General features: G+C 45.2%; 2 pseudogenes; one reads left to right on the top strand and one right to left on the bottom strand.

Moving 5' to 3' along the window:
- The first annotated feature begins 28008 nt into the window (after positions 1 to 28008).
- On the top strand, positions 28009 to 33312 carry LOC123399607 (annotated as a pseudogene).
- Positions 33313 to 33974: 662 nt separating this feature from the next.
- LOC123399803 lies at positions 33975 to 60642 on the bottom strand (annotated as a pseudogene).
- Between the last annotated feature and the right edge of the window lie 11447 nt (positions 60643 to 72089).

Raw genomic sequence — 72089 nt, 5'->3', positions numbered from 1 at the left:
ACGGTCACGACCGCCGGGTTTGGGTTCCGGGAGGTTTTCGGACTGGGCTGGGCGTAGGGTCCATGCATTGTGTAGAGGGGCTAGGCGGAGATGAGAGGGACAACGAGCACCCGGCAAAGTATTTTTAAAATACCGAAAAACGTCAGACGTTAGACCGGATACGGTGCCGCTACGGTCGACCGTTCGGGTACCAGACGGGCTCCGATTGCGACGAAACTTGACAGACAGCCTACCTATATTAAAATAAGACTGCACGTCAAATTCCAACCCAATCAGAGAAAGTTTTCAACACACTTTTAAAAACAAGATTTGAACGATGCCGCGGGCGCGTGCGTGTGTGGTCGGGCTCAGAACGGAAACGGCGCGAATCGGCAACTAACAACGGATGCAAGTTTGAAAACTGGTGGGAACGGGATGCCAATGCAATGCTGACGATGCGCATGATGCGACAAATAAAAATAACCACACGACGAAAACGGAATAAAGGGGGGGAATCTTCTGGAACGTCGGTCTCGGGCTATCATAGTACTAGCCATGGAAAAGTGAGAATACAGTAATCTAACACCAATATAAATAGAAATCAGGATTGCTACAGTACCTCAAGAGGTGGTAGTTTGTTTTCTTGTGCTAATGATATCACGAGTTTCTGTTTAAGTTTTGTGTTGTGAAGTTTTCAAGTTTTGGGTGATATTCTCATGGAAAAGGGGATAAAGAGTGGAAAGAGCTCAAGCTTTCGGATGCCCAAGGCATCCCAAGCCAAATTCAAGGACAGCAAAAATCCTAAGCTTGGGGATGCCCCGGGAAGGCATCCCCTCTTTCGTCTTCAATCCATCGGTAACATCACTTGGAGCTATATTTTTATTCACCACATGATATGTGTGTTGCTTGGAGCGTCTTGTATCGTAGGAGTCTTTTCTTTTTGTTTGTATCGTAGGAGTCTTTTCTTTTTGTTGTGTCACAATCATCCTTGCTGCACACCTTTTGAGAGAGACATGCACTCATCGTGAATTTGCTAGAATACTCATTGTGCTTCACTTATATCTTTTGAGCTAGACAATTTTGCTCTGTGTGCTTCACTTAGATCTTTTAGAGCACGGCGGTGCATAACTTGGTAGTTGGCTTGTGCTATGAAAGTAGTCCCAAAGGTGATATGTAAACAAAGAGGATACAATAAAACTTCCATCTTCTTGTGCATTGAGTAGAAAGAGAAGTTTGATTCCTCTCAATTAGTTTTGAGACGTGGATTCGGTAATATTAAGAGTTATGTTAGTAGGGTGTTGTGAATCTAGAAATACTTGTGTTGAAGATAGTGATTCCCGTAACATGCACGTATGGTGAACCGCTATGTTAGGAAGCCACAGCATAATTGATATATTGGTTGTCATCCTTTGTGTTGCGGTCTGGATCGCGTGATGGTTAATACCTACCAACCCTTCCCCTAGGAGTATGCGTTTAGCACTTTGTTTTGATTACTAATAAAAACTTTCACAATAAGTATGTGAGTTCTTCATGACTAAGGTGAGTCCATGGTATAGATGCACTTTCACCTTCCACCATTGCTAGCATCTCTAGTACCACGCAATTTTCGCCGGTGCACAAACCCGCCATATGCCTTCCTCAAAACAGCCACAATACCTACCTACTATGGCATTTTCATAGCCATTTCGAGATATATTGCCATGCAACTCCCACCGTTCCGTCTCATGACTTGTGTCGTCACTCTCATATTGCCATTGCATGATCGTAAGATAGCTAGCGAGATGTTTCAACGTCATACGCCAAGCTAGATCGTTGCACATCCTGGTACACTGTCGGAGGCATTTCCTATAGAGTCATCATCGTTCTAAGCTTTGAGCTGTGAGTAAATAAAAGTGTGATGATCATCATTATTAGAGCATTTTCCCATGTGAGTAAATAAAAAAAGGAGGCCAAAGTTTCTCACACAAAAAAAAGAGATATGGAAAGAGGCCAAAGAGCCCAAACAAAAAAAAAGAGGAAAAGAGAGAAGGGACAATGCTACTATCTCTTTCCACACTTGTGCTTCATAAGAGCACCATGTTCTTCATGATTGAGAGCCTCTCCTTTTGTCACCACCATATGCTAGTGGGAATCTTCGTTACATAACTTGGCTTGTATATTCCAATGATGGGCTTCCTCAAAATTGCACTAGGTCTTCGTGAGCAAGCAAGTTGGATGCACACCCACTAGTTCTCCTTTTGAGCTTGCACATACTTATAGCTCTAGTGCATCCGTTGTATGGCAATCCCTACTCATTCACATTGATATCTATTAATGGGAATCTCCATAGCCCTTTGATACACCGAGTAGATGTGACCATCTCCTCCTTTTTGTCTCACAACCTCCACCACACTCTATTCCACCTATAGTGCTATATCCATGGCTCACGCTCATGTATTGCATGAGAGTTGAAAAAGGTTTGAGCAAGTAAGAGTGCAAAAACAATTACTTGGCCAATACCAGGGTTGTGCATGATTTAAATTAGTTGTGTGGGGATGATGGAGCATAGCCAGACTATATGATTTTGTAGGGATAACTTTCTTTGGCCTTGTTATTTCGAAAGTTCATGATTACCTTGCTAGTTTGCTTGAAGTATTATTGTTTTCATGTCAATAGCAAACTATTGTTTTGAATCTTAAGGATCTGAACATTCATGTCACATGAAATAAGTTACAAAGGACAACTATGCTAGGTAGCATTCCACATCAAAAAATCAGTCTTTATCACTTCCCTACTCGAGGACGAGCAGGAGTTAAGCTTGGGGATGCTTGATACGTCTCCAACATATCTATAATTTTTTATGGCTCCATGCTATTATCTTGTCAAACTTTGGATGTTTTGTATGCCTTTTATATCTTTTTTGGGACTAACTTATTAACTCAGTGCCAAATGCCAGTTCCTGTTTTTTCCGTGTTTTTGACCCTTTTCAGAGGAGAATTTTAAACGGTGTCCAAACGGAATAAAACTTCCAAATAGATTTTTCCGGAACAAAAGATACACAGGGGACGTGAGAACCAAGGCAGAGGCCACCAGGGGAGGCCACAAGCCCCCTAGGCGCGGCCAGGGGGGCCCTGCCTAGTAGGCTTGTGGGCCCCCTGTGGCTCGTCTGCCCTACCTCTTCCTCCTATAAATTCCCGAAAAATCCAAAACTGCACAAGATCCCATCTGGGGCACGTTCTGGTGCCCTGTCGAAGGGGGGATTCGGATACGGAGGGGTTCTTCATCAACACCATGGCCTCTCCGATGATGCGTGAGTAGTTCACCATAGACCTTAGGGTCCATAGCTAGTAGCTAGATGGATTCTTCTCTCTCTTGGATCTTCAATACAAAGTTCTCCATGATCTTCATGGAGATCTATCCGATGTAATCTTCTTTTGTGGTGTGTTTGTCGAGATCCAGTGAATTGTGGATTTATGATCAGATTGTCTATGAATCTTATTTGAGTTTCTTATGATCTCTTATATGCATGATTTCATATCCTTGTATATCTCTTCGAGTTGTGGGTTTTGTTTGGCCAACTTGATCTATGATTCTTGCAATGGGAGAAGTGCTTGGTTTTGGGTTCATACCGTGCGGTGACCTCACCCAGTGACAGAAGGGGTAGCGAGGCACGCATCATGTATTTGCCATCAAGGGTAAAAAGATGGGGTTTACATCATTGGTTTGAGTTTATCCCTCTACATAATGGCATCTTGCTTAAGGCGTTACTCTGTTCGTCATGAACTCAATACACTAGATGCATGCTGGATAGCGGTCGATGTGTGGAGTAATAGTGGTAGATGCACACAGTATCGGTCTACTTGTCTCGGACATGATGCCTATATGTATGATCATTGCCTTAGATATCGTCATGACTTTGCGCGGTTCTATCAATTGCTCGACAGTAATTTGTTCACCCACCGTAATATTTGCTATTTTGAGACAAGCCTCTAGTGAACACTATGGCCCCCGGGTCTACTTCACACCATATTTTCAACCTTACACTTTTACTTCGTTGCACTTTCCGCCTTAAGATCTCACTTTGCAATCAATCTTGAAGGGATTGACAACCCCTTTATAGCGTTGGGTGCAAGCGTGTTTGTGTTTGCGCACGTACTCTGGACACTTGGCTTGATTCTCCTATTGGATTGATACCTTGGTTCTCAAAATTGAGGGAAATACTTACTGCTACTATGCTGCATCACCCTTTCCTCTTCAAGGGAAAAACCAACGCAAGCTCAAGAGGTAGCAGTCGCCCCCCAGCCGCCGAAGCCCGCGGGAGCCGCCGACGCCCGATGTGCCCGTGCCTTCTCGCGCCCCTTCCTGGCTCCCTCGCCTCAACCCCGCCTCCTCCTTGTTCGGCCATCAGAGGTCTTCAGAGTTGCAACCCCTCCATCGCCCGTGGATCTCGCTGCTTCCCCACTCTACACCGCAGCCGTGCCCCACTCCCATGCCTTCTCCTAGCTCCCACAGTTGTGCCTGAGCTACACCACGACCAGCTGTCGGCCTCTGCTGGATCCGGCTCGTTGGAGGTGATCGGCTGTCGCTGCCTCTGCGTGGAATCGGCGCCGGACAGCTGGATCCGTGACCCCAACATCTCTATCTGGCCTCCCTGGCCTTCGTCGTCTCCTTATGCCGGCCATGGCAAGATGCGCCGCCATCGTGCCTCTCCCCTGCCTCGTCCTGATCGGATCGAGCAGGCCGACCGCAGCCTCCCGCGTCGTGGGCCATCCCCAACCTGTTGGAAATATGCCCTAGAGGCAATAATAAATTGGTTATTAATATATTTCTTGGTTCATGATAATTGTCTATTATTCATGCTATAATTGTATTGACCGGAAACCGTAATACATGTGTGAATATGTAGATCACAATGTGTCCCTGGTGAGCCTCTAGTTGGCTAGCTCGTTGATCAATAGATGATCATGGTTTCCTTATCATGGACATTGGATGTCATTGAAAACAGGATCACATCATTGGGGAAAGATGTGATGGACAAGATCCAATCCTAAGCATAGCACTAGATCGTATTGTTCGTCTGCTAAAGCTTTTCTAACGTCAAGTATCATTTACTTAGACCATGAGATTGTGCAACTCCCTGATACAGTAGGAGTGCTTTTCAAACATCGCAATGTAACTGGTGATTATAAACGTGAACTGTAGGTATCTCCGAAAGTATATGTTGGGTTGTTTGAACCAAGACTGGGATTTGTCACTCCGTGTGACGGAGTGGTATCTCTGGGCCCACTCGGTAATGCATCATCGTAATGAGCTCGATGTGACTAAGTTGTTAGCCACAAGATGATGTGTTACGGAACGAGTAAAGAGACTTGTCGGTAACGATATTGAACAAGGTATAGGGATACCGACGATCAAATCTCAGGCAAGTATCATACTGGTAGACAAAGAGAATTGCATACGGGATTGATCGAATCCCCGACATTGTGGTTCATCCGATGAGATCATCATGGAACATGTGGGAGCCAACATGGGTATCCAGATCCCGTTGTTGGTTATTGGGCGGAGAGGTGTCTCGGTCATGTCTGCATGCTTCCCAAACCCATAGGGTCTACACACTTAAGGTTCGATGGCGCTAGGGTTACATGGGAATAGTGTATGTGGTTACCGAAGGTTGTTTGGAGTCTCGGATGAGATCTCGGACGCTAGGAGGAGTTCTGGAATGATCCGGAGGTAAAGATTCATATATAGGAAGTGGGGATTTGGTCACCGGAAGTGTTTCGGGTGACACCGGTAATGTACCGGGACCACCGGAACGGTTCCGGGGGTCCACCGGGAAGGGCCACCAGCCCCAAACTACTACATGGGCCAAAAGTGGATGGGAACCAGCCCTTGGTGGGCTGGTGCGCCACCACTAAGGGCCCAAAGCGCAACAAGGGGTTGAGGGGGCCAAACCCTAGGCGTGGGGAGGCCACCTTGGGCCTCAAGGCCCACCCTAGGGCGCCTCCACCTTGGCCACCGCCCCAACGGCCATCTAGGGCTGCCGCACCCTTAGGGTGGGAAACCCTAAGGGTGGGCATCCTTCTCCCTCACCTCCTATATATAGTGAGGGTTTTGGGGCTGTTTTGAGACAGAGTTGCCTCTCTCCACGGTGCATCCCTACTCCTCCTTCTCCTCGTCCTCTGTAGTGCTTGGCGAAGCCCTGTCGGAGTGCCACGTAGCTCCACCATCACCACGCCGTCGTGCCTCCGGAGCACTCCCTCAACCTCTCCTCCCTCCTTGTTGGATCAAGGCGTTGGAGACGTCATCGGGCTGCACGTGTGTTGAACGCGGAGGCGCCGTTGTTAGGCGCATAGGTCGGAATCCACCATGATCTGAATCGCTGCGAGTATGACTCCATCAACTGTGTTCTAGCAACGCATCCGCTTAGCGATATTTAAAGGTATGAATATGCTCTACTCCTTTGCTCATTGCTGGTTTCTCCATAGATAGATCTTTGCATGACATAGGAATTTTTTTGAAATTACTACGTTCCCCAACAGTGGCATCCAAGCCAAGGTTCTATGCGTAGATTCTATGCACGAGCAGAACACAAAAGTTGTGGGCGTTGATTTTGTCAATTGCTTGCCGTTACTAGTCTTATCTTGATTCGGCTGCATCGTGGGATGAAGCGCCCCGGACCGACTTTACACGTACTCTTACGTGAGACTGGCTCCACCGACCGACATGCACTTGTTGCATAAGGTGGCTAGCGGGTGTCTGTCTATCCCATTTTAGTTGGGTCGGATTCGATGAAGAGGGTCCTTATGAAGGGTAAATAGCATTGACATATCAACGTTGTGGCTGTCATGTAGGTAAGAAACATTCTTGCTAGAAACCCTAATCAGCCACGTAAAACTTGCAACAACAATTAGAGGACGTCTAACTTGTTTTTGCAGGGTATGCTTTGTGATGTGATATGGACAAAAGGATGTGATGTTACATATGTGATGTATGAGATTGATCATGTTCTTGTAATAGGATTCACGACTTGCATGTCGATGAGTATGACAACCGGCAGGAGCCATAGGAGTTGTCTTAATTTATTGTATGAGATGCAACGCCATGTGGTTACTTTACTTTATTGCTAAACGTTAGCTATAGTAGTAGAAGTAATAGTTGGCATGACGAATTCACGGAGACACAATGATGGAGATCATGCGTCATGCCGGTGACAATTATGATCATGGTTCCCCGAAGATGGAGATCAAAGGAGCAAGATAATATTGGTCATATCATGTCACTATATGATTGCATGTGATGTTTATCATGTTTTTCATCTTATTGCTTAGAACGACGGTAGCAAAGATAGGATGATCCCTCATTAAAATTTTGAGATATGTATTCCCCTAAGTGTGCACTGTTGCAAAGGATCGTTGTCTCGAAGCACCACGTGATGATCGGGTGTGATAGATTCTAACGTTCGCATACAATGGGTGTAAGCCAGTTTACACAAGCAAAACACTTAGGTTGACTCGACGAACCTAGCATGTACAGACATGGCCTCGAATCCGGGAGACCGAAATGTCAAACATGAGTCGCATGGTTGATACGATCAGCATGGAGATGCTCACCATTGATGACTAGTTCGTCTCACGTGATGATCGGACACGAGCTAGTCGACGTGGATCATGTAACACTTGGATGACTAGAGGGATGTCGATCTAAGTGGGAGTTCATTAGATGAACTTAATTATCACGAACATAGTCAAATAGGTCTTTACAAATTATGTTGTAACTTGCGCTATAGCTCTACGGTTTTCGATATGTTCCTAGAGAAAGCTTAGTTGAAAGATGATAGTAGCAATTGTGTGGACTGGGCCCGTTAACTGAGGATTGTCCTCATTGCTACGCAGAAGGCTTATGTCTTTAATGCACCACTCGGTGTGCTGAACCCCAAACATCGCCTGTAGATGTTGCGAACATCTGGCATACACGTTTTTGATAACTACATGATAGTTCAGTGAATAATGCTTAAACCACTTAGAATTGAGGCGCTAAAGACGCTTCGAACGTCGCGGGACATACGAGATGTTCCAAGAGATGAAACTGGGATTTCATGCTCATGCCCTTGTTGAGAGGTATGAGACCTCCGACAAGATTTTTTGTCTACAAAGTAAGGGAGAAAGGCTCAATTGTTGAGCATGTGCTCAGATTGTCTGAGTGCTACAATCGCTTGAATCGAGTGAGAGTTAATCTTCCAGATGAGATAGTGATAGTTCTCCAGAGTCACTGTCACCAAGCTACTAGAGCTTCATGATGAACTATAACATATCAGGGATAGATATGATGATCCTTGAGCTATTCGCGATATTTGACACCGGGAAAGTAGAAATCAAAAAGGAGCTTCAATTGTTGATGGTTAGTAAAACCACTAGTTTCAAGAAGGGCAAGGGCAAGAAGGGTTGCTTCATGAAATGACAAACCAGTTGCTGCTCTAGTGAAGAGACCCAAGGTTGAACCCAAACCCGAAACTGAGTGCTTCTGTAATGAGGGGAACAGTCACTGAAGAGGAACTACCCTAGATACTTGGTAGATGGGAAGGCTGGCAAAGACGACAAAAGTATATTAGATATACAAGATGTTGATGTGTACTTTACTAGTACTCCTAGTAGCACCTGGGTATTAGATACCGGTTCACTTGCTAAGTGTTACTAACTCGAAATAAAAGCTACAAGATAAACGGAGACTAGCTAAAAGCGAGGTGACGATGTGTGTTGGAAGTGTTTCCAAGGTTGATGTGATCAAACATCGCACACTCCCTCTACCATCGGGATTAGTGTTAAACCTAAACAATAGTTATTTGGTGTTTGCGTTGGGCATAGACATGATTGGATTATGTTTATTGCAATATAGTTATTCATTTAAAGAGAATAATAGGTATTCTATTTACTTGAATAATACCTTCAATGGTCTTGCGCCTAGAATGAATGGTTTATCGAATCTTGATTGTAGTGATACACATGTTCATAATAATGTTGCCAAAATATACAAAGCAGTAATGATAGTACCACTTACTTGTGGCACTGCCGCTTGAGTCATATTGGTGTAAAACGCATGAAGAAGCTCCATACTGATGGATCTTTGGACCCGCTCGTTTTGGAAATGTTTGAGACATGCGAACCATGTCTATCAGTATAAACGCATGAAGAAACTCCATGCAGATGGATCGTTTTGGACTCACTTGATTTTGAATCACTTGAGACATGCAAATCATACCACATGGGCAAGATGACTGAAGACCTCATTTTTTCAGTGAGATGGAACCAGAAAGTGACTTGTTGAAAGTAGTACATTTTGATGTGTACAGTCCAATGAGTACTAAGGCACGAGTGGATATCATTATGTTCTTACTTCACAAATGATTTGAGTAGATACTAGTATATGTACTTGATGAAACACAAGTCTGAATTATTTAAAGGTTCAAGTAATTTCAGAGTGAAGTTGAAGATCATCGTGACAAGAGGATAATATGTCTACGATGTGATTGTGGAGGTAAACATATATATCTGAGTTGCGAGTTTGGAAAACATCTAAGACAATGTGAAAATTGTTTCACGAGAAAATTGTTTCACAACTCATGCCACCTCGAACACCATGGTCTAAAGGTGTGTCCGCATGTCATAGTCGTGCCCTATTAGATATGGTGCATACTATGATGTCTCTTATCAAATTACCACTATCATTTATGGGTTAGGCATTAGAGACAACCGCATTCACTTTAAATAGGGCACCACGTAATTCTATTGAGATGACACCATGTGAACTATGGTTTAGAGAAACCTATGTTGTTGTTTCTTAAAAGTTTGGGGCTACGATTCTTATGTGAAAGAGTTTCAGCCTGATAAGCTCGAACCCATAGCGGATGAATGCATCTTCATAGGACACCCAAAACAGTTGGGTATACCTCCTATCTCAGATCCGGAAGCAAAGTGTTTGTTTCTAGAAACGGGTCCTTTCTCGAGGAAAAGTTTCTCTCGGAAGAATTGAGTGGGAGGATGGTGGAAACTTGATGAGGTTATTGAACCATCACTTCAACCAGTGTGTGTAGCTGGGCGCAGGAAGTTGTTCATGTGGCGCCTACACCACTTGAAGTGGAAGCTGATGATAGAGATCATGAAGCTTTGGATCAAGTCACTACCGAACCTCGTAGGTCGACAAGGACACGTACTACTCCAGAGTGGTACGGTAATCCTGTCTTAGAGATCATGTTGCTAGACAACTATGAACCTACGAGCTATGGAGAAGCGATGGTGGGCACGGATTCCAACAAATGGCTCGAGGCCATGAAATCCGAGAGATGATCCATGTATGAAAACAATGTATAGACTTTGGAAGAACCACTTGATGGTCATAAGACTATTAACTGTGAATCGATCTTTAAAGGGAAGACAGACGATGATGGTGAAAAGTCACCATTAAGAAAGCTCGACTTGTCGCAAAGATGTTTCCGACAAGTTCAAAGAGTTGACTACAATGAGACTTTCTCAATAGTAGCAATGTTGAAAAGTCTGTTGGAATTATGTTAGCAGTTACTGCATAATTTATGAAATATTGCAGATAGGATGTCAAATTTTGTTTCCTCGACGGTTTCACTGAGGAAAGGTTGTATGTGATACAACCAAAAGATTTTGTCGATCCTAAAGGATGCTAACAAGTATGCAAAGCTCCAGTGATCCTTCTAAGGACTGAAGCAAGCATCTCGGAGTTGGAATATACGCTTTGATGAGGTGATCAAAGATTTTGGTTTTATACAAAGTTTATGAGAAACTTGTATTTCCAAAGAAGTGAGTGGGAGCACTATAGATTTTGTGATGAATATATGTGGTTGACATATTGTTGATCGGAAATGATGTAGAATTTCTCAAAAGCATATAGGGTTGTTTGAAAAGTGTTTTTCAAAGGAAAACCTGGATTAAGGTACTTGATCATTGAGCATCAAGATCTATGGAGATAGATCAAAATGCTTAATGGAACTTTCAACGAAATGCATGCCTTGACAAGTTTTTTAAGGAGTTCAAAATAGGTCGGAAAATAAGGGGTTCTTGGATGTGTTGTAAGGTGTGAATATTGAGTAAGACTCAATACCCCTATGCCTTAGCTGTAGGCTCTAAAGTATGCCATACTGCATACTGCACCTGAAGTGTGCCTTGCCATGAGTGAGTAAGGGGTACAAGTGTGATCCAGGAATGGATCATTGGACAGCGTCAAAGTTATCCTTAGTAAATAGTGGACTGAGGAATTTTTCTCGGTTATGGAGGTGGTAAAAGGAGTTCGTCATAAAGGATTACGATGATGCAAGCTTTGTCACAAATCCGGATGACTCTAAATTAGTGAACCAGATTCATATAGTGGAGCAGTCATTAGAAATGGTTGCAAATGGCGTGTGGTAGCAGCATCTATAGGATGAAATAGAAATTTGTAAAGCACACACGGATCTGAAAGGTTCAGACCCGTTGACTAATAAACCTCGCTCACAAGCAAGACATGATCGAAGCCCAGAACTGTATGGGTGTTAGATTCATTGCAATCACATAGTGATGTGAACTAGATTATTGACTCTAGTGCAAGTGGGAGACTGTTGGAAATATGCCCTAGAGGCAATAATAAATTGGCTATTATTATATTTCCTTCTTCATAATAATTGTCTATTATTCATGCTATAATTGTATTAACCGGAAACCGCAATACATATGTGAAAATATATATCACAATGTGTCCCTAGTGAGCCTTGTCACATCCCTAACCCTTAAGCAAGATAGCATTGTGCTCATGTCTTCTTTGCATTTGCATCTAAGAAGTTTCAACAAAAACAACAAAGTGGCTAAGGAAAAACTCAAAACCCTAGCCACCAATTCAAATAAAGGAAATTTCAACTAGTTCAAAATCAATGAACCCAAAATGGCCTGAAGAAATGTTCAAACTTTCTGATAAATCATGAAAGTAAATGAGCATTGGAGAAAACTATTTTCTTGACACTTTAAGCATTTTAAATAAATGCACAAGCCACTGGTTTCAAATTTAAAAATTGAAATCAGAAACTATAATTTTCCAAAAATGTTGAAAGTCTTGGAAATGAGTGGGGATATTATAACAAATATTTCAGGAGGTCAAAAATAGTTTTTACTTTTTGTTTTGGAGCTGAAATAATTAGCAAAGCAATAAATAGCAAAACAGAAAAACAAAAAAAGAGAAAATAGGAAAAAGCTTACCTGTCGCCCAAGCCAGGCCCGGCCCATCTTGCCGCTCGTCCCCTCCCTCGCGCCAGTAGGAAGCAGGAGGTGGCCGCCGCCTCGTCCGGTGCGGCCACGCACCTGCGTGCCTGCCTGGCCGCCGGTTCGCGCTGGCGACGACGGGGATAAGCTCCCCAGAGCTTCCCCTATCCATTCCACGCCTCGGTTCTTCCCCTCCTCCCGGATCCCCTCCTTCTCCCTGCTGCCGCCATTAGAGCCGAGCTCGAGCTCGAGCTGGCCGTGCCCCTGGCCATAGGAACCCCTCCCAGAGCACGCCATTAGCTCCGCCTCGTCGCCCTGGTCATCTCTACAGAAGCCGGAGCTTCCTCGAGCCCTGCAACGCCCGCAACGCCGTCGTCTTCCTCCTCCGGCCGCCGGACCTCTCCCGTCGATTCGTCGCCCCCACGCCTTCCCCGAGCCGTCTGAGCTCTGCCCTGCACTCCCTGTGAGAATGCGGTCGTTTTCCCTAGGTTTTCCCCGTCGATCCCCTCCTCTAGCCCTAGTTCCACCGGAGCCCGACGAGGACCGTCGCTGCCGCTCGTCGCCGGTAGCCCTCCGATGTCCAGCTCGTCCTCCCGAGAGCACCAGCAGCTCCAGGACGACGCGCAGATGCCGTAGCAGCTAAGAACTGAGCGTGGATCCCTCTGATTCAAAGCCCCCGACGACGCCCGAGCTTCGGCCGCCGCTCCGGCTCGTCGCCGTCGCCTCCTCCGGCGACCCTAGCCTCCCCAGATGGTCCTGCCAGATCGGCCACTTCGCGAGCATGCTGTAGCTGCAAACCGCGTGCGTTTTGGTGCTGTGCAGCGCCGTCTAGGTCGCCTCCGGCGAGCCCTCCGCCGCGGGTCTGGTCGCCGGCGACCACCCTCCGGTGGACGTCGACGTGGCCGACCATTAGGGCGTAATCGCCCTCCCCTCAGTCGCTGCCAGAGGGCCCCACGCCTGGTCAAACCCCAATTAGGGGCTGGTCAGCGCGGGATTAGTCCCAGAGAGGCTGACCAGTGGGGCCCCCTTGTCAGGTTTGACCCGCACAGGTCGGCTGACCTGCTGACGTCAGCCTGATGCAATAAATGGAATTTCCAGTATAAAAATAATTCAGGAAATTGCTAAAAATTGCAAAAATCATAGAAATTAATCTGTAACTCCAATGAAAATAAATTATATATGAAAAAGTATCAGAAAAATTCAAGGATTCTGATTATGCTATTTTCAACTATGTTTGAAAAAGTCACAGAACCCTAAATTGTGAAATAAGGAATAATTCAATTCTTTAATCACTTTATAAATGGAATTTGCAAAAATATCCAAATTTCATTATAACTACAATGATCACACACTGCCTAGATATAAATTAGTACCATAACATGACATTTCATGCATGTTAACATTAGGTTGATCTGAGCATCAGGTCGAATCAATTAAACCGGTATCCGAGAATACCCGTTTGAATTGCTATTCGAATGTGATTCAAATCAACTCTAAACCTAAAACATCTTGATTATAATAACTTATCACTTTGCATTCTCATGCCATGCTCATGCATAATTTTGATTGCATATGATTGTTATTGAATGTTGCCATTCATTTCGGTAGGCTCCGCACCCCCGGATTCCACCGAATATCCGTCTGACGGATATCGTTCCTCCTCTGAGCAACAAGGCAAGCAACCCTTTTGATCATCCCGATAACTCCTATGTTCTTGCTCCTGCACCAAATTATTGCATTAGGATCAAATGCTTCAACTGCTTTTGCCACGATAGTTGGACCCACTTCCTTTGCATGACTTAACCTTGTCACAGTAAATAGCCGAACCTTGCAACCTAGCATACCTGGTAGTTGCTTGAGCTATGATATGCCTTATCCTACTATGCATGCTATGCTTAGAGTTGTGTATGGTCTGTCATCTGGGAGATGAACAGAAATGAGGAATATGTTCGGTGAGCAAAGGTTGTGTGTTGAACTTGATTTGGTAAAGGTACCGGTGAAAGGTTGTGTAGGAGTACATGGCGGGTTGTTTCATTGGAACCGTCCTTAGGAACTGAGTTCCGTGTATGTAATCCAAGACTAGATACTACCATATGTTGGGCCCTGAAATATGACCCCGCTCGGCCTATTAATCACGTAGTACTCGGTCCAGGAGTTGCAAGTAGTTTCTGGTGTTTATAGTAATGCTGGAGGCCGTGCATGGTGCTGACCTGAGAGGTGGACCGTGATGCGGTAGGCAGTGGCACGGTGTACCAAGTGGCACCCGGATGGTGGGCTTGGGAACCCTGCGCACATCGTTTGAGGCCGTGGCGGAAACCTCGGCCGGACTTCCGTACGGGTTACTCTCAAATAGGCGATAAACCTGGACTAGGTACTAGTGTGGTTAACGGTCGTGGCCGACTCCGTCGCTGGGCTTCCGCTTGAAGGTTGCCGAGGTGCATGACGTGCACATGGCGATAAGTGGCGGGAGCGTGTGTGACGAAGTACACCCCTGCAGGGTTATGATCTATTCGAATAGCCGCGTCCGCGGATATGGACTACTTGGAGACATATGTTGTTCATAGATAACTTCAATGGCTACTCATAAAATTGTCAAGATAAGCGTGAGTGTCGTGGACGGCATTTCCGTATGGATACGGAATGATTCCACGATAGTGTATTGTTGTGGTGTTAGTGGACTCGTGTGCGAGAAATCAAGTTGTCAAAACTAATTTCAAAAAGCAAGTTGTCTAGCCACGAGTCAAATGCTGGCTTCCCGCATGAAACCCCACAATACCTTTTGATACCTTGCATGAGTAGTTAGTTCTCCTAAAGTCTTGCTGAGTACCTTCGTACTCATGTTTGTTTAATAAATGTTGCAGAGGTTGCTAATGACCCTAATGGAGGGTTCTTCGTAGACATCGACGACGACGAGTAGCTGGTGTCCCAGCTACGATCTGGCCCTACGTCGGCTCTGTAGTATAGTCAGACCTTATGCCTACTAGTTGCCCTGTCTGTACTCAGACAATTTATAACTCTTCCGCTGGCTTGTAATTGTATGACTGCTATTATGGGTCGTGAGACCCTTAAGGTGTAATATTATGTGTGTGGCTCTTCCGAGCCTCTTAAATAAAGCTTGTATGTTTATGGTTATGTTGTGATGCCATCGATGTATCTATACATATCGGTATGCCATGCGTACCTGTGTCGTACTTGATATGTATGGGGTTCGATTTCCTAGTCGTGAACTTTAGTAGCACTCCTTACAAGGAAATGCCCCTTTGTGGTCCAACGAGCCTTGGTAGTTCGCTACTGCTCCGGACACCTTGGTTGACCGGCATGTGTCCTTCTTAGCTGTTGTGTCTGTCCCCTTTGGGGAAATGTCACGCGATGTAATGGAGTCCTTGTAGCTTGCTACGACTCGTCTACATTCGCCGATGACCGACACCTGCTTTGTTGGGTCATGTATGCCTCTCCTTGTGCGGTACTGCCACTTTGGTTTATGACTAGACATGTCGATCCGGGTTCTTTGACATTGGATTGCTAGCGATACTATCGCATACGTGAGTCAAAAGACGCAAACGGTCCCGGCTAAGGTAAGGCTGCAGCCGTGGAGTTAACCGTGCGTGAGACCACAAAGGGATGCGATGGGTTACAGGCTAGATTCCTATGGCTTAGGATCGGGGTCCCGACAAGCCTCTAGTGGGCTAGCTCGTTGATCAATATATGATCATGGTTTCCTCATCATGGACATTGGATGTCATTGAAAACGGGATCACATCATTGGGGAATGATGTGATCGACAAGACCAAATCCTAAGCATAGCACTAGATCGTATTGTTCCTTAGACCATGAGATTGTGTAACTCCCGGATATCGTAGGAGTGCTTTGGGTGTATCAAACGTCACAACGTAACTGGGTGATTACAAAAGGTGCACTACACATATCTCTGAAAGTATGTGTTGGGTCGTACGAATCGAGACTAGGATTTGTCACTCCGTGTGACGGAGAGGTATCTCTAGGCCCACTCGGTAATGCATCATTGTAATGAGCTCAATGTGACTAAGGAGTTAGCTATGGGATGATGTGTTACGGAACGAGTAAAGAGACTTGCCGGTAACGAGATTGAACAAGGTATAGGGATACCGACGATCGAATCTCGGGCAAGTATCATATCGGTAGACAAAGAGAATTGCATACGGGATTGATCGAAACCCCCACATAGTGGTTCATCTGATGAGATCATCGTGGAACATGTGGGAGCCAACATGGATATCCAGACTCTGCTATTAGTTATTGGCACCGAAAGTGTTTCGAACAACACCGGTAATGTACCGGGACCACCGGAAGGGTTACTGGGGTCCACCGGGAAGGGCCACCAGCCGCAAACTTCTAGATGGGCCAAAAGTGGATGGGAACCAGCCCTTGGTGGGCTGGTGCACCACCACTAAGGGCCCAAGGCGCGGCAAGGGGTGGAGGGGGTAAACCCTAGGCGTGGAGAGGCCACCTTGGGCCTCAAGGCCCACCCTCGGGCGCCTCAACCTTGGCCGCCGCCCCAAGGGCCATGTAGGGCTGCCGCATCCTTAGGGTGGGAAACCCTAAGGGTGGGCACCCTCCTCCCTCCCCTCCTATATATAGTTAGGGTTTTGGGGCTGTTTTTAGACACAATTTCCTCTCTCCACGACGCAACCCTACTCCTCCTCCTCCTCGTCCTCCGTAGTGCTTGGCGAAGCCCTGTCGGAGTGCCACGTAGCTCCACCGTCACCACGCCGTCGTGCTGCCAGAGCTCTCCCTCAACTTATACTCCCTCCTTGTGGGATAAAGTCATTGGACACGTCACCGGGCTGCACGTGTGTTGAACGCGGAGGCGCCATTGTTCGGCACGTAGATCAGAATCCACTTAGCAACCTGCAAAGGTATGAAGATGCTCTACTCCTTTGCTCGTTGCTGGTTTCTCCATAGATAGATCCTTGCATGACGTAGGAATTTTTTTGAAATTACTACGTTCCCAACACATCTAGCCGTGGCCCGGGTCGTCGGCTCACCTCCATCGCCAGCGCCAAGGCCAATCCAACCCCAAGTCCGAGTCAGCTCCCGCCTCCAGCCCAGTCGTGCCTCGGCCGAGCAGCGCCTCCCCGAGGCCCACCCGAAGCCGATTCTAGATTTGGCCCAGCCCTCTGGTGAGCGTCCATGTGCTATCCACCGCCCATATGCACATATTAGTATGTGACGCCCATGTCTAGTGTTGGCCCAATGCAAATTCATCCTATATGTTTTTTCTGCTGAGGACGATTTTTGCAATTATGCAATGAATTTCTATTTTTAGAAAATATCATTAATTCGCATTGCTCATGAATAATTAACTGTGCATCGGATTAAAATAATTTAGATATGTAAAACGTGTAGAATTTTGTGTCGATTAATAATTTCCCATTTTTATACATGTAAAAAATATTTAAACTTGCCTTTTGCATTGTTTTGTGTGATGCCATATTAAAATGATTTAATTCATAACAAAATAACTGTGCATCCGATTTAAAAAATTTATACATGAAAAATTCTTAGAATTTTATGTAGTTTAACAATAACCATTTTCATACATGTTAAAAATATTTAACTTCATGTTTTCATGTAATTTGCATTAATGGCATATTAAAATGGTTTGTCTCATAATTAATTTACTGTAGCTCCGATTAAAATGATCCACATATTTAACTTGACCAGAAAAATGTGTAGAAGACCATCCTACCATTTATTTTGCTGTGTAACAACTCTAAAATTGTGTTATAACCAAAACAATACTGAAATCTTAATTTGCATATGAGGACTTTCCGGAATTGTTATTCCGGCCTCATTTAAACTTGCATAGAATTTTATGTAGCTTCATAATATCTTCTTGCATCCATCTTTTAACATGTTTGTGGCTGTCATTTGCACACATTTTGCATTCCCTGTCATATTATCTTGTGTTGGTCATATCTTTTAGAACATAACTTTGTTTTGAATGATCTATATATGTAAATCGATTAGAATGACATGTAGCATCACATGTTCCACTTTATTTTGCTTTTTATTAATCAATCCCCGGGCTAGTGCTCTTCATGAGTGTTGGTCCAATCTATCAACCACCGGTGGCCGCGAGGGGCAACTCTGTGATTGGCCTACCAGAAGTTTGGACAATCCGGTCGTGTCCTGAGAATGAGATACACGGCTCCTATCGGGTTCGCCGACACATCGGGCGGCCTTGCTGGTTTTGTTTTACCCTTCTCGAACGTCTTGTGCGAGGGATTCCAACGATACTTTGGGCTATCTCGAGGTTGGGGTTTTCCATGAGGAATCCGAGGAGATCACGGGTTTTCCATGGTCGAGGTTTCTGATGCAGATTGTGGTAGTTTGTGATGCACTAATTGTAGCACGCCTACAGGGTTAAATCTTTCTGAGAGTCGTGCCCGCGGTTATGTGGCAACTTGGAAACTTTGTTTAACACCTAGTCATAGCAAATTTGAAGTAAACTTGATTAAAATATGCCAACTGTGTGCGTAACTGTGACTGTCTCTTCTCGTGAGTTTCTGATCCGAGAGAGAACATGGTGGGGTTATGTTTGACGTAAGTAGATGTTCAGGATCACTTCGAGATCATTATTAGTCCACATCCATTTACGCGTAGATCAACCCTCCTCTTATTATTGTACTTGTAAGTTAGCCACTCAAATAAATGATTTGTGCTTGTTGCGGCCTCATCACTTAATCATACTTCACCCATTAAGCTTTGCTAGTCTTGATACCTTTGGAAATGAGATTGGTGAGTCCCTAAGGCTCACAGATCACTACAACAACAATTGCAGGTACAGGTAAAGTGATACTTTGACATGAGCTCGATGATTTTTCTATTTGGAGTTTCTTCTTCTTCTTCTTCTTCTTCTTCTTTGATCTAGGATGGGCTCCAGGCCGGCAGCCTAGAATAGCAAGGATGGACGTCGTTCTTTTATTGTTTGTTTTCGTCCGTAGTTGGACACTTCTCTTCTACATGATGTTTGAATGTATTGTTGTATTGAGATGTTCGTGTTGTAGCTTGTGGCGAGTGTAAGCCAACTCCATATACTCATCTCTTATGTACATGTACTTGTAATGATATCCATTCTTGCAAAACGACAAGATGCTCTTCTACCCCTATCAAGGCCCTCGAGCCAAAATAAGGATAGGATCGCATCTTGGGCGTTACACGAAGATAGAAGCCACGCAAGATAGGAATTATCTAGGTCAGTTGGAGTCCCATAGACGCTAGAGATCCACGAACTACTTCCGCGAGCAACCACTAGAAACATTTGTTGTACTCCATAGACCATCATGGTCTTGTCCTCCAAGTTTTGTAATTTCTTGGATATTTTGTATCAAGGATGTGTCCACCAGCTAACTGTAATCCTGGGACTGGTGAGAACAAGGGTCAATTGCTGAAAAAATTATATCCGGAAAACCGGCCCTGACATACTAGCAACCCACATGTATCAATCTGAGGCTTAGGGTCAAAGACTGAATACAAGAGATAAGCTAGGGTTTGAGATGAGATGGTGCTGGTGAAGATGTTGATGGAGATGAGTCCTCCCATGATGGAGGAAGCGTTGGCGATGAGGATGGCTTCGATTTCCCCCTACCGGAGGGAAGTATGCCTGGCGAAATCGCTTCGCTGGAGAGAGAAAAGTCCTTCTGCCCAGGTTCCGCCGAAGATGACGACGCTTCATCCCGGAAGAGATCTCTTGATTTATTTTTCTTCTAGGGTAGAAGCCACCATATAGGAGAAGGGGGGCATGGAAGCCTGCCATGGGTCCCACAAACTCACATGGCGCGCTTGAGGGGGCGCACTACCTGGTCTTGTGACCACTAGCACATGTCCTACCGATAATTCTTCTTCGAGTATTTTTTACTTATTTCAAAATAATTCTTTGTAAAATTTCAAGTCATTTGGAGCTTTGGAAAATATCCATCTCTGGTGTAGCTTTTCCCGGTCTAGAATTCCAGGTGTCGGTAATTTCCCGCTTCAGGCGATTCTTAGAAATTAAGAGAGAAATGGCATAAGAATTGCATCATAACGATTAAAAATATCATAAATAACAACAGAAAATCATGATGCAAAATGAACGTATCAGTGGCCGAGGTAGGCTTGCATTTGCGCATGCTGGCACACTTGAAGATTTCGAGCGTTTACTTGGTCTAGGAAAGAAACAACTGAAACGAGTCACGTCAAACCACCCTACCGAGGGGGCACCCATGTCAGTCATGGCGAACTCAAAGCCGGGGCGCTGATGACTCGGTCAAGGAGCATCAGTGATGAAGTCGTGAGGATGGTGTTGGGATGAGGTTTGGTCCAGGGTAAAGATAGGGTAGGGTATATGTGGAATGGGACTGCCATTCTGGGTGGTCCAACATGTCCCGGATCTAGCTTCATCTCGGCCTTTGAAATCTTAGTATCCGTCCTGGATAATATACTAGAAGTTTGAGCTAATCACTATAAAAGGTTGACCTCACAAAAGGTCTCCTGAGTCATGCTCTCCTTGTTTCAAATGTCGCTTTTTCCTTCTACATGACTCAGTTCGTCACTTACCGCAAGGGGAATCAGTTAGAATGAGGATGAGAGGGGGACACGATTGGGTGGCAATTTACAACTTTTGCTCTTTGTAAAGAAACAAAGATTAGAAGTCCAAATTATGTATCCATTTAGACGATTCTGTTTCTTTCGTCGAGGTTTTAGAAACTACTCCCTTTGTATTATAATATTTATTGTTCGGAAGAACTAATCTTATTTTTTCAACAACAACTATTTAGGAACAAAGGGAGTAGATATTATGTTTATAGATTTTGAACAGCTATTTTCATACTTTTAAAATTAATAGTGTTTTACTTTGTATTACTTGGGTTTTAGTGTACTTATACTTTAGTATACGCTCGTGAATCATTTAGAAGTATGTCTGCAGTACATTTAAAAGTACACGTGTGAAGTTTCTTTTTTCCTGAAACACATGAAGCACTTTTTTACGGGAAAACCTATTTAGCGTCACGGGCGCCGGTTAAAGACAAAATTTGCTAACCGGCGCGTGCAACGGTCTGGAATGGGCCGGCCCATGTACAGAATTATTCATGAACTTTTTTTTCAGTCCGTGAACTGCTTTAGCCCGTGATCATTTTTTGAAATCGGTGAACTATTTTGAAAATTGATATTTTTTCTGTAAATTCGTGAACATTTCTGAAAAACGATGAACATAATTTAAAATTCATGAACTTTTTTCAAAATCAGTGAACTGTTTTGAAAAATTGATGAATTTTTTTCGAATTCAGTGAGATTTTTGAAAATTCATGAACATATTTTTCAAAAGTAGGTGAATTTTTTCATAATAATTGAGCTTTTTTGTAAATTTGAACTTTTTATAATTCTGTGAATTTTTTAAAAAAATTTAATGACCAATGCATTTTTTACATGGGCCGGCCCATAATGAAGAGCGCTGCAGGCGCCGTTTTCCATAACCGACGCTGAAGGCGCCGAATAGGAGGTCCCCTTTTTTACAGCATGCTCCTATTCGGTGCCTTAAGAGCCGGTTAGGGAAACCGGCGCCTGCAGCGCTCCTCCTCATGGGCTGGCCCATGTAAAAAGTCTTTAGAAATTTCAAAAAAATCATAGATTTTAAAAAAATTCAGATTTCGAAAAAAATAACAATTATTATGAAAATATTTCACCGATTAATGAAATATGTTCATGAATTTTCTGAAAAGTTCACACAATTCGAAAAAAATCATCGATTTTGAAAAAAGTTCATCAATTTTAAAAACAGTTGACTGATTTTTAAAAAAGTTCATGAATTTTGAATTATGTTCATCAATTTTTAGAAATTTTCACGAATTTCCAAAAAAAAATCAACGATTTTCTAAAAGTTTACAGATTTCAAAAAAAACTCAGCTGAAACAGTTCAAGCGCTAAAAAAGTTCATGAAGGATCTTTACATGGGCCGGCCCACTGCGAAATGCTGCAGGCGCCGGTTAGCAAATTTTGTGTGTAAACGCCGGGTTTCCGTTTTTTACACGCGTGAAGTACTTGAAATTTGCAAAGCAGCCACAACTTCACAATTAGGGGCCGCTGCATAACCTGGCCGCTGGCGGCTTGGGCCTCGCAGCCTACTATTTCAGAAGAAGAAAAATTCATCAAATTCGCCTGAAAAAGGAAAGTAAGCCGTCAAATATATATTCTCTCGGACCTATAATCCCGGTTACACGTCTAGCGCCGTAGGTGCGATATTCTATCCTGCGCCACCCCTTGTGTAGCCCATTAGAAACAGATTTGGTCCATGTAGGTTTTATTATTTATCGGTGATTTATTCATTTTTCAGAAATTAGTTGTTATTCAAACGCCCGTAGTTTATTAACCGAGTGTCGGATCGCGACGTTTAATATATGGAATTTGTGAAGTTTTTCGCATAGATTCATAATTTGCAACTTGCATGCATGTTTAAAGTGATTTGACCCGCCATATGATTTGTTTTGCGTGCTGTCCTAATAGGAGATTATCCCGTATTTATTTTCGTGCGTGTCCGGATTACTCGATTTCCGTAGTTTAAATGCACATGTTTTAGGGACCTTTAGCCATGTATTTTAGAGTAGTTGTTTGTATTTTTGCAAGTATGGTCTGTCGCTAATTTATTATATCGTGTTTAGGACGTATTCTTGCATATTCGTGTGGCGTTATTTTATTTTTGCAACCCACATGTTATACATGTTTTTGGGGTAGAAAAATCCATAGAATTTAACTGTGCATTTAATTTTAGTTTTTGAGCAAATTAGTTTGCGTGATATTTTGCCATGTTGCATTTTTGTTTATTTTATGAGATTTAATCCGTGCATGATATGAATGAGTTGTCAACTAGAGATTTGTCCTTTGATGTGTAGGCTAGCCTCTGGTAATTTTCGTTGCAATAGAAATCCATGTTTAGGTGTGGTTTGCTTGTTCTCAACTTGCTAGAAAATAATGCTGATTTGGAGATGCTGAAATATTTCCAAGTCTGAAATATGTTATATTTTATTGTTGTCTTGTCATGAGTTTATCTGGTGATCTATAGCTCTTTTGAGGTTGGTGCAATGGAGTTAGTTGTATTCCTTAAGATTCTCTAGCATGTTGTTAATTTTCATGCCATTTGGAGTCATGTAGCATATAGTTTTGATGCTGTTAATATGCCTTCAGATCGAAAACTGCACTGTCATAAACTGATATTTTCACTAAGTCTGAAACTGCGTGTGAGAGTTCTTTTCCTAGTGATCTATGCTTCCATGCTAAATGTTATTAGTAGTATGTTGTAGTGCATCTTGCCCTCTACCTCCTCATGCCTTGGTTGAGCATATTGGATTTGTGTAGCTCGTAGTTGTGGGGTGTAGAAAATGCTATGTGGCTGATTTTGGTAGATAGTAGTGATTTCTTGTTTAGCTCGTAGTTGTTGAACCGTTGCTCCGTTTTGATCATGTCTTATATGAAACTTGCTTAGAATCTTGTGTAGTTTCATATTATCTTGTTGGTTGTCTGTTTTAAAAGCTTGTGATTGTCGTTGCACACATATTACATTCATGCCATCATATCTTGCGGTGTTCGTATCTTTTGAACCGTAGCTCCGTTGGAGATGTTCTCTATGTTTAAATTGATTGAAACGACATGTAGAATCACGTGAACCTATTTATTTTGCTGTTTAACGAATATTAAAACGTGTTAATTCAGATCTAGACAAAATTACAAATTGACGTATGAGGTCATCTCGGAGATGCCATATGACGCTTCCGACCTCATTTAAAATGCCTAGATAGATAGTTTAGTTACGCTTCACCTCTTGCGTTGTTTAACCATATTTAATATTATCGTGTAACTAATCGGGATATAAGTAAATAATTAAAGGTGGAGTTTTGTCAATATGCAACTCGTTGCATATTGAACTTCACTTAATGTCTAGTGTTTGATTGTTGTGAATTGTCATGCCATGTCTTGCATATATTATTTTGTTCATGCATCATATGTGGTGTGCATCATGTGGTGAATATCGTGTGTTGATTCTTGTTTCCGGTTTGCTTCGTCTCGATAGAGTTCCGCAAGCGTGTCGGATTGTGAGGACCCGTTCGACTACATCGGTTCGTGTGCTTCACGGAGTCGTTCTTCTTCCAAGCGGGATCTCAGACAAGATGACCATTTCCCCAGATACCATTACTATCATTGACATGCTAGTTTTACCGTTTCTATCGTTACGTCTCGCTGCCCACCACCTGTTAAATATAAGCCTCTCAACATTGCAATGAAAACCTTCAACATGTTCACAACCTAGCAAACCACTGATTGGCTATGTTACCGCTTGCTTAATCATGTGTTAGCGTTGCTAGTTGCAGGTGCAATTGCTTCCATGTGATAACATGGGTTCCTTGTTATACCACCCTCTTAAATGCTATTTAATTTAATGCACCTATATACTCGGTAAAAGGTGGAAGGCTTGTCCTTTCTATCCTGGTGTTTTGTTCCACCTTTCCCCCTTAGTTTCGGCTACCGGTGTTATGTTCCATAATTGAGCGCTCCTAACACAATCGGGGTTGTTATGGGGACCCCCTTGATAATTCGTTCTAAATTAAAGCTGGTCTGGCAAGGACCAAAATTGGTACTACATTTTCCCAACATAATAATTCTGTTAATACTGAAAAGCATAGGGCGTCATGAACCCGAGGAGTAATTCTACATAATACAGGGAGGGCCAGTGCTGATGGTGCTGGTCCAAAACAGAGCATTGTGTGGGTCCAACCCAGGGAAACTTGCGTGATTTCTATCAGGCACCGTACGCGTCGCTTATCCATCGTGTCCTGAGAACGAGATATGCGGCTCCTATCGGGATCGTCGACATGCTGGGTGGCCTTCCTGGATTAGTTTTACCTTTGACGAATGTCTTGTGCATCGGGATTCCAGTGATGCTTTGGGTAATCTGAGAGTTGAGGTTTCCACTAAGGAGTCCGACGAGATCGCGAGTTTCGTGATCGAGGATTTCTATGCGACTTGTGGTAATTTGTGATGGATTAGTTGGAGCACCCCTGCAGGGTTAAATCTTTCGGAAAGTCGTGCCCGCGGTTATGTGGCAACGTGGAAACTTTGTTTAACACTGGTTCTAGACAACTTAAAGTTAATTTAATTAAAACTTGACAACTGAGTGCGTAACCGTGACTGTCTCTTTCGCGAGCTCCTTCTTCGATCGAGGACACGGTGGGGTTATGTCTGACGTTGGTAGGTGTTTAGAATCATTCACTTGATCATCAGTAGTTCACGTCCGATATGCGTAGAACATCCCCCTCTTTATTCTTGTACTCATAAGTTAGCCACCTCACATATGCTTAGTTGCTTGCTGCAGCCTCACCACTTAACCATACCTGACCTATTAAGCTTTGCTAGTATTGATACCTTTGGAAATGAGATTGTTGAGTCCCCTGTGGCTCACAGATTACTACAACACCAGTTGCAGGTACAGGTAAAGGTTACTTGACGCGAGCGCGTTGATTGTTCATTTGAAGTTGCTTCTTATTCTTCTTCATTGATCTAGGATGGGTTCCAGGCCGGTAACCTGGGATAGCAAGGATGGGCGTCGTTTTCTTTTCTCGTTTGTTTTCATCCGTAGTCGGACCCTGCTCTTCATCATGATGTTTATGTATTGTACTGATGTGACTCTGATGTAGCATGTGGCGAGTGTAAACCAATTCCATATATCTCACCTTTTCAGTACATGTACTTGTAACTATATCCATTCTTGTGAAACGACGAGATGCGATTATATCCCTGACGAGGCCCTCGTGTCAAAATAAGGATAGGGTCGCATCTTGAACGTTACACGTATATGTGGGACGGGACTGCCATTCTGGGCTGGTCCAACATGGCCCGGATTCTAGCTTCATCTCGGCCTTTGAAATCTTAGTATCCGTCCTGGATAATACTAGAAGTTTAAGCTAATCACTATAAAAGGTTGACCTCACAAAAGGTCTCCTGAGTTATGCTCTCCTTGTTCCAAGTGTCGCCTTTTTCCTTCTACATGACTCACTTCGTCACTTGCCGCAAGGGGAGTCAGTTAGAATGAGGATGAGAGGGGGACACGATTGGATGGCAATTTACAACTTTTGCTCTTTGTAGAGAAACAAAGATTAGAAGTCCAAATTATATATCCACTTCAACGATTCCGTTTCTTTCGTCGAACTACTCTCTTTGTATTATAATATTTATTGTTCGAAAGAACTAATCTTATTTTTTCAACAACAAGTATTTAGGAAGAGAGGGAGTAGATATTATGTTCATAGATTTTGAACAACTATTTTCATACTTTCAAAATTAATAGTTTTTACTTTGTATTACTTGGGTTATAGTGTACTTATACTTTAGTATACGTTCGTGAATCATTTAGAAGTATGTCCGCGGTACATTTAAAAGTACACGTATGAAGTTTTTTTTTTCTGAAACACGTGAAGCACTTTTTTACGGGAAAACCTATTTAGCGCCACGAGCGCCGGTTAAAGACAAAATTTGCTAACCGGCGCCTATAGCGGTCTGCAATGGGCCGGCCCAAGTAGAGAATTATTCATGAACCTTTTTTAGTCCGTGATCTGTTTTAGCCCGTGATCATTTTTTGAAATCGGTAAACTTTTTTGAAAATTAATATTTTTTCTGGAAATTCGTGAAGATTTTTGAAAATCGATGAACCTAATTTAAAATTCATGATTTTTTTTCAAAATCAGTGAACTGTTTTGAAAAATTGATGAACTTTTTTCAAAATTGATGAATTTCTTTTAGAATTCAGCGAGCTTTTTGACAATTCATGAACATATTTTTCAAAAGTAGGTGTATTTTTTCATAATACTTGAGATTTTTTTGTAAATCTGAACTTTTTATAATTCTGTGAATTTTTTTCAAATTTTTAATGACCAATGCATTTTTTACATGGGCCGGCCCATAAGGAGGAGCGCTCCAGGCGCCGTTTTCCATAACCGACGCTGAAGCGGCGAATAGGAGGTCCTCTTTTTTACAGGGTGCTCCTGTTCGGCGCCTTTAGTGCCGGTTAGGGAAACCGGCGCCTGCAGCGCTCCTCCTCATGGGCTGGCCCATGTAAAAATGCGTTGGTCATTAAAAATTTCAAAAGAAAATCAAAGAATTTTAAAAAGTTCAGATTTGAAAAAAAAGTAAAATTATTATGAAAAACATTTCACCGATTTATGAAATATGTTCATGAATTTTCTAAAAAGTTCACAGAATTGGAAAAAAATCATCGATTTTGAAAAAAGTTCATCAATTGTTAAAAACAGTTTACTGATTTTTAAAAAAGTTCATGAATTTAAAATTATGTTCGTCGATTTTTAAAAATGTTCATGAATTTCCCAAAAAATCAACGATTTTCAAAAAGTTTAAAGATTTCGAAAAAGATTCACGGGCTGAAATAGTTCACGGGTTAAAAAAGTTCATGAAGGATCTTTACATGGGCCGGCCCACTGCGGAACGCTGCAGGCGTCGGTTAGCAAATTTTGCCTGTAAACGGCGCATGTGACGCTAAATAGGGCTTCCGTTTTTTACACGCGTGAAGTACTTGAAATTTGCAAAGCAGCCACAACTTCACAACGAGGGGCCGCTGCATAACCAGGCCGCTCGCGGCTTGGGCCTCGCAGCCTACTCTTTCAGAAGAAAACAAATCATCAAATTCGCCTGAAAAAAAAAGTAAGTCATCAAATTTATATTCTCTCAGACCTATAATCCCGGTTGCACGTAGCCAAGCCCTAATCTAAATCCTCCCATCATGACAGCCGACCGCATCCTCCACTTCCTTCGCGCGTCGGCGGCATCCCCGGCGGCAGCTCGCCGCCGGGGCCCTCCCAGACCGAAGCGCGTCGGCCTCCCACCGATAAAGCGGCGCGTCACAGTAGCCTGCTCCGGCTCCACACCGAGGAGGACGGCATGACTTACAAGGGCGCCGGCGTGGACATCGACGCTGGCGCCGAGCTCGTACGCCGCACCGCAAGATGGCCCCCGGGATAGGCGGCTTCGGCGGCATCCTCCCCCATAGTATTATTCACTAGCTTCATCTCTTTTGCTGCCTTCACTTCATATGTGTTGTCCAAGTTAGTTAGACCACGATGCATGTACTGCGAGTCATGGAGTTCCTAGTGTCAGTCAGGTCGGCCAGCACCACTAGCTTATGTACATCAATGATGCATGTATTGTCACGTCCTTTTGGTCCTTAGTTCTTTGCTAATAAAATGAACGAGAAAAATGAAAAGGTTGTAGGCGAGTTAGCAGCGCAAAAAGTCTAAGTTCGTCTCTGAGTTCCCGTCAGAGTTCGTCTGCCTTAATTTGGAGAGCTGTTTCGTTCATGGTTTTAAATAGCCCGCTATAGCCTTTTCAGCAGGGTGTCGCTAAATGGTATCATGTACAAATATGCCGCTATAGCTGATTTAGAGGCTCGAAGCTATTTGTGGTAGCCCGTTATTTAAAACATTAATTTCGTTCAGTTCCGTGAGCACAACTTAACGACCAAGTTGTAGTGCACACAAATGAATGTGTAGTCAGCGAAACCAACAACATCCTAATATGGCAACGCAGATTGTAGAAGCACGCCGGCCGGCTGTACACGAAGTAGGTGAGGAAGAACTTGACACTCCGACGGGTGACGAAGATCATGCGCAAATGGTGTGGACACCATACATAGGGTGATAGGGAGGCGGCGCAATGGTGTGCGCAGGGACAACAAAGATGACTGTCGGTGCAATGAGACGAGATGCCTCTCGCGATGTACGCGCCTAGAAATACACTTTGACAACTACTCCCTCTGTATTATAGATCGTTAAAGAGATTCACGTATAAATATTTTTACAAAGCAGAACTTTTGAACTTACCAAAAATGCCCTCCCCTCGCTCCACTCGCTCTCGCTGTCGTTCCCCGTCGTCGTTGGCTTGGACCGGGACGCAAGCCTGAGCTCGGGAGAGGAGGAGCGCCAAGGCCTGGAAGTGGAGGCGCTTGGACCTCTGCGCAATCTTGAAGGTGGAGGCGCCAAAATCTGGGCACAGCCGGAAGTGGAGGTGGAGGGCGGGGCCTGAGGTGGAGGTGGAGGGCAAGGCCGGAGGTGAAGTTGGAGGGCGGGGCCGGAGGTGGAGGTGTAGGGATGGGCCATAGGTGGAGGGCATGGCCGAAGGTGGAGGTGGATGGCGGGGCCGGAGGTGGAGATGGAGGGCGAAGCCGGATGTGGAGGTGGAGGTGGAGGGCGGGGCCGGAGGTGGAGATGGAGGGCGAAGCCGGATGTGGAGGTGGAGGTGGAGGGCGGGGCCGGAGGTGGAGATGGAGGGCGAAGCCGGATGTGGAGGTGGAGGGCAGGGCCGGAGGTGAAGGTGGAGATGGAGGACGAGGCCGGAGGTGGCGGTGGAGGGCAGGGCCGGAGGTGGAGGTGGAGGTGGAGGGATGGGCCAGAGGTGGAGGTGGAGGGCGAGACCAGATGTGAAGGTGGAGGTCAGGGCCAAAGGTGGAGGTGGAGGGCGGGGCCGGAGGTGGAGATGAAGGGCGGGGCCGGATGTGGAGGTGGAGGTGGAGGGCGGGGCCGAAGGTGGAGATGAAGGGCGAGGCTGGAGGTGGTGGTGGAGGGCAGGGGTGGAGGTGGAGGTGGAGTGCGGATGCGGAGGTGGAGGGCGAGGGCAGGAGTGGAGGTGGAGGGCAGGGCCGGAGGTGGAGGGCGGGTGCGGGTGCAGGGGCAAAGGTGGAGGGCAAGGGCAGGAGCGAAGGCGAAGGTGGAAGACGCTGACGAAGATTTACAATGCGGGCTGATTTAGAATTTGAACTCGGGGCATAAAGGTCCATTTGTCCATTTTTGCCTGGTCGGAGGATATTTCTGAACGATCTATAATATGAAATGAAGGGAGTAGTAGTGAGGATCAATGCCATGAAAGTTGCAGCCCAGGGACATCACATCCGCAGCCCAATGCTTGATTAGTGTTGAAGTGTGTGTGCTCACACACGTTTGGTTGATCACAATGTGTGTGATAGGTTGATTAGACCGAGGTGCAGATGGTGTAGACCATGCTGACTTGATGGCCCACTGTTACGAACAATGCCACCAATCACATGGCAGTCACGACGGTGTTATGGAAGCCGTCACGATTGGTGGTGACTGCGATGGACCAGCGATGGACAAGTCGCGGACGAGAGATGCCACCTACTCCCTCCGTTTCTAAATATAAGTTTTTCTACCGATTCTACTAAAAAACTATATAAGGATGTATATAGACCTATTTTAAAATATAAATTCATTCATTTTGCTTCATATGTAGCCCCTTAGCGAAATATCTTAAAAAACTTATATTTAGGAACGAAGGAAGTACTGTACATGAAGACATCCCATGTGTGACACGTCCGAACTTGACGCATAGTTGGTGACAAGGAGCCGGCTGATGTCGAGTCAGGTGTGTGAGGCCAGTGGGCCATGGATGATGCAAGCCATTCTATGTTTGATGAAACAAAAAAGAAAGATGACAATCAAATGACCAACCGAGAGAACATCTAATGAAACGGTAGGAAAAAGACTTTCATGGACAGCCAACAGATACCATGGAGAACATGATGTGGAAGTTGTGACATGATATGGAAGTTGTGGTGGGTGTGGGTCTAGGTTTAGAACCTGGGATATCATGATCTAGGATGAGAATTGGGGTAATGCGATTTATGCCGTATATTGAACCTCTCAAACTAGTATATGTAGACGTGCTTCGAAGTTAGAGGGCAAAAAGCCTGCTAAATATAATATGTATAAAAAATGCTATCTGATTTCATGTTATCTCTAATTGACGAATATAAGAGCATGTACGCGTGTCCGTTTTGACCTCTAGCGCACGCGAGCTCTAGCCCCAGCGCAGCACAACAGCCCCGACATGCACGAGCTCCAGCCACCTCCTCCGTCAATGCAGTCACTGCCATGAGGCACCGTTTGCTCCGCCCGTTGCCGCGATAGAGAGATGAGAAAGGAAGGAGGGTCTGACTGCAGGTGGGATAGTCTGGGATGGCTATAACGTGGAGCTGGGTGCCCGATCGTGACGCGTTCGGTTACTCTCATATTCCTCCCAGTTTGAGATATGCCGGTCAGTGCGAACGTTTAAGAAGAAAGTGAAGGTCTGATTGCGTCGTTTCGTTTGACCGGACACTGATCGGACGGGTATTTCATACATTTAAAGAAGAAATAGGGGGTTAGCTGTACATGCTCTGACTCTAGCAGTTATGTGGCCGTCGTGCAAGGAGAGCATTGATTTGTTGACTGCAGTTGTGCTATGATGCTCCCGTTGGCCCTATTTTTTACAAGTTCATGGTCCACTGGCTGGGTCGGACCAAAGGATGTATCTCTTGTTTACACAGGTTGGGCACGGGAATGTAATTTCCATATTCATGGTATTTTTGTTTCCTTTGGTTGGATTGAACAGAGGATGAATACCTTGTGTTTAGCGTTGATGGTGTTGGGACAAAACTGAAGCTTGCATTTGAAACTGGTATTCATGATACAGTTGGGATTGACTTGGTATGTGATCAATTGCTATATATATGCGCTCTTTGTCACATCTATCATGTGGAGTGAATCAATCCCTACATTGTTTGTTCATCATTGTAGGTTGCTATGAGTGTCAATGACATCTTAACATCAGGCGCAAAACCATTGGTCTTCTCAGATTATTATGCTACGGGCAAGCTTGATGTCGATCTTGCAGAGAAGGTACTGTCGGTGTTGTTGTTCACTTAATGCAACATTTGTTGCTTATTGTAATCTTGTCTTCAGCTCATGAAGTGTTGTTTATTCATATTGAATTGTATATATAGGTTATCAAGGGAATTGTTGATGGATGCCAACAATCAGGTTGTAATCTGATAGGAGGAGAGGTGAGATCTCCTGAGATAAGCTTTTCTCCATAATGAATCTCGTCGAATCATATGAATTATCTCTCATATATGAACATTTGTATAACAGCAACAATATGTATTGAGTACTTTTTTATCTTTCGTGCATGGACAAACTTTTAACTGAAAATACCATGACACTTCTTATTGTTGTTCATTTTAATGTAAAATTGGCATTTACTTGCTATAAACATTCGCCTATTTTATATAATAAACAATAGAAGAAGACATTCCCAATTGAGTAATTGGTTGTGACAGACAGCTGAGATGCCTGGTTTCTATGCGGAAGGTGAATATGATCTAGCTGGTTTTGCCATGGGTGTTGTGGACAAGGATAAGCTCATCGATGGTAAAAACATTGTGGAGGGAGATATCCTCATTGGTCTTCCTTCAAGCGGGATTCATTCAAACGGGTTCTCTCTCGTTAGAAGGTATATCACACTTGTCTAGTTCAATGTGTCTCAAATTTAGATAGATGATTCATAGATCAAAAATTATTCCTTGGTTTTTATTTATTTTCTTGAATTGTTTATGGTTAATGATAGCTAAAAAGATTCTTATTTCTAGAGTATTGGACAAAAGTGGACTCTCCTTGACTGATCAGTTCCCAGGAAATGATGGCAAAACAACTACCGTAGGTGAAAGACACCGACTGTCATCTATGTTGAGCAGGTTAGTCTTTATCGATGAATGACACATACTTCCCATGGTTTTATTTTTATACCCAAAGTTGTAACGCAATCATGTTGGATGAAAAAGGTGCTTGAGATCATCAGCAAGGGTGGTGTGAAAGGACTAGCCCATATCACTGGGGGTGGCTTCACTGATAACATCCCGAGAGTATTTCCTTCTGGACTCGGGGTGAAAATCTTCACTGGATCGTGGAAAGTGCCACATGTGTTCAAGTGGCTTCAACAGGTAACTAGCTAACACACAAACTTGGCTTGAAATTCTCCGTCGATATATTCATTGTCCATCTACTCAGTTATTGGGATATCTGGTACGCGTTTATAGGTTGGGAAAATTGAAGATGCTGAGATGACGCGGACGTTCAACATGGGCGTTGGGATGGTCCTTGTAGTAAGCAAGGATGCAGCTGGCAGGATTATTGAGGAATCAAGCCCTGCTTATCGCATTGGAGAGGTGATCCAGGGCAATGGTGTTCACTACGTCTGATGCCTTGCGATGAGCTTTCAGCTCAAATTTCCTGCAGTGATTTGAGATTTGTTTTGTCGTGTGGGCAAAGCAGCTGAATTTTTGTAACTCCTTTATATTAGGCGTCCTTGGAGTGTTAAGTTGAACCCTTTTTTTAAATGAGGAAGTTGAGAATCTTTTCATACTTTTGTACCAACATCTTTACATATAAAAATTAATTATATTTTGATATTAGATCTGTTCTTTTCAAGTGCTCCGTCCGGTAAATTTCCACAATTTTAATCACCTCGACAACTACTGCATTCTATAAATGAATGAATGAAAGACCTCAAATAACAACTCAACAAGCATAACTCAAACTGAAATTGTTCTGTGCCTTGTATTTTAAGATTCAGAATCTACAATTACCAATTGTTGCAGACTGTTATAAGCACATAAACTAGGCTACCTCTACCATGGTGATCACCATGAAAATATCTTGCACGCCTATCTTGAGTCAATGCCCTCCAAGTGCATCAGGGCATTCCCTAAATCTTGACTTATAATTTGTCCAGGATTTGCGCACACTCCAGTCAAAGAAGTGTGATGTGGTTAAGTAGTCAGACTAAAATCGGTGCTAAATCTGGCTTCAGGCCTTTGATGGCAACTTGTTAGTCAGACTAAAATCGGTGCAAAATCTGGCTTCAGGCCTTTGATGGCAACTTGTTCATGACTGGAATGATCTTGTCCTCCTGGAGTCCCCTGTTAGAATCAATCTTATAGGTGACGTACAAGTTCAAGTTTTCCATAGAAATATTCTCAACCTGAGAATTGCAAGTGGATTAATACGAGGGCAGAACAAAATCATCAATGATTGGAAAAATATCAATGAAACACTTACAATGTTCATGTCAACATGGGAGTTCTTCAAACCAGGAAGTCGTGCCCTTATCTTTAAGAACCCTTGCAATGTATATGCAGGCTAACGCAATCATATATGGAGGATATATGAGAATAAGATCCATCTTGTAAGTATCATTGACAAGGCCCTTGGACGTAACAGTGTCTAATCAGCATAGAGATATAGCGAGATAGGTCTACTTGTACACCCATAAATCATCTAGAAGGTATTTCGCTCAAATTTTCCGTCCATGTGATGATCCTTCGTTCAAAAATATACCTATCTCATCATATTGTACTATAGTAAAGTGAGAAGGAAAAGTCAATAGAGGTATTTGTGTATCCCTACGATCCTGCATTCCTACAGAGGATATTCAATTATGATGATACCAATTGTTAACGCTCTTTACTTAAGTGAAATATATGCACAGAGAAATTTTAAAAGGGTCCGGCTCCGAGACTAAAATCGGTCTTGTCAAAAAATTGCTTCAAAAAGAAAGGATACTTTAACCACCCAATATTACTAAAATGAATCAAGCAACTTTCTAGTATATGAAATACAAGCAGCTTCCATTCACAAAAAGAAAAAACAGTACACCATGACAGAAATTATAAGAAAGGCCAACAAGTTCCGTTGCATCCAGTTCTCGACCTGGCACTGCATTGTATTCAAGAATCGGTGCTTACCAGGCGAATTGTGTGTTGTGTCAGATGTATTATGCCGGCATCCTGCAATAACCTGTAAAATAGTACGTCTCTCAATGCCATTGTAGAATCTATCGAAGGGGATTTAATTCAAAAACTCAGAGCACCAGAAGATATAAAATGTTATATCAGTGGAAAATGTCATTTCTGTTCAGATGATAGGGGAAGCAAAAGCATATTGTAAAAGAGGACGACACGGATGGAAAACAACCAAATAATAGTCGAGTTCTTCCAGGAGCTTCATTTCCATTTCAAGAATATCTTTGATTTCGAATCTGTACTTTCCATCAGAACCTACATTTTGGGGGACGAAAATACATGGTTATTGCAGGTTGTGCAACTTTTCCAGCCTTCTAGGTAAACATGGGTCTATTTGAATGATCGATAGACTTACCACACACATCTTTTTGATGTAAAATACAAGAAGCCTTGCTTGCACTGTGCTTTCTGTTGAAATTAGTAGTGGGCCTTAGGCCCATAAGAGAATTTCAGAAAAATCTCCAAAGGCCCATGTAGGTGGTGGCATGACAAGGTGGTGGTGGAAAGTTTAGCCCCACCCCATTAGTGGAGGAGAAGTTGGACCCCTTTATAAGGGTCTCTCTTCCACATGCTATTGGAGAGTGAGAAGAGAACGTGCCCTCGCGCACTCCTCCTCCGCCTCCCGCCTCGCGGCGGGTTGCGAGAATGAGCCGAGCTCATACCTACGCGCTTATTGTTACCGACTCGGACGTGGGTTCGGCCTACGTCTCTCCGCCCAGCCGCCTTTATAAGCAGGCTAACGCCTACCCTAGCCGTCACGACAATCAGATCACATCTGCCGAGAGGTGAAATGATCGATATAGTTGACTAGAGGGGGGGTGAATAAGCAAGGACCACTTTTTAATTAATCTTAGCAAGTTAGGGTAAACAACATATGGGATCACAAATAGAACAACAATGGGGTGAACCATAATGAGGCTAACAACGAGAGCTACTAAGACAAGTAAGAGATAGACAACAACATAAGCATTCACAAAGTAAAGGTTAGAGATAACCACAAGTGGAACCAATGAAGACGAGGATGTGTTACCGAAGTTCCTTCCCTTTGACAGGAAGTACGTCTCCGTTGGAGCGGTGTGGAGGCACAATGCTCCCCAATAAGCCACTAAGGCCACCGTATTCTCCTCACGCCCTCACACGATGCAAGGTACTATGATTCCACTATAGGTGCCCTTGAAGGCGGCGACCGAACCTTTACAAACGAGGTTGGGGCAAACTCCACACAAAGCTTGGAGGCTCCCAACAAGACCACGAAGCTTCACCACAATGGAATGTGGCTTTGAGGTGACCTCAACCGTCTAGGATGCTCAAACACCCAAGAGTAACAAGATCCGCAAGGGATTGGTGGAGGAATCAACTTTTCTCTTGGTGGAAATGTAGATCTAGGCCTTCTCAACCAATCCCTAAAGAATCAACAAGTTTGATTGGCTAGGGAGAGAGATCGGGCACTTTTGAGCTTAGGGAGCAACAATGGAGCTTGGGAGGGTAAGAGATAAGGTTCCACAGCTAGAAGAACCCCTTATATAGTGGGGGGGGGAAATCCAACCGTTTTCCCACTCACAGCCCGTGCCTAGCGGTACTACCGCTGGGCCCATGGTAGTGCATAAGCACTACCACCGCCAAGAAAGTCTTCGCAAAAAGGTCCGTCCAAGTACAACCGTTAGGAAGGCGGTACTAAGCTCCTGGAGCGGTACTACCGCTGACCAGGGATGGTACTACCTCCAGCTAACGGTACTACCGCTGGCTGCAGCGGTACTACCGCTGAGGGACCATTTGCAAAGAAGAGAGAAACACAAAGGCGGGAGCCACTCCAAAGTTGCCGGCAAGGGGGAAAAGAGGTGAAGTCTGCGTGTGCAAGATTGATTCCACCCAAACCTTTCCACTACGGTTCCCCTCTTAATAGTACGGCTTTCCTATGACTCAAATAAAGAGAATCGTAGAGTACACCGTGCTTCTGTTCCATGAAAGAGGGGGCGAGTCATCTTGTGCCGTTGACGTGTGTTATCTGAAATCTAAACACACACGGTTAGTCATTTGCGGTACTGTCATCAATCACTAAAATTACTTAGGCATAAACTATGCCCTAACAATCTCCCCCTTTTTGGTGGATTGATGACAATACCGGATTTGCACAGTGAATAATCATGTGAACAAAAAGATAGAGATATATGAAAATAAGGAGCATATGACTCACAGCATATGATGGAAATAAATCTCACACTAGTTCATGTCTCACGTCACACAAAGCAAAGATAGCAAAATAGAAGCAAACCAAGTTCGAAGCAAACACGAAAGATAAGCAAAGCTAAGCAAAGTTCAACTCTCAAATCAAATCCAGCTCCTAGACTCTCTCCCCCTTTGGCACAAGACACCAAAAAGGGCACACCTAACGCCACAGGTGGTCACTCCTCATCCTCATCATCCCAGACTCGTCCGTAGCATCCGGATCGTCCTGCTCCTCTTCATTGTCCTCCTCCTCCTCTGCGTCAGACCACTGGTAACCTTGAGCCCGCATCCAAGCAGACTCTGGAGTGATGTCGTCCTCGGATCCGCTGGAGATGTCAACATCAAGTGTCCTCAGGACACGCTTGTGCCGCTGACGGTTCTCCTTCTGGGCCATGTGCGTCTGATACTGTCCCTTAGCCTGCATACAGAAGAGAGTCTTCATCTTATCCTGCAGTTTGACGGCCCAAGATGGCATGGCAGAAGAGCGGGACTGAGAAGCGGTTCCTCTGTCAGCAGCATTCTCTGTGTCAGTGTCCATGTGCTGAGATGAAGTTGATGGGTTGGCCCATTTATCCTTGATGCAGAGCTTGATAGGATCGTGCACAAAGTAATCAGCCTGAAGGTGGAACTCCTCAAGCGGATAGGTGTCTTGCCACTTCTGACGGATATAGGCAAACAAGTAGGGCCCGTAGATGGGAACCTTGCGCATCATGATGCAGTTCCAGAGCTCAGTGAACATCACATCAAAAATATCAAGAGGGGCAGACTCCTTAGTCATAGTCTCCTCACAAAGCAGAAGCATCTTAACCAGAGAGCCGTGTACCTCGTCGAAGTTGCCAATGCGAGGAAAGAGGGTGTTGCGGAAGATCCTATGCATGATATCCAGATGCCTGGGGAGCACACCTTTCTTCACATAGAGTTGCTGCAACCTGTCCTTGGCGGGGGCCCTATCAGTGGGAGCTGCAGCATGAGGACGCGACCCAAGTGGAGTGTTAGCTCCCTGAAAATCAATCTTGAGAAATGCCATGAATTCACGCCAGGAACCTGTCATCTTCTGAGTCCCAGTCATCCAAACTAGGGAGCGGTCGTCATCAGGCGAGAAGTGAACCGTGACATAGAACTGGGCAACAACATCTGGATCAAAGTCTTTCTTGAAGGAGATGATCTCCTTAATGCCCAGCTTGTCAATCAGAGAGAGAGCGTCACCAAAGTAATCCAGGTTCCGCTGAAGGTGAGCCAAGTCAATCCACTGAACGGGAACAAAACTCTTCTTGAAATGCTTGATGATGTCACGATAGATCCTGCAGTGATCCTTTGCCCAAACATGCTCGACATTCCTGATCACATCCCTCTCTTGGAGATAGTGATTTTGGTTGCGGAACCGCAGAAAATCCTTAGGAGGCATAGTGCGAACGTTGACCCCCTTGTCCTTGTGAGCGACCTTCTTGAAGGCCTTCTTTTTGGGTTGCAGACCTGAAGTGGCGGAGCCCTCTGGAGCCTCTGGATTGCGATAATGCTTTGACTGTGTGTCCCGTGGGGGGTTCGAGCGGCGAGCACCACCTGTGACACAAAACACACACCAAAAAAGAGCGACAGAAGGAGTCAAGGCAATGAACAAGAAGAGGCATAAAAGTAAACACTCATTGCCAAGCAAATGAAAAGAAGAAACAGAGAATCCTTCTAGCGGTAGTACCGCTACCCCTGGCGGTAGTACCGCTGGGGTCCTGACGGTAGTACCGCTACCCCAGGCGGTAGTACCGCTGGGGTTTGATTTTCAGATCTGAATATGAAAAGAACCCATAGAGATGGCTACATGGAATTTACGAGGGCCATGGGCAGTGTATAATCACTAAGAACTCCACCACAGCCCTAACCACATGAGGATCACAAGTACCATCTAAATAAGGACATGCCTAGTCAAGAGAATGCAAGTTTTAGATCTAATCCAAAAATAGAAGAAGTGCTTGATCTAAAACATGAAAATCCTAGGGCTTGGCAATATAAAAGCAAAGATTCATAGGACCTACACTCCCCTCGAATATCTCCTTCATGCCATCCAAGAACAAGGCACAATATCAAAGACATGGATCCAAACCACCAATGCTCTTAACCCTAGAACACGAAAACATCAACCAAGAGAAGAAAGGGAGGAGCTTTACCGGGGTCCATGGCACTTGGAGGAGGAAGGAGAAGTGGAGAAAACCCTCCAACTCAACGGAGAGAAGGGTCTCCACGGATAGAGATCCAAATAGGGGGAGTTCGGGGTTGGGGAGGGAGGAGCCACGAGGAAGAAGAAAGAGGCAGGAAAAACGGGCCCCCCTCCTTTATATAGCCAAGGGGTACGGGCCATCGGTAGTACCGCTATGGTCCTGGCGGTAGTACCGCTACCTGGCGGTAGTATCGCTGGTTGCAGCTGATGGGGTCATAGTCCTAGGGTAGGGTCATAGGCCTGTCCTACAGGTCCTACCCAAGGACTACCCCACGCAAGGGACAGGACCTTAAGTATGCCCGACTGTATTAAGGTACCCCCATCATCCAGTCGGTAACGGGCCCAGAATCATCCAGTCGGAGACTAAGACTCGGAGGACACCGGACCTACCGACTGGATACACTCGGTGCGTCGTAACCTCCCTGGAGGGAAACTGCCGTACGTTTCCGGGTGCATTAACTAGCATTTATAGCATACGTTACCTGTAATGCATGCATTCAATCGCCACTACTCCACCCTTGAATCAGAACCGTTGTGGAGGGCAGCGCACTCTATATAAGCCGCCCTCCCCCACTGGTAAAAGGGTTAGAAAAACATTGTACTCCATATTACACTCGGTAACAAGCTCCAGGAGCACTGAGACGTAGGGCTATTACCTCCACCGTAGAGGGGCCTGAACTCATACAACCTCGCCGTAGCTAGGACTCTGCCCATCTCATTCGTACCCTACACATCTACTATCAGGCTTATACACACGACAGTTGGCGCCCACCGTGGGGCAGGCGTCTAAGCGACTTCCGGCGAGTTTGCGACTACTTCCTTTCGTCATGTCGTCCGGTGGAGTTTCGAGCATGGGTCACCAAATCCTCTTCGGTGCTCTCTCCTTCGTCGTCGACGATTCGGCGTGGCTTCGGGAGGCACCCCTTGACGTCGAGGCGCTTCCCCGTCGCGGGGCCACGCACTTCCATGCCGGCGCTCGCGGCGTTCTTCTTCTCCAACAATCGGCTCCATTTCCGGATTACACCCTCGTCACTCGCCGCAGTAAGGGGTCCCACAGTCCACGTCTCCAACGTTGGGTGCAGCATGCCCGAGCGCGCCAGATCGCGTCCTCTCAGGTGGCAGTTCTGGAGTCTGTTGTAGTCGCCCCACGCTCCCAGTGCTCGGACTCGGTTCCGACTGAGCTTCATACCGAGTACGTGGGTCGTGGGCCTGCAGCAGAAGTACACATGGCCAACTCCCATGAAGATCCTCGTCAGGCCGACCGAGGTGAAGTTGGCGAAGCATCCGGTGCGCGTCGTCCGCCTCGTCGTTCTGCCAGCCGACACACTCGGCGGAGCAACGTGGAGGTGTTCTGCACACCTCTCCTCAACCTGGCCGCGGCTGCCCAGATTGCCGATTCCCTCCAGCCGACTGATTCAGAGGCAGGAAGGGGAATCGAACAAATCCGAGCCCTGTTGCGCACGGCGCAGCAGCAGAATTCGGCAGTCTCCCAGTCACACAATCGGATCCACAATAGTTCCGTCCATGCAAACACGCATAGATCGGTTCACAGCCCTGGATCTCATCAGTATCGCCGTCGCTCACGCACCCCTCCGCGCGGTGGGCCCTGCGGGTCCCGGCATCATGATGATCGGCATTCAGTCGGCGACACTTACGACCCAAGACCCGACGCAAGGGGCCGAATCGCTCAGCGAAGAGTCGACAGGGGTCGAGCCCACCGCGATGGCCGCGATATGGACCGTCCGAGTGGAAGCAGGGCCATCGTATCTGGCCCCGAGTGTTTTAGTCGAGCCATCTGCTCGGCTGATATCCCGCCCAACTTCCGATTGGCTGCGGGAATCGGTAAATTCTCAGGAGAGTCCAAGCCCGAAACATGGCTAGACGACTACCGAGTGGCGGTCCAGATCGGAGGAGGAGACGACCATGTCGCTATGAAGCACCTCCCTCTGATGCTCGACGGCTCGGCCCGAGCTTGGCTGAACCAGTTGGCCCCCTCAAGCATTTACAGTTGGGCAGATCTAGCCCGAGTGTTCATCAAAACCTTCGAAGGAACGTGCAAGCGCCCTGCAGGTCTTGTGGAGCTTCAGCACTGTGTCCAGAAGCCGAATGAGCCCTTGCGCGACTTCATCCAGCGATGGACGACTCTTTACCACACGGTGGAGAACGTCACCGAGCATCAAGCAGTCTGCGCCTTCAAGGCAGGCGTGCGGTACAGGGAGCTGTACTTGAAGTTTGGTCGAACCGGCGACATCTCCATGAGCAAGATGATGGAGATAGCAACTCGCTATGCAAATGGCGAAGAAGAGGACCGCATCCGGAGCGATAAACACAAGACAGTCGGCGATGCCGACGGAGGTAACACTCGGAAGCAGAAACCGAAGGTTCCGCCCACACCGCAAGCAGAAGCTGCAGCTCTAACCAGCGCCAAATTCAAGGGTAAAGGGAAAGCGCAGTTCACCCCCAAGAAAAAGCCTTTCAACAATCCCATCCTGGACCAGCCTTGTCCAATCCATACGAAGATGGATGAGGAAGGTAACCCCATATACGCAAAGCACACCACTCGGCAGTGCCGTCTCCTGATCCAGGGGTTCAGCGAAGGGCAGCCGAGTGAGAAGAATCCTGAACAGGATGAGGAGGACAAGGAGGATCCGTTCCCCCAAGTCCATGCAACCCTCATGATCTTCGCTGACGTCGAAAGCAAGAGTCGACTGAAGCTAGTGAACAGAGAAGTCAACATGGCCGTTCCGACTGCCCCCAAGTTTCTCAAATGGTCTCAGACTGCGATTACCTTCGGTCAGTCGGATCATCCAACACATGTCCCCATCCCAGGAAGGCAGGCTCTGGTCGTCGACCCGGTGGTGGAAGGAGTCCGACTGCGCAAAGTCCTAATGGACGGCGGCAGCGGGTTGAATATTATGTACACCGACACTCTCAAGGGGATGGGCATTCCGATGTCCAGACTCAGCGAGAGCAATATGCAGTTCCACGGAGTCGTCCCAGGGCGGAAGGCCAAATCACTCGGCCAGATCGCATTGGAGGTCATCTTCGGCTCCGACAAGAACTTTCGCAAGGAGAAGCTCACGTTTGAGGTGGTGGACTTCCAGAGCGCTTACCATGCAATTCTGGGCTGCCCGGCATATGTTAGTTTCATGGCACGACCGTGTTATGTGTACTTGAAGTTGAAAATGCCCGGTCCAAAAGGCGTTATCACCATCACCAGCAACCGCTAGCGAGCCGAGGAGTGTCTGCAAGAGGGGTCGAGGATCGCCGACCAGCAGATGGCTGTTCTTGAGCTCGAAGAGTACAAGAAGACAGTCGACCCCGCCGACTTAATGCGCTCAAAGAAGCCAGCTTCTGAGTCCGCGTTCCAGTCGGCGGGAGAGACTAAGAAGGTCAGCATCCACCCGACGGATGAGTCTGCCGCCCCGACGAACATCTCCACCACCCTGGATCCCAAATAGGAAGTCGAGCTCACCCAATTCCTCCGTGAGAACTAGGACATCTTCGCATGGAAGCCATATGACATGTCGGGTGTACCTAGGGAGTTGGCTGAGCACCGACTGCATGTGGATCCCGCTGCTCGTCCCGTTCGAGAGCGCCTGCGCCGGTCTGCCACGCACAAGAGGAAGGCAATCGGAGAAGAGGTGGCTAAGCTGCTAGCTGCCAGATTCATTCGCGAGGTTCACCACTCCGAGTGGCTCGCCAATGTAGTCATGGTGCCCAAGAAGGACAAGTCACTCCGAATGTGCATTGACTTCAAGCACCTCAATAAGGTTTGCCCGAAAGACCATTTTCCGCTCCCCCGCATAGATCAAATTGTCGATTCGACTGCGGGGTGCGAGCGTTTATCATTTCTTGGTGCCTACTCGGGTTATCATCAGATCCGTCTGTATGGTCCCGATGAGTTGAAAACAGCTTTCATCACCCCGTTTGGGTGCTTTTGCTACATCACCATGCCTTTCGGTCTGAAGAATGCAGGAGCTACCTTTATGCGCATGATCCAAAAATGTCTCCTCGACCAGATCGGTCGCAATGTGGAGGCATACATGGATGATATCGTAGTCAAGTCCCTCAAAGGTTCCGACCTGCTGACTGACTTGGCAGAAACATTCGCCAACCTTCGTAGGTACGATATCAAGCTAAATCCTGCCAAGTGTTCATTCGGTGTTCCCAGCGGAAAGTTACTCGGTTTCTTTGTTTCCGAACGAGGGATCGATGTTAACCCCGAAAAGATCGGGACCATCGTCCGAATGGAGAGGCCGGTCAGAATACACGATGTTCAACGACTCACAGGTTGCTTAGCAGCTTTGAGCAGGTTCATCAGTCGACTCGGCGAAAAAGCACTTCCTCTGTACCGACTCATGAAGAAATCAGATACCTTCGAGTGGACAGACGAAGCCCAAGTCGCGTTCGACGACCTCAAAGTCCTACTTTCCACCCAGCCGGTTCTTACTACTCCGCTCAGTAAAGAGCCCCTTCTTCTGTATATCGCGGCTACAAATCAAGTCGTCAGTATTGTTCTTACAGTCGAGCGAGAAGAAGAAGGCAAAGCATACAAAGTTCAGCGACCAGTGTACTACGTCTTCGAACTCCTGACACCTTCCAAGCAGAGGTATCCCCATTATCAAAAGCTTATCTATGGGATCTATATGACTGCAAAGAAGGTGGCTCATTATTTCCAAGACCACTCGGTATCTGTCGTTTCTGATGCTCCGTTGTCGGAAATTCTCCACAATCGGGACGCATCAGGCCGAGTGGCGAAGTGGGCGATGGAGATGCTCTACTGCGACATCAAGTTCGAGGCCAAGAAAGCTATTAAGTCTCAAGCCCTGGCTGACTTTATAGCAGAATGGGTAGAACAACAGCAACCGACTCACATCTTCTCGGCTCATTGGACAATGTTCTTCGATGGGTCTAAGATGTTGAATGGATCCGGCGCTGGTGTTGTGATCATATCACCAAAGGGTGACAAGCTCAAGTATGTGCTTCAGATACACTTTGATTCCTCTAACAATGAGGCAGAGTATGAAGCTCTTCTCTACGGATTGCGCATGGCCATCTCACTCGGCGTCCGTCGCCTGATGGTCTACGGTGATTCAGACTTGGTGGTCAACCAAGTGATGAAAGAGTGGGACGTAAGGAACCCCACTATGACAACCTACTGCAATGCAGTCAGGAAGCTGGGAAGAAGTTTGAAGGTCTAGAACTTCATCATGTTCCAAGACTGAAGAACCAAGCGGCGGACGAGTTGGCGAAGCTCGGATCCACTCGGAGACCCGTCCCGAGTGATGTCTGCCTCGAGCACCTCCATCTTCCTTCAGTCAAAGAAGATCCCTTCACGGAAGAGCCAGTACAACCCAAGAGCGCAATAGACCCGACTGAAGTCGATGTGCCTGCTATGGTTGATCTGGTCACAGAGATTCTGGTAATCATTCTCGATTGGACTGTGCCGATTATGGCATATATCCTAAGGCAAGAACTTCCAGAAGATGAAGTCCAAGCCCGACAAATAGTTCGCAGGTCGAAGGCGTTCACTGTCATTGACGGTCAATTGTATAAGGAGAGTGTTTCAGGCGTTCTCCAACGTTGCATTTCCCCAGAGGAAGGGCAGTTGATCCTAGAGGATATCCACTCGGGAACCTGCGGCCATCATGCTTCTTCAAGAGCAATCGTCGCCAAGGCGTTCAGGGCTGGATTCTTCTGGCTGCAGGCTAACGAAATGGCCAAAGCTATGGTCGATCGATGCGAAGGCTGTCAGTTCTACTCCAACAAGTCCCACAAGACAACATCTGCACTAAAGACAATCCCACTTGTGTGGCCGTTTGCAGTTTGGGGATTAGACACAGTCGGACCATTCAAGACAGGCCAAGGAGGCTACACACATCTGTTGGTGGCAGTCGACAAGTTTACAAAGTGGATAGAAGCCAAGCCCATCAAGAAACTCGACGCCTCCACAGCCGTGAAGTTTGTTAGAGACATCATCTCCAGATTCGGAGGGCCTCACAGCATAATCACGGACAATGGGACAAACTTCGACTAGGACAGATTCAAAGGTTTCTGCGCGAGTCAAGGTATCCGAGTGGATTTTGCTTCCGTAGCACATCCGCAATCCAATGGACAAGCTGAGCATGCAAATGGACTTATCCTTCAAGGTTTGAAGCCTCGACTCTTGCGAGAGATAGGACATGCTGCTGGTGCATGGGTAACCGAGTTACCTTCAGTACTTTGGGGCCTCCGCACCACTCCGAACAGATCAACAGGGCGGTCACCGTTCTTCCTCGTCTATGGAGCAGAAGCGGTCCTTCCGAGTGACCTACTTCACAATGCCCCGCGAGTCGAACTCTTCTCCGAAGCCGAAGCAGAACGAGCAAGGCAAGATGGAGTCGATCTTCTAGAGGAGGAGCGCGAGATGGCACTTACTCGCTCAACAATTTATCAGCAAGATCTGCGACGTTTTCATGCACGACATGTCAGAAGCCGCACGTTCCAGGCTGGCGATTTGGTGCTCCGAGTGGATCAGCAAAGACCACACAAGTTGGCTCCGGCCTGCGAAGGTCCTTTCATCATTTCAAAGGTGCTGAACAACGGGGCATACAGACTCTACAACATTCAGAAGGAGACCGACGAACCCCGCGCGTGGAACGGAGACCTCCTCAAGCGTTTTTATACGTGATCGCCGACTGAAGCAGTGTAACGAACAAGTTTTGGAGAAATAATATACAGGAGATTCAATTTCTTTTGCAGATTCAGAGTTCTTCCGTGGTTGCAGACTACGGTCACAAAAAAAACTTAGCTACGATCCCGAATCGCCTAAGTAACACCTTCCTTCGAGTGTGCACTTCACGTCGCACTCGGGGACTTAGCTGCGATCCTGCATCGCCTAAGTATTAACTTCCTCCGAGTGTGCACTTCACGTCGCACTCGGAGACTTAGCTGCGATCCTGCATCGCCTAAGTATTAACTACCTTCGAGTGTGCACTTCACGTCGCACTCGGGGACTTAGCTGCGATCCTGCATCGCCTAAGTATTAACTTCCTCCGAGTGTGCACTTTACGTCGCACTCGGGGACTTAGCTACGATCCTGCATCGCCTAAGTATTAACTTCCTCCGAGTGTGCACTTCACGTCGCACTCGGAGACTTAGCTGCGATCCTGCATCGCCTAAGTATTAACTACCTTCGAGTGTGCACTTCACGTCGCACTCGGGGACTTAGCTGCGATCCTGCATCGCCTAAGTATTAACTTCCTCCGAGTGTGCACTTTACGTCGCACTCGGGGGCTTAGCTGCGATCCTGCATCGCCTAAGTATTAACTTCCTCCGAGTGTGCACTTCACGTCGCACTCTGAGACTTAGCTGCGATCCTGCATCGCCTAAGTATTAACTACCTTCGAGTGTGCACTTCACGTCGCACTCGGGGACTTAGCTGTGATCCTGCATCGCCTAAGTATTAACTTCTCCGAGTGTGCACTTTACGTCGCACTCGGGGACTTAGCTGCGATCCTGCATCGCCTAAGTATTAACTTCTCCGAGTGTGCACTTCACGTTGCACTCGGGGACTTAGCTGCGATCCTACATGGCCTAAGTATTAACTTCTCCGAGTGTGCACTTCACGTCGCACTCGGGGACTTAGCTGCGATCCTGCATCGCCTAAGTATTAACTTCTCCGAGTGTGCACTTCACGTCGCACTCGGGCACTTAGCTGCGATCCTGCATCGCCTAAGTATTTATTTCTCCGACTGTGCACTTCACGTTGCACTCGGAGACTTAGTTGCGATCCTGCATCGCCTAAGTATTAACTTCCTCCGAGTGTGCACTTTACGTCACACTCGGGGACTTAGCTGCGATCACGCATCGCCTAAGTACTAATATTCCTTCGAGTGTGCACTTCACGTCACGCTCGAGGACTTAGCTGCGATCCTGCATCGCCTAAGTACTAATCGCTCCTCCGAGTGTGCTATATACGTTACACTCGGGAACTTAGCACTGATCATGAGTCACCTAAGTCCTAATATTCTACGAGTACACATTAAGTGTTCAACTCCAAACAGCATTCAAGCAAAAGAATAAGTGTTTTCATTGTGACTCCAGCAGTCTAGAAACGATAACGGACTCGGTGCGGATCAAGCTTACCCGCACCGATCTAAAAGTATGACGGCCAACAGAAGTGGCCAGAATATCGTACAGACAAACACTCGGCATACCGAGGATAGAGTTCGATCATGAGTCAGCTGGGCACGCGTCAGGACTGGAGGGTTCCACAAAGGTTTCCAGGTCGATTCCATCAGCAATGCGGGTCGCAGTCTCCAGGAATGTCTCCATGAAGTCTTCGAATTGAAGCTTCTTCGTGTTGGCGACTTTCAAGACTTTCAGCTTATCTTCCCGCACTTCTTTGCAATGGACTCGGACCAAGGACAGCGCCACATCAGCACCGCAACGCGCTGCCGATTTCTTCCAAGATTGCACTTGGCTCGGCACCTCCTCCAGTCGGCTCGTTAGGGTCTCCATCTCCTCCCGCGACTCGTCTTCCGGCCAAAGTTCCTTGTTAATTCGGCCGACGACTTCTCTCAATCGACCGATGAAAGGACCTACTTTGCTAGCGCGGATTTGTGCTCGAAGCACATCCCGATTGCCGTCCTCACCGAGTGGAACTTTGTCCTTAACAGACCGTTCCACAGCCGCCGTTTCAGCTTCAGGGTCTCCGCAAAAGTCTGCCACCAACAAGCAAGCAGGCAATGAAAACCGAATGTATGGCACACGATAAAGCCACTCGACAAAGCATAAGACTTACCAGCCAGACAAGTCATCATTTGCTCAGCCCAGTCGGTGACATACTTCTCTTGAGCTATGCACCTTCTGTTCAGGACGCCCATCTGATTATGCAGATCGGTCCTATGTTTCCTCATCATCTGCGTCTCCGCCGTCAATACCCTGTTTGCCTCCCGAGCTTCTTCCAAGGACTTTTCTCGCGCTTCCAGAGCGTCCTTCATACCAGCCATGGCAAGCATTGCAGCTTCCAGTTCACCAGCATATTGATTCCTCTCCGCTCTGAGGGCTTCATAAGAAGTTCCCATTTCACAAGTTTTCTGCACCAAACAAACAAAGGGTGGTCAGCAAGTTTATCAGTTCACACACTAAGTTTTTCAGACCCCTGCCGACGCAAGCAGTCGACAGCGGTCTCGGGGACTACACCCAGTGGGTTCACTGAGAGTGACCCCACTGACACGCACCTCAAGCAGGTCCGCCCTATTGAGGTGCACGTTTTCACCTACGCCTTCGAGGCTAAAACTACTCGACTTGTGTGTAGTTTACTCTAGAGACTCTTACCGCAAGAGTGCTCCGACTGCAGTAAATACTCGCACTCGGAAATCTTGTCTACGGACACGATAAACATAAAGGCCAAACGTATAAAGACAACTGTCGGTGCAAGCACTCGACAGAAGTCTCAGGGACTACACCCACTGGGTTCACTCGGAGTGAACCCATTGCAAACAACAGACAACCAGTGGGTTACAGAAGAAAAGTAAGTACTTACTAGGTTACTTACTCGGATGTCATCGCGCAGCTCCAAGCTCCGCTGATATAAAGCTGTAGCGGAGTCATAAACCCTCTTGGCCTCTCCGGCCATCAGCTCCGCCTGAACCATGGTCCCCTTGACCGCTCCCACCTGCTCCTCCGGGACACACCGAATGTTGAATTCGGCGTTCGACGAACCGGGAATCGGGGGGAGATCCTGGTTCATCCCAAGGTTCGCCCCAGTAGGTTCCTCACCCGTCAGCACCGGTTCAGTCGGCGGAGGCACTTCGTTTGGTAGAGCGTCAGCGGCAGGGGCGGCGGCAGGAGGAGCAGCCTCAGGGACAGGCTCTTCGATGGGCTCCGCGGTGGGGTCAGCTCTCCCTCCTGACAAGCCGAATAACGCAGTGCTTCAGAAGAAGAAAGAGATGGCGCAGTCTGCAGGAATAAAATAACCGACTCTCCCACAACGTACCTGGCTGTGATGAAACGACATTGTCCGCGTCCATGGGGTCGTCCCCTTGGCGAGCCGGCGAGGTCGCAGAAGTGGCAACCCAGTCGAGTGAAGACCATTCTACTTGTAAAACAAGAGTTCACTCGGTCAACAGAAAGGACCGAAAACTAGATTCGCTTACATGGAGGTGACGGGGATGGCCACCCTCATCCGCGGCAGAGCCTTCCGAGGTTTGGACCCGCTCGATTTGGGCACCTTGGAGGACTGGCCTGCAGGTCCAGCGGCTGCGTCCCTGGCTCTTTTGGTACCTCGAACACTCGGTGCAGCCGGGGAAGCAGGCGGGGCACTCGGCGACACAGGGGGAACTGAAGGGACGGCAGACTCTTGCCGACGCCTATTCCGATGCTCTGGCCGCGGAGGCGGCGAGTCTGGCTCTTCATCCTTTTCCTCTTCCTCACTATTTTCCTCCTCCGACTCTCCGCTGTCGAAGATGTATTCGTCGCTCTCCACGCTTCCCTCCTGGCTGCCTTCTTCATCTTCCTCCTCCGGTTTCCCGCTCGAGACGGGGGAGAACCAGTTGGTCCACGCCTGCATGAATTTCAGTCGGAAACGTTAAGCATCACGCGGAGATATAGATGAGTTGCTGAAATCAAGGCAGTTCAACGCACTCGGCTAATGCTACTCACCTGATTCGGTGGAGGGTTGTCCGCACCGTAAGGCGTCACTCGGCGGGCCCCCTTAGGATTCTCACAGGGACCCGTGATTTGGAGCACCCCTGAGGTCACCTTCTCCTCGAGAATGCCCTCCACGTTGGTCCGAGTGGAGTCCTCGGGTCCTGCGTAGTGCCACATAGCGTGGTGGCGGGCTTGCAGGGGCTGGATTCGCCGACCGATGAAGACTTCTAGCAAGTCCATCCCAGTGACCCCCCTCCTAACAACATCCGCGAGTGCCTCAACCAAAGGCTGGATGTCTTTCTTCTCCGCTTTCGAGAGAGCAAGTTGCTTGGGAGGAGCAGGGCGGTCTAGACTGAATGGAGGCAGCCCAGTCAACGCGTTCGGACAGGCTATGTCCTAGCAGTAGAACCACGTCGACTGCCAGTTCCTAACCGACTCACTCAACTGCAGAGCAAGGTAAATACTCCGATTCTTCTTCTGAAACCCTAAACCCCCATAGAGCTGGAGGAGATGCGTCTTGTCATCCGATTGACTAAGACGTTTTATGGTTTGGGAGCGGACGGAAAAGATGTGTTTGAATAAACCCCAATGGGGAGGACAACCAATAAAGCATTCGCATAAAACGATGAAGGCAGAAAGGTGGACGATGGCATTCGGAGGGAAATGATGGAGTTGTGCACCAAAATGATTCATGATACCCTTGAAGAAAGGGTGGGGGGCAGAGAGAAACCTCGGTGAACGTGGCTGAGGAGCAAGACGCGCTCCCCCTCCCGTGGCGCCGGCTCAACCTCGTCGTCCGCCGGCAACCTCCAAGACTTATGCACGAGCTGGCCATGCTCTACCAGCTCCAGCAGGTCCCCCTCCGTCACTGTGGAGGGGAGAAAGTCTCCCTGGATCCATCCCGCTGGCAATGGCCGTTGTCGCCGGTGAGCAGCCGCCGCCTTGCCCTTCTTCTTCCTTGCCTCCATCTTGCTGGTTTGGCCCTTGGTCATGGCGGCGATGGCGAGCTTTCGAGAAGGATGGGATGGGAAAGGTGTATGAGCGCAAGAGGTGGCGAGGAAGACGGAGCAAGCAAGAGCAGAGGATTCGGCGAGCGCAACCGAAGGGTCTCGTCGGCCAGAGTTAAATAGAACACCGACTGGGTCGCTGGCGAGCGGGCCCGAAATCTTATCCGCCCAACCAGCCGCGGCGATATCGGCGGAAGAGTTGAAGGCGCGAGGATCGAGGAGTCAGGCGCTACTCGAGCGCGCTGACGTCGCCCCCGCTAAGCGCGCGGAACCCAAAATTTGAGATCCCGGAAAATCCGTCGTTGTGAGTTGACCGGTCGTATCAAAAGATGTTGCGAAGGCACTCGGTTCCCGACAGTCCGTTCCGCAAAACACATTCACTCGGATCATTGGCCAGGAGAGATAGAATGGATAGAGGCAAGCAACGCCCAAGCCGAACCTAGTCCAGTCGGATCTGAGCATCGAGCACTGCTTTGACGTTTCAACCCCAACCCATTCGGGGACTAATGATGGGGTCATAGTCCTAGGGTAGGGTCATAGGCCTGTCCTACAGGTCCTACCCAAGGACTACCCCACGCAAGGGACGGGACCTTAAGTATGCCCGACTGTATTAAGGTGCCCCCATCATCCAGTCGGTAACGGGCCCAGAATCATCCAGTCGGAGACTAAGACTCGGAGGACACCGGACCTACCGACTGGATACACTCGGTGCGTCGTAATCTCCCTGGAGGGAAACTGCCGTACGTTTCCGGGTGCATTAACTAGCATTTATAGCATACGTTACCTGTAACGCATGCATTCAATCGCCACTACTCCACCCTTGAATCAGAACCGTTGTGGAGGGCAGCGCACTCTATATAAGCCGCCCTCCCCCACTGGTAAAAGGGTTAGAAAAACATTGTACTCCATATTACACTCGGTAACAAGCTCCAGGAGCACTGAGAAGTAGGGCTATTACCTCCACCGTAGAGGGGTCTGAACTCATACAACCTCGCCGTAGCTAGGACTCTGCCCATCTCATTCGTACCCTACACATCTACTGTCAGGCTTATACACACGACAGCAGCGGTAGTACCGCTGGGGTCCTGGCGGTAGTAGCGCTCCCCCTTGAGACAGCCCTAAAAAATGTCCTAGTTAGGTCGTGGTAGATTGGGGTCCTGGCGGTAGTACCGCTATCCCTAGCGGTAGTACCGCTGGGGTCCTGGCGGTAGTACCGCTACCCCTGGCGGTAGTACCGCTGCAAATGTCACAACGGGACCTAGGAGATGAGAAGAACGTGGGCAAATGACAAGTTAGTGAAAATAAGAAGATAGCACCAGCAAGATATACTGACTTGTCATTTTGTATCCTTTCTTCCATATGAGAGAAAGGTGGGGGGCGGTGGCCGAGGCCACCTATGTTTGAGATAAAGGTATGACACCGCGGAGAATTATCCTTGGGTTCATGACCAACGCTCGTCTTTGAAGCACAAGTGCCATTTGGCAATGGCTAAAGTGAAAGACTAGATCAATTTATGCATAATGGGGGGAGGAAGAGTTCATTGAGAGAACAATACTCCCCTATGTCCATGCCTACATCTAGAACAAGATAGAATGCATAGTAAGGTGCAACGTGCCTAGCTTTAATCCACATTACTTGAATCAGTGATATTTAGCTCATGCCTTAACTCCCGGAACCTTGCTTCATCTAGGGGCTTAGTGAAAATATCTGCAGGTTGCTCTTCAGTTTGGATGAAGTGAACCTCAATATCACCTAGCTTGATATGTTCACGAATGAAGTGATGGCGAATATCAATATGCTTGGTTTTGCTATGTTGCACTGGGTTGAGGGAAATCTTGATAGCACTTTGATTGTCACATAGAAGAGGCACTTTGTCACAAGTGACACCGTAATCCTTTAAAGTTTGCCTCATCCATAGCAATTGTGCACAACAACTTGCAGCTGCCACATACTCAGCTTCGGTGGATGATAGAGAGACACAATTCTGCTTCTTTGAAGACCAACTTACCAGTGAGCGACCAAGGAATTGGCATCCTCCATAAGTTGACTTCCTCTCCACACAATCTCCCGCCCAATCTGAGTCAGAATAGCCTACTAGGTTGAAGTTTGCTCCTTTGGGATACCATAGGCCAAAGTTTGGGGTATGAGCCAAATATCGAAAGATTCGCTTAACAGCCATATAATGACTTTCTTTTGGTGCGGATTGAAACCGTGCACATATCCCTACACTGAACATAATATCTGGTCTAGATGCACAAAGGTAAAGGAGGGATCCAATCATGGAGCGATATACCTTTTGATCCACTGCTTTACCATTGGGATCACTGTCAAGCTTGCATCCTGTTGGCATGGGGAACTTGACCGGTTTGACATCTTCAAGCTCGAACCGTTTGAGCATGTCTTGAGTGTACTTGGCTTGTTTGATTAAGGTCCCTTCTAGGCCTTGTTTAATCTCGAACCCGAGGAAGAACTTCAACTCTCCCATCATGGACATCTCAAGTTTCTCAATCATTAGTGTAGCAAATTCTTCATTGAAGGAAATGTTAGGAGAGCCAAAGATAATATCATCAACATATAGTTGGCATATGAACAAATCCCCTTTAACCCTCTTAGTAAAAAGAGTGGGATCTATCTTCCCAATTTCAAACCCACGATCTTGTAACAACTCAGTAAGATACTCATATCACGCACGTGGGGCTTGTTTAAGGCCATAGAGTGCCTTATTAAGTTTGTACACATGATTGGGGAGATTGGGATGTTCGAATCCCGGGGGTTGTTTGACATAGACCAACTCATTTAAAGGACCATTAAGAAAGGCACTTTTCACATCCATTTGTTGTAATTTGAAGTTATGATGAGAAGCAAATGCAAGCAACATGCGAATAGATTCTAGACGAGCAACAGGGGCAAAGGTTTCACTGTAGTCGATACCCTCGACTTGGGAGTAGCCTTGGGCCACCAATCTTGCCTTGTTTCGAATCACAATCCCATTGGCATCTTGCTTGTTCTTGAATATCCATTTGGTCCTGATGACATTATGTTCCTCCGTTGGCCTTGGCACTAAATCCCAGACTTGGTTACGCTCGAAGTTGTTAAGTTCTTCATGCATGGCCATAAGCCAATCCTCATCATCGAGCGCTTCATGTACCTGTTGAGGTTCAAAATACGAAACAAACACGTGATGCTCACAATAATTCCAAATCTGTTGACGGGTGGATACTCCCCTTTTTAAACTGTCAAGTACATTCTTCATAAGATGTGACTTGACTCTCAGCTTGTTCGCAATCTTGGCTGCTCGACGCTCCAAGATATCTTCATTGGATAACTGGGGAGCATCGACTTGTTTACTTTGCTTTCCCTTGCGTCTTGAGCCTCCCTTGGCACCGGTTGTTGGTGCTGCAGAAGGGAATTGTGAGACAGTATCCTGATCATCTTGACTTTCGACTTGAGCAGGTTCACTTGTTTGTCCTTGTACTTGTGGTTGCTCTTGATCTTGATCTTGTGCTTCTACTTGGTCTGGATCTCGTGGTTGCACTTGATCTTGATCATGACCAGGTTCGGAGCCTTGGGTGAGTGCTTGAATATCATGGGACACATCATCATTGTTGGGCAATTTATCTTGACCTTGAGCTTGTTCATTTTGTTGAGAGTCTTCTCTTTGTTCATCGGAAGCGTGTGGGGCTTGTGGGGGTGATGGCTCTATTTGAGTAGAGCATTGTCCTTCTCCTTCGGCCACAAGGGGTTCCTCAATGGGGAGTATTTGACCAATCACCATTCTTCTTATGGCTTGGGGAGGAATTTCATCACCTACATCACAAAGACCACTTTGCTCCACTTGGGAGCCATTATTTTCATCAAACTCCACGTTACACGTCTCCTCAATGAGTCTGGTGGACTTGTTGAGGACACGGTAAGCATGAGAGTTTGTAGCATAACCAACAAAGATGCCCTCATGTGCTCTAGAATCAAATTTAGCTAAACGTGCACCTTTCTTGAGAATGAAACACTTATAACCAAATACCCGGAAGTAATTGAGATTGGGTTTGTTTCCAGTTAGAATCTCATATGGTGTCTTGTTCAAGCCTTTGCGGATATAGAGCCGATTGGACGCATGACATGCTGTATTGATGGCCTCTGCCCAAAAGTTATATGGAGATTTGAATTCCGCCATCATTGTTCTTGCAGCGTCTATCAAGGTCCGGTTCTTCCTTTCTGCCACGCCATTTTGTTGAGGGGTATATGGTGCTGAATATTGATGTTTTATTCCCTCATCACCTAGAAACTCATCCAAGGTGTAGTTCTTGAACTCGGTGTCGTTGTCACTTCTAATCATCAAGATCTTTGCTTCATGTTGACGTTGAGCTTCATTAGCAAAGTTGATGACAGTTTGTTGAGTTTCACTCTTTCTTTTGTAGAAATATACCCAGGTGTATCTTGAGTAGTCGTCAACAATCACCAAGCAGTATTTCCTGCCTCCAAGACTATCAAATGATGGAGGGCCGAAAAGCTCCATATGGAGGAGCTCCAATGGCCTCTTAGTGTAGATGAGAGTCGTTGGACGATGAGCAGTTTCATGAATCTTTCCTTCAATGCAGGCACTGCAAGCACGATCTTTAGCAAAATTCACATTTGTTAGTCCACGAATATGGTCCCCTATTAGAAGACTTTGCAAAGATCTCATATTGACATGAGCTAATCGGCGATGCCAAAGCCAGCCCACATCAACTTTAGCCATTAAACACGTCGTGGTCTTAGTGGGTCTCTTTGAGAAATTCACCACATAAAGACCATTTTAGACATATCCAACATAGGCTACTTTAAGAGTCTTGCTCCACAGGAGGACCATAGTATCAAGATTAAAGAATGTGGAAAAACCCATAATTGCAAGTTGACGAACCGAAAGTAAATTGTAGGCAAGTGACTCAACAAGCATGACCTTCTCAATAGATAACTCTTGAGAGACGACCACCTTACCAAATCCCAATACCTTTGACGAGGATGCATCGGCGAATTGGACATGGGTGGGCATATATGGAGAAGGATGCACATCCACCACTAAGTCCTTGCTTCCGGTCATATGATTTGTTGCTCCACTATCGAGCAACCATGACACCCCACTGGAAGCAAACTCCTGCAATAGATCAAGGCTTGGTTTTAGGTACCCATTTTTTAATGGGTCCTTTCATGTTAGAGACAAGGGTCTTAGGAACCCAGATAGCTCATTCAATGTACTCATAGTAGGAACCAACAAATATGGCATAAACATGCCCATCACTAGCACGACATAAGACATAAGAAGAATTGAGTTTGTCGGCTGTGTTAGTAGGAATGGTATTGCCCTTCTTGACGTTTCCATCGTCCACCTTATTCATGTTCACCTCCTGAGTCCCCTCACCCTCTTTGACAAAGATGTCCATGAGGGTAGGAGATCGCTTGTTCCTGTTCCTCCTTTTACCTTTTGACTTGGAGGTAAGTCCAAGTCCCTCCTTTCCTACAACATCCTTTTGAGTGCTCAAGAGGTCGTTCAGGCTCTTCTCACCTTGTATGCATGTCACAAGGCCCTTCTCAAGTTTCTCCTTTAACTTGGCATTTTCCTCCACAAGATGTACATGCTCACAATAGGGATTAGTTGCACAAGCATTATCAATTAACACAAAGGGAGGACAAGTAGAGATATCCTTGGTAAGCTTTGCTTGGAGTTGATCATGAGACTCTTTCAGAGAGAAATGAGCACCTTTCAAGACCTTGTGGGCCTTGTCAAGTGTGTCAAACTCCACTTTGAGTCTGTCATGGCCAACCCCAAGATCATACTTCTCGGACTTAAGCATACGAGTAAGAACAATATCATGATCTAGTTTCTTTTGCATTTTAGCGCAGTCATCGTTATATGACTCCTCAAGAGCCAAACAAAGAGTGTGCTCCTTTTTTAGAGCAATAGATAATTCAGCAATTTCATCGGCATAGTCACGACTGTGTCCTTGAAGCTCGGAGATGGTCTCCTCATGAGACTCAATGAGGTCATTGGCCTCACCCAGTTGTTCCAAGAGAGCAACAAAGTGCTTCTTGGATTATCCCTTAATAGTGCACAGAAACTTGTCAAGATCATGCTCATTAAGTTCCCCAACATCACTATCATCAACACAATTTAACAATGAAGGAGCAGTAGCGATGTTGGTCTTAATGATGGGGGTTACCTGATTGATACCTTTTGCCATGAGTCACTTGGTGATGTGGTTCTCGTTGGGGGCGTTGAAGAGAGACACCTTCTGGGGAGAGGTAGTGGCAATAGCAACAGTTGCCATTGCCACTGTATCATCATCATCATCATCATCATCGGAAGGGTACTCTTCAAGGGCCACCATCCCTTTTGGGTGGGGTTTCTTCACAAAGTTGTTCTTGATTGGAAATGATTTGGTTTTGTCTTTGCGAATGAGCTTTCCCCCGTTGTCTTCCCTTTTCTCATAGGGACATTCGTCCACGAAGTGGCTCACGTTACCACAGTTATAACATGTCCTCACTCGTTGCTTGGGTTTGAACCCACTCGAGTTGTTCTTGGTGAAGGTGGGTCTTGAGTTCCTCTTGTTGCCCCAGAATTGCCTTGACGCAAGAGCCATGTGTTCATGATAGGCATACTTTGTGTCTTCAGGGCAGCTCTCCTCTTCCTCATCCTCTTCTTCTTCTTCAAACATTGCTTTTTCTTTTAACGCAAGGTTGGGTAAAGTTGTCTTTGAGCGAACACGAGAAAGTGCATTGTCAGTTGTTTCGTTCATGATTGACATTGCAATAAATTCATCCAACACCTCACTGGAAGACAAGGAGTGGAAGTCTGGTCGCTGACGAATGACAGATGACATGGCTTTGTTGAAAGGCATGATGGCTTTGAGAAACTTGCGCTTGACCCATGTATCATCCACATCCTTGCTCCCATGATCCTTGAGTGCCACAGCAATAGCAGTCACCCTCCGATAGAGATCACGAGGGTCCTCGTCTTCCTTCATCACAAACTCATTGGCCTTATCAAGTATCACTTCATAGTTGGATCGTTGAATGCTTGAGCTTCCCTTGTACAACACCATAATATGCTCCCAACAATCCTTGGCCAAAGTGAAGGGACGCAAGTGAGGAAGATCTTCAGGTGGCACTGCGGACTGGAGAATAAGCAAAGCGGAGTGATTGTATTGATTGTCTGCATCTTCTCTTGGAGTGAGGTTGCTTGGATCATGGGGATAATATCCTTGCTCGATGATTCTCCACAAATTTGTTGAGCTGTGATTCAAATGAGACTTAATAGAAAATACCCAGTTAGCAAAGTCACCTTTCACAAGCTTAGGAGGAGGATCAACGGGATTAAGACGCGGTGTGGGAACGGATCCTCCATAAACCATGGGGGGTGGAACTGAGGCATAGGTTCCAGTCCCATCCTTTTCGTGAGATGAGGAAGGTCGCATACCTTTAGCCGCTTCCTTAGAAGAATTGGCCTCCGAATCGGTGATGGTGGGTTTAACCACTAACGCCGGTTTGGGTGGACTTTTAAATCCCTCAATTAACTCTTTAAGCATGGTCTTGACTTTGTTCGTCAAGGACGTCTTGAGGGCGGCCATAGCCGTATTCAAGTCGTCCCTTGTGACCGAAGTCAAGTCCATAGCCTCGGGTTGCCCATGGATAATTCCCTCTTCGCCTTCCATACTCTTCGGGTGGTGAAACCCTTAATAAAGAGATGTGGCTCTGATACCAACTAAAAGGATCGATATGGTTGACTAGAGGGGGGGTGAATAGGCAACGACAACTTTTTAATTAATCTTAGCAAGTTAGGGTAAACAACATATGGGTTCACAAATATAACAACAATGGGGTGAACCGTAATGAGCCTAACAACGAGAGCTACTAAGACAAGTAAGAGATAGACAACAACATAAGCATTCACAAAGTAAAGGTTAGAGATAACCACAAGTGGAACCAATGAAGACGAGGATGTGTTACCGAAGTTCCTTCCCTTTGACAGGAAGTACGTCTCCGTTGGAGCGGTGTGGAGGCACAATGCTCCCCAATAAGCCACTAAGGCCACCGTATTCTCCTCACGCCCTCGCACGATGCAAGGTACCGTGATTCCACTATAGGTGCCCTTGAAGGCGGCGACCGAACCTTTACAAACGAGGTTGGGGCATACTCCACACAAAGCTTGGAGGCTCCCAACAAGACCACGAAGCTTCACCACAATGGAATGTGGCTTCAAGGTGACCTCAACCGTCTAGGATGCTCAAACACCCAAGAGTAACAAGATCCGCAAGGGATTGGTGGGGGAATCAACTTTTCTCTTGGTGGAAGTGTAGATCTAGGCCTTCTCAACCAATCCCTAAAGAATCAACAAGTTTGATTGGCTAGGGAGAGAGATCGGGCACTTTTGAGCTTAGGAAGCAACAATGGAGCTTGGGAGGGTAAGAGATAAGGTTCCACAGCTAGAAGAACCCCTTATATAGTGGGGGGGGGGAATCCAACCGTTTTCCCACTCACAGCCCGTGCCTAGCGGTACTACCGCTGGATGCAGCGGTACTACCGCTCGCACTCCAACGGTACTACCGCTGGCCGCAGCGGTACTACCGTTGGGCCCATGGTAGTGCATAAGCACTACCACCGCCAAGAAAGTCTTTGCAAAAAGGTTCGTCCAAGTACAACCGCTAGGAAGGCAGTACTAAGCTTCTGGAGCGGTACTACCGCTGACCAGGGGCGGTACTACCGCCAGCTAGCCGTACTACCGCTGGCCGCAGCGATACTACTGCTAGCACTCCAGCGGTACTACCGCTAGGGCTAGCGGTACTACCGCTAGGCCCAGCGGTACTACCGCTGAGGGACCATTTGCAAAGAAGAGAGAAACACAAAGGCGGGAGCCACTCCAAAGTTGCCGGCAAGGGGGAAAAGAGGTGAAGTGTGCGCGTGCAAGATTGATTCCACCCAAACCTTTCCACTACGGTTCCCCTCTTAATAGTATGGCTTTCCTATGACTCAAATAAAGAGAATCGTAGAGTACACCGTGCTTCTGTTCCATGAAAGAGGGGGCGAGTCGTCTTGTGCCGTTGACGTGTGTTATCTGAAATCTAAACACACACGGTTAGTCCTTTACGGTACTGTCATCAATCACCAAAATTACTTAGGCATAAACTATGCCCTAACAAGAGGGGCGATTAGGTTTTTGAGGAGCGATCATGCGATTGCTCGTCTCCGTCCGTCTGCTTCGTCTACGTCCGCGTCGCCTTCGTCATCGCCATGTCTTCACCATCCGAGCCCCATCGTCTCGCCCTTGAAGCTGAGAAGAAGAGGGCAGAGGATCCTGCTGCTGCTACGGCCGCGTTCAACGCCAACGCTGCTGCTACGGCCAACTGGCCTATTGGAGGGTATGACTCGTTTATCCTCATGTTCGTATTTATCCTGGCAGTACTACTTGCATGCATAGATGTATCAACTATATGCGTAGTATGTGCTAGGTTAATTAGTTTAAGATCAGTACATCATTAGTCTAGTCAATGTCATGCTAGTTATTATCTCGTGGATTAATACACTCAAAAAATTGCCTATTTACTCAACACTTTCCTCCACCTTTGATGCCAAATACAAACAAGCTGGTGCTACCAAACGAGGATCATACTCCGTCATATGCTCATTCTGTAAACAGATGCGGGCACAGTTCTAAATACTTAAGTTCCATTAAAAAAAATCTTAAATGTTTGAAGAGTTATGTAGAAATAGCCATTAAAATATGAACCTTCATGTCCAATTTGTGTTCATGGAGAGTATAGAAACATGAGTTTGGTGCTTTAAGTATAGTATTTGCAATCGAATTTCAAAGGTTTCCGATTAAAGCACCATCTACTAGTTCTGCTTGAAGCAACTTGATGAGAACCTCACATCTACGGTTCCCCAAGTTATGAATGAAGCAAAGTGAATTATAGCTGGGTGAAGCACACAAGTTCTCCTAGACATAAATGTATAATCACAGTACATGTACATGAATCTTAGTTGCCTGTACGCTGACCATCTTACGTTATAAGAATATGCTTCCTACTTTCTTAGTGGCACAACTTACGATCTAAAATATAATATTGTGTTTTCCTTTCTCTCACTAGTAAAAAAATGTCAAACCCATATCCGACTAGTAAAAAAAATAGTCATATCCAGTACTTTCAAATGCATTTCGGAGCACTGATTTTGCTTTTTTTGCCATGACTTGTACGAATGTGATTTCGTAATGAATTTTTGCGTGCACAACAAACATTTGTATTTGATTTTTTTTATGTTTTTAAATTGGTTCACATCAGGAGCATTTGAGCTCACGTGTAGAAAGATATTGGACGTGAAGTTCCTACACCGGGACACAAATACTCCTGATGTTAACAGCAAAATAAATAAAAATTGAAAAGGCATTTTAAAAAATTCTGAATTATTTTTGTGGCATATTTTAAAAAATGTTTGTTATCTTCTGGCATAAAACCAAGCCCTGAGGCATGTTACTCCCGGGTTCCGAACATCACCGTGGATGTAATTAACCAGTCACAGATATTAGGAGTGCCACAATTGGAGTGAAATCAATCGAGTGCATGAAGTCGCATTTAGTATCGCCAGTGACAATAGATTGCTACTTCTTTTTTCCATGTATGCTAGATTGCTACTCATGTACCAAGGACTGTGTCGGTTAGTGCAAATAAGCAATGCACAGCTTGTGTCACGGTGTCACCAAAAACTTCTGTAGCGGAAGAGTTAAATGCACAGAACCATATTTCTGTCATAGCTTTTATAAAACATCATTTTATAAAACGTGACACTTTACACCGTGTTAGAATTTTGACCGTGGCAAAAAACACTAAACCATTTTCTGAGCTCGTTTTGACGTGACTGATCGCACGCTGACCGACAGCAGCGGACGGCATGCCGCTAATGGTCGTCTTTTTTTCTGTCAAGAAGAAGCTGTTGGGCTGGGCTGCGCGCGTTCAATCCTTTGTTGGGCTTGGATGGGCCGGGTGCGCTGGATTGTTTGTTGCTTGTTGTTGGGCTGGGTTGCACACGTTCCTCTTTCGTTTCTGCACACACAAAAAGCATCACGGTACTGCACCCGTTCGATTGTTCTCCAATAAACCCCAGTATCCACACACACTGACACACACATTACATTCATTCACATTCAACACCCTTGCACAGATAACCACAATTCTTCATCTTCTCTCCATCGCTCCTCTCCACCCAACTTCCTCCTTCCCATCCAAACCAAAGAAAACCTACATTGCATGCCATGGCATTTGGCCTTGGATGGCACCAGGTGCAGCAGGAGATCTTCGACGGAGACAACACCAAGATCTTCTACGCAGGCGAGGTGAGCACCTGGTTCATCAGCCTAGCAATCCTCAAGAATCATGCACGCGCAATGAGGGCGGCTGCCAACCATGAGGATAGGGCCCAATTGCCAGACCTCTATCGCCCACTGATCGAGAAGCTGGTCTGGGCAATGGGAGAGGTCAGGGATTCCTTGGATCCATTCGGATGGCATGCTGGTACATGTACCAGAACCGCGTTCAACTCCGCGTGGAATACGTGCTCGGGTGGTGCCATTGCTGCCCCTCACTCCTCTGGTGGAGATGGAGCAGTTATACGTCTCCAACGTATCTATAATTTTTGATTATTCTATTCTATTATAATATCATTCTAGGATGCTTTTTAAGCATTTACTTGTTGTTTTATATTATTTTTAAGCACTAACCTATTAATCCAATACTCGATGCCACTTGTTGATTTCTGCATGTTTTTGGCTTTTCGGGAATACTGTATCAAATAAAGTCCAAATACCCCAAAACTTTTTGATGATTTTTTTCTAGATAAAATAAGTACCTCGAAGCTTCGGAAGGAGGCCGAAGGCCCCACGAGGTGGCGCCAAGCCAACAGGGCGCACCCTGATGGCTTCGGGCCACCTCCCTTGGCCTCTGGTGCCCATCTCTGTCCTATAAATTCTAATAAATCCCAAAAACCCTAGAGAGCCTCTTGAAACACTTTTTTGTCACCGCAAGTCACTGTTCTGTCGTGTGCCCATCTGGAGCCCTGTTCCGGTGCCCTGACGGAGGGGGATGTGTGAGTAATTCACCACAAACGTACGGGTCTATGGATAGTACCTAGATGGCTCTCTCTTTCTATGTTCTTCATTGCCAAGATCACCATCATTCCCACGGTGATCTATCTTATGTAATCACTTTGTGCGGTGTGTTTGTTGGGATCCGATGAATTGTAGGTTTATGTTCAGATTACTCATAAAAAAGATTTGAGTCTCCTCTGAATTATTATTTGATTCTTATTTGTGTGATCATAATAACTTCGTAATTCTCTTTGATCTATCGGTTTAGTTTGGCCAACTAGATTGGTTTATCTTCAGTGAGAGAGGTGTGTTGTAGTGGGTTCAATCTTCCAGTGCTCTATATCCAAGTGACAAAGTAGGGGACAAAACATGTATTTGTATTGTTGCCACTAAGGATAAAATGATGGGGTGTATTCATATTAATTGGATTCACTTTGTCTACATCATGTCATCATTCTCGAAGCATTACTTTGTTTTACTTAATACTCTAGATGCACGCTGGATAGCGGTCGATGGGTGGTTGAACAGTAGTAGATGTAGGCAGGAGTCGGTCTACTTGTTTATGGACATGATGCCTATAAACACATGATCATTGCCGTGAATAAATATTGCATAACTATGTGATTTTTATCAACTGCCTAACAGTAATTTGTTTACCCGTTGTATGCCTTCTTCCAGAGAGAAGCCTCTAGCGAACACTATGGCCCCCGGGTCTATTGACACATATAGTTACAAATGCTATTATTTCCTTGCTGTCATTATTTATTTATTTTATTTATTTTATATTTTATATTTATCCAACTATCATCTACACTACTAATTTGCTTGCAAGTAACGAGTTCGAGGGGATTGACAGCCCTATTGCCCGCGTTGGGTGCAAGTGTGTGCTCTTTTTGTGTGTAGGTGTTGAAGACGGGAAGTTGTCTGGTCCTCCTATTGGTTCGATAACCTTGGTTCTCACTGAGGTGAATGCTTATTTATACTATGCTGCATCATCCCCTCCTCTTCGGGGAAAACCCAACGTAGATCACAAGTATCAAGCAACAAGTGCAGGTAGGCGCCCCAGATGGAGCAGCAGCAGATTGAGGTGTAGACACGCATGAGCAGCAGGAGGAAGAAGAAGTAGCTCCACATCATGGGCCAGTTCGCCAATCTTTCTATCTTCTGAAGCTGCAACAAGAGCCGTAGGAAGAGTGAGTCTGTCGCAGCACTGTCCTTGTTTTTTCTGCAGCAAGATCTGAACCAAACATATGGGCTCGGTTAATTTGTGGATTTAGTGTCTGAAGTACTTAGTTTCTGAACTTAACCTATGTAGCAGTTCAGCAGATCACTATGTATACTGCTTCCTGAACTCATGTATCTATCTATCTATCTATCTATCTATGATATCTATCTATCTGAATGTTTGTGGTCATGGTTTTTGGATGTTTGTGGTCATGGTTTCTAGATGTTTGTTCTCATAGTAGTTGAATCTTTGTGCTCATAGTATCTCAAACTTTGTGCTCACTATGATGCTGAATCTTGTTGTGAATTGATTCACTAAACTCGTAGCTAGGTACAATGAGAGAACTATAGTTGTGGTGTAGGTTCCAACGCAAAGAACTACATTGAAAGTTCTCTCCTAGCTAGGGACAGTTTGAACATTGAATTTAGCACACCTTCTCACAGTTCACATCAATCAAAATACTTAAACCCCTATTACATTGTCTCTCTCCTTCTGTGATCATCTTGTCCACTACATCACTCAACCCAAAATGAACTCATGTATAGTGCACAACACCGAGCAAAATTCAATAGTAGCATTTAATGTTAGTTTCATTCAGTCCACAAGAATATTTCAACTACATCTATCAATCGGTGAACTAACTAACCCTACATAGTTAACCATTTGCAAACCCTAAAATTCACTCAAATAGGACATGAAAATTCACTCGCAACAGTAAAGATTAAGTTAACTAAATCTTGCTCTCATCTAATTTAGTTAACTTCATTCATTCAGTTAATTGAATCTTTACTGTGATTCGATTTAGTTAACTACACTCTTTCACTTAACTGAATGTTGGTCTCATCTGATTTAGTTAACTGCATTCATTTAGTTAATTGAATCTTGTTGTGATTTGATTCTGTTAAATGCATTCTTTCACCTATCTGAATCTTGTTCTGAACTGATTCACTCAACTGCTAGCTAGGTACACTGAAACAGAGCAAGATTTGAGATAACTAGTTTGAGTTAACACCTAGCTAGCTACAGTCATGGTGAGAGAGAGCAAGATTGAGTTAACAAAAGTGACAACAAAGATTATGTTGACTATATTTCGTTATCAACTTTATGCAGTCATAAATAACAATACTTAATAAACTGCATAAGTTCAGAACAAGATTCAGTTAACAATTAGCTAGAATTCCAGCAAACACTTGTTTTTTTAGATCTGAAACCCTAGAATTTCACAAACAAAATTTGCTACTAGAGAGAGGGAGGCGGATTACCGAAGGGTGGACAAGTACCATTTGACAGAAGTTGTGATGGATGAAATTGTTATGGCCACACAATGTTCCTCCTCAGTGTAGTTGCCCCTACCACGCCAACCAGACAAGGTGAATGGCTATGTTCACCACACCTTGCCCCTCACCACTCCCTTGCCGTTGGATCTAGAGCCACCACCGCCGCCCTGACCGAGAGAGAGGAGACGAGATATAGATGGCGAGGCATGGGAGTGAGCGATTGGAGTGTGATAGAGGCGAGGGTGTCCCGATCTTTCGATGAGATGGTGGCTATCAATTTGGTGGAGACGACTTTGACGATCTAACTACAAACGTGCATGACGTTGCACCTTAGCAATCGCTAAACCAACTCCAACAGGTTATTGACCACGCCGGAGCACGATCAACCTGATCACGAAGGTCTCTTCCTGTGAGCAATCGAAGAACAAGCAAGAATATGATAAAAGCAATCTGAATATTATGGATATATATGAAGTATTGATAAGGGTGGGATCCGAAAGAGGTCTTGGTATGATCGTTGGACACAAACGAAGTACACGAAGTTGCAATGGCTAACTTTTAAGTAAACAAATCCCAAGCGAAAAATCTACTAGGTTGATCTACTTATATAGGAGCAAGGGATGGCGGCCAAGAAGGTGGGAGGACGTCCCAAGGCAGCCTAAAACTAACCCTAGGTCGTACAAGGCCTATGGGCCCAAGTGGAGATGATACAACACCTTTGGACTTGTAGTTTGACTCAGATTCTCGTGCAACGTCAGATTGTTTCATCAAATCTCCACGCCCCGAACGAATTTTAAGGTGATTCCAATTGAGCTGGAACGTATATAAAATCTACTTTGCAACAAAAAAGAATCACCCAATTAGGAGTCCATATGAAGAAGTTGTTGATGTTTTAAGACGACTATGTGTGTACAGTCCGAATCTGAGTCCAGCAGAATGTGAGAGACTTGGACTTTATCTTCTCTTGGGCTAAAAGTGACGTGAGAGAATTTCTTGAATAGCACATAATAATTCCCTTTGATGCGAGAGGACTTCTTGAACAACACTTAATCATTTCGTCTTCCTTTATCTTCATACGTGGTTCGTGCAAGCGTTCGACAATTCTGTATTTAGGCATGGAGTAAAAAATAGGTGAAGTATTTTTGTTCCGGATAACATAAATAAATTATTGCATAATTCTTATAATAAATCACCTCAAAAATATGCAAAATATGAAATATTTTTGGTCGTTTCCAAGATAGACATGTCCTCATCATCAGCCCCTTCTTGAAAACAAAGTCGTCATCGGCGTTGCTTAATCTGAAATATGGTCAATAAAAGAGACAAAGCATACATGTTGTATATGTATATGTCATCCATTTTTACTTCCCTTGTTTTTTGCACATATGACACATGTATACATGAGTGACTTTCATATGTTATGAAATATAAAGCCAAAATATATCACAAGAAGTAGAAGGCATGAAAATATTGCAACTCAGTTTGCACATATAAGTGAAGTCCTTATTCATAAGAAAAGATTGGCAATGTTCTCATCCTAACATTGGTGAATACACTTTCATTGTTTCAAATTTACATGCTACAACATGCTTAAATAAACAAACATGCAACAAGTCATTTGACATAGAATCATCTTCAAGATTAGAGGTCATATTAAAATGATTAAACATTGGCACAATTTAAAAAAAATATTTGATGCAAATTTGATTTATTCTCTGATTCACATGGTTCTTTCTCATCAACAGTTAATTCAATGGGTTCACTCAACATTGTTGACATTGTAGTTATTTGATCACATGGCAAAGTCATATCATGAATATAGTCCTCTAAAATAGGTGGTGTGACCAAAGTAATGGATAGCTCATTAGAGGGTACATTGCAATTGACAAGGCATTCATCATACTCATGTGGAGGTGGAAGATAAGTACCTTTGTCATTACCTCTTATGATCAACTTAGATGATGTAGGCACTCTCAATGGTAACGTGTCACATGGTGAAGCTGATGTAGCCCTCACAACAATTGATGTGGTTGTCATCGTACGCCCAGTAGTTGAAGGAACAACCATACCAACTCTTGGAATATGCACCTTGCACTTGTTCTCCTTGTGGGCAACATGTAATTTTATTTCCTATTCAGCTTTGCAAGCAAGACAAAACAAATGATCCATACGACAACACTTCTCATGAATTGCTATCTCCTGAATATCACGGTTTAATCCTCCCCAAAATCTATCCATAAAATCTTCTTCACTTTCTTCTAATGCGGAATGCAACAAGGTCGTTTGTAAATCATCATAATATTTTGTTACGGTGTCACTACTTTGTTTCAAATGTTATAACTTTTTAATCATGTCACGAGTATAATAAGCAGGAACGAATGTGTCTCATGGAAAGTTTCAAATCATCCCAAGTAGTAACTATAGTATATAATCAGGGTGTAACCGACAATATCCGCTCCACCAAACTGAAGCACAACCGGTGAAAGAACCAACCGCGACCTTAACTTTCTTATGTTCAGCAAAATTATGGGAAGCAAATATATCATTTATTTCAAATCCCCATGCAATATATAAAGCACGTTTAAAATGGTCATTAAATGGTGGTATAGAAACATTAACCTGATCATGCACATTTGGATCTCTATGCACCTCTCGTAACGTTTGTTTTGGTGGCACGTCTCCCACAATCGAAGAAGCCCATGAATTGATAACTCTGGATCCTGTCATGACTAGTAGAAAAAAATCCAAGAATATTGTTCCTATGCACTACTCGGATGTGGTGGTAAAACGCTCACGGTAAAGCAAATATCAGTGTCTTCTAAATTCTTACCATGTAGTAGGCGGTGACCCGCAATCGACAGTGTCAATATATCCGAAGATTGAGTAAAGCGATTACCAGGTAAACGTATGTACACACGGTGTAGAAATATGTGGAGCTAGGAAGGCATAATATATGGTAGCAAAAGATTAACAATAATCAATTCAGAGATGCATTGTTGAATAAACGCTCAATGAGGGTACTGTGCTCGTCCTAGGTTAGACCATACTAAAGACGCCAGCCTAGAACACTATTGAAGTCACGCATACCACAAGTATCAGCAACAGATGATATGAAGTATCTCTAAATAGCAAGATATAAGTGAAGATCATAATGGTAGTAAAGATAATAATGATAAATGACCGCTAAGCATGATATACCAAAATTCTCTCTGCAACTTTCCTCTGGAAAATATTATGTCAAATTTCTGATATTTTTTCTCAAGATTGCCACTTACCTAAGCTTGTCAATGCAAAAAAGAATCACTCAATTCCTATCATATGAGGAGTCAAAAAATCGGGAATGGACCTAAAAAATATTGACAAACTGTGTCCGCGACCTTCGAAGGGCAAAAAGTCCTATTTAGAAGCTCATTCGGAGGTGACAATAATGAACTAGCTTGATGAACTATTCAGATGTGACTCATCGTTAGCTCAAATTTGAGTACTCATGGAGCCAAAAGAGACTTCGTATGAGAAGATACACTTGTTTTATTGAAGCATAAAAGAGTTCCCATTCCGAATTCAGATGCGGGATTGAGTCTAAATAAATCCAAAAAAAAAATAATCTCTTTTCTCTTTTTTTCTCACTTTTTTTACTTTTTTTTCTTCTCTTTTTTTATCTTACTTTTTTTCTCTTCTTTCCAACAACCAAATATGAAGCGGATAGGATCAAGCATAGATGTGAATGACCTCAAGTATGATAATGACAATGGATAATTGGAGCACGTGGTGAATATTGATGGATGGTGGTGGGCGACAATGGAAAGGATGATGATGCAGCTGTGGTGTGGCTAATGTGAACAGAACTCGAAACTCCAAAGAAACTAGACACTAAGACCAGCAACTAGACACGACGATGCAACCGATCATTCAACTATGCAAGCACTGAAAAGGAAATTGCAAAGGCGCAGACTGGCTTGCATAAAGGATGAATAGATCTAACTTTTGTTGTGTGGCTTTCTCTTTGGCAATAGGTAAGAAAAAATAAATCTAACCTAGGGATAACTGGAAATTCTCACCAAGCAACCTGAAAACTGATACCACTTGATAGAGGCGAGGGTGTCCCGATCTTTCGATGAGATGGTGGTTATCGATTTGGTGGAGACGACTTTGACGGTCCGACTACAAACGTGCACGACGTTGCGCCTTAGCAGTCCATGTGTGGGGCAAGAAGCACCTTTGTTATTTTTTTCTGCTTTTTTATTTTTCCCTTTTAATGAATTTCAAAAAGTTATGCATTGCGAGAAAAATGTTTGTGATTTTAAAATAGTTTGGTAAATAATAAGTTCTCACGGATTAAAAAAATTCTTGAATTTATAAAAATATTAAAAAGTATTTTAAAAATGTTCGGCAATTTAGAAAATTGCTCCCAAATTTAAAACGTGTTCACAAAATTCAAAATGTTAGCTGATTAAAAAACACGAACTCAGAAAATGTTGTCAAAAACCAAATAATTCCTCAATTTGAAAAATTGTTCTTCCATTCCAAAAAAAAAAATCATGAGTTTCAAACATTGTACACAATTCCAAAAATCTTAGTGAATTTGAAAAACGTTCTTGATTTTCAGAAATATTCATGAATTTTGTAGAACTATGTTTGCAAACTTCAAGATGTTCATGACTTTGAAAAATGTTTGCAAATAATTAAAGAAATAAAAGAAAAAAATAGAAAAAAAACATAAGGAAAAAAACGGTTCATGAAAGGTTCTAATACGCGTAATACTCGTGCTTCCTGGCCTACGCAGGCAGGGGTGCAGGGCACAATAAGGAAATGGGCTAGCACACAAAATCTGATTTTGGGTTGTTTTTAGATCTATCTAGGTTGTTTGGGGGGGGGGGGGGGGACTAACATATACTCCCTCCGTTTTAAAATAAGTATCGTTTTCAAAATATTAAACTTATATTAACTTAGTATTAAATTTACGACACTTATTTTAGGACGGAGGAAGTATAAAATTCTGAAATAAAAGGTAAATGGGTCGTGTAGCCTTGCGGCACACACACGCCCCTAAGCAGGCCACGTGTCATCACCATCTGACTATAAAATGTATCAGGCGAGGCCCACGATGGACTGGGCTGGCAAAATATCGAGCCAGCATGCGAGACCGGGCCATTTGGCCCACTTCAGCAAAAACCGACACGAGAACTAGAGAGCTTCTATCGGATGCCCGCGTGTGTCCAATATGAGAGCTTTTGTTGAAGGGTTCGAGCAAATGGGCCGGCTCTTTCCCACTCAACAAGCAAACATAACAAAAATGTTGCGAGAAATAACAATATTGGATGGAGTCGAACCCCCGACCTAATGTTCGCTAGCAGTGTTGCCAGCCCCTGTAACCAACGAGTGAATATGTCTTGAATGGCAGTGCTAAACTTACCAAAATGTTAACACCCACACGTGTGGCACGAAGTAACATGTCCCAAACGCCTTCATTATCATCAATTTTGCCACGTCAAAACACATGACATCACCGGAAGTCATTTTCGTTTTCGGCTTAAAAATATTTTATCTCCTACTTAAAAATCCATCTTAAAATCCGTTTTCATCATTAAATCCGTCTCAACGAGATCTTCAAAATTAGATCCCATATCAATATGTTTCGATGAAACATAATTTGGTCAAAGATTGTCACAATGTTTACACAGTAGTTGTCATACTGTTTATACTAAAATTGGCATGACATGTTCTATCTTTTTTTTTTCTACATTTAAAGCTATCGTTATATTTTTTATTAATTTTTACGATGATTTTTATTAATTAACCATGACATTTTTTAGTAATTAACCACCGCAAAGTTAATGCATGGATCATGGCAATTTTTAGCAAATCCATTATGGCAAATTTAGTTTACCGATCATGGCAAATTTATTATTTTTACCATGACAATTTCAGCACTATGACCATGGAAATTATTTTTTGTATGAACCATGGCAAAGTTAAGTGCATGTATCATGTTAAATTTAGGTAATTCACCATGTGAATGTATGCGCGTATGTATGAGCGCTTGCGTTTGTAATGTGTTAAAAAAAGTAATTCACCATGCCAATTTTAGTTTATCGTTCATGACAAGTCTAGTTTTTTAATTCCCCATTTTATAATATGTCAAAAATTACTTTTAAAAATAGAAGAAAAAAGAGCTGAGACATATCACGACAACTTTAATGTAAACACCATGGCAATTCATGTGCAATAAACATGACAACTTTTAACCCGAAATAGTCATCGAACCATATTAATATGAGATCCAGTTTCGAAGATCTCGTCGCGATGAATTTAATGATGAAAACGGATCTTCAATAGGATTTTTATTTAAAAGATAAAACATTTTAAAAATTGGAAATCCAAAAAGATTTCAACATGCATGCATACGGTGATGTGACTGTAATTTGTATGTTATAGGTGTGTGGACGGATATTGCTCCCACCACACATGTGGGCATTATCGTGAC

Source organism: Hordeum vulgare, chromosome 5H (assembly GCF_904849725.1).
Source record: "Hordeum vulgare subsp. vulgare chromosome 5H, MorexV3_pseudomolecules_assembly, whole genome shotgun sequence".
Lineage (NCBI taxonomy): Eukaryota > Viridiplantae > Streptophyta > Magnoliopsida > Poales > Poaceae > Hordeum > Hordeum vulgare.
Note: the sequence above shows the minus strand (reverse complement) of the source record. Positions and strands in the feature narration are given on the sequence as shown.